The sequence below is a fragment of the Hordeum vulgare genome, chromosome 7H (assembly GCF_904849725.1).
Source record: "Hordeum vulgare subsp. vulgare chromosome 7H, MorexV3_pseudomolecules_assembly, whole genome shotgun sequence".
Lineage (NCBI taxonomy): Eukaryota > Viridiplantae > Streptophyta > Magnoliopsida > Poales > Poaceae > Hordeum > Hordeum vulgare.
This window is the reverse complement of record NC_058524.1, coordinates 626,491,938-626,564,026: the sequence shown is the minus strand read 5'-3', so window position 1 is coordinate 626,564,026 and position 72,089 is coordinate 626,491,938. Positions and strand designations below refer to the sequence as shown.

The window sequence follows — 72,089 nt, the reverse complement described above, 5'->3', positions numbered from 1 at the left end:
CCGTGCTTTGTTGCTTTCACATATCCTCGAGTTCCTGATTGATTTCTTATAATGGCTTGGCTCTTACTTCAGTTTCAGGTCTAGCTAGGTTATAGTCTAGTTCTTTTCAATTACAATTATTTAGATATAGATGGATTAGTTAATTAACTGAAGATAATCAAGAGCACAGGAGTAGAGGCAGGTCACTCCGGCGTTCTTCTTCCTTAAAAAATACTGCATCTTTTCGTCCCATGCTTACCCACTACCCTTCACATGAATTGTCGACCCCGTCGAGTTTTATACCTATCTTACTGGCACAAAACTTTACTTGTTACTAGGCCCTCTGTATCTAGTTCTTTCCAACTACAATTATTTAGGTACAGAAGGAGTATTTGTTAATTGAAGAGGTTCACACGCTCTATGCGTACATGTCCTGTGCTATAAAAGGGTCCATCCATCAACCCACCAGGGACACACACAACCGAACAGCTAGCCTTGCTCACACAACCTCTCATACACACCACCAACCACCAGTTAACCCTGCCTGCCGGCGCCGGAGGAGATGGAGGCGGCTATTGGCGCGGCGAACGGGCTCATCGGCACCGTGCTGAGTCACCTGTCCAGTGAGTTCTTGGAGGCGTATGTTGCCAGCTCCCAACTCGGCCTCAACTCCAAGAAGATCAAGGAAGATCTCATGTTCACGCAAGGGCTGTTGCATGAGGCCCAAAGGAGGGGCATGGGTGACAATCCGGGCCTGCAGGGGTTGCTGCAGAACCTCACCATCAAAGCCGATGAGGCCGAGGATGCACTGGATGAGCTCCACTACTTCATCATCCAGGACCACCTTGACGGCACCCACTATGCGGTGCCTGATCTGGGTGATAACATCCGCGGTCATGCTCAGCATGGTCGTCATGCTCTTCGTCACACCATCGGTAACTGCATTGCATGCTTTTCTTTTTCCCGCATGAAAGATGGTGATGGTGGTGCTGCTACTGATGCCATTACAAATAGCCCACACAACTCAGTTCGGAACAGTCGTAGTGGTGGCAATGATGGTCCAGTTGATAAGTTGTCATTTGACAGAGTTGCCATGTCCAAAAAAATCAAGTCAGTAATAGAGGAAATACAATCCCTGTGTGACCGTGTCTCCAAGTTGCTCCAGCTAATTCCACACCATAGCACCACCACAACAATCACCCCTAGACAACGTGTCACAGGGTCAATAATTGTACAAGATACATTGCATGGGAGGAGAGCCCTTTTGGATAAAACTATAGATGATATCCTCAATATTGCCATAGAGAACAATGAAACCCTTTCTGTTCTTCCTATAGTTGGTCCAGGGGGTATTGGAAAGACAACTTTCACTCACCACCTTTATAATGATAAAAGGATAGAAGAGCACTTTGATGTTAGGGCTTGGGTCTGTGTATCAACTGATTTTGATGTGGTTAAGCTCAGCCAACAGATCCTTAGCTCCATACAAAGAAACACCAATTCAAATCAAACAAGCAATTTAGCCGAACTCCAAGTATCCATCACAAAGGAACTCAAGTCCAAAAGGTTTTAAATTGCCTTTGATGATATATGGGAATGCAATAGTGAGGGATGGAAAAACCTGTTAGCTCCATTCAGGAAGGGGGAAGCTAAGGGCAGCATGGTTCTTGTCACAACTCGATTCCCATCTAAAGCTGAAATAGTGAAAACAACCGACTCAATAGCACTGCAAGGTCTGGAGTTTGATGAATTCTTCACATTCTTTAAATCATTAATATCTGGGGGAAACAAACCTGAGTATTGCCAAGAGGACTTAGATGATCTTGCAATTGATATTGCAAAGAAGTTGAAGGGTTCACCTTTAGCAGCCAGAACAGTTGGTCGGTTATTGAGCAAGGACTTTTCTCGGGTACATTGGATGGGAGTTCTTGCAGACAATAAGTGGCAAAAAGAGAAAAATGATGATGACATTATGCCATCATTAAGGATTAGCTATGACTACCTTCCATTTCATCTAAAAAAATGTTTTTCATATTTTTCCTTATTCCCTGATGATTATAGGTTTAAGAATTTAGATATTAAGTATTTTTGGATTGCACTAGGAATCATGGAAAATGAAAATGAGAATTATATTGAAGATCTAGTAAATAGTGGTTTTCTTGTTAAGGAAGTTGATGATTCCAAGCAACCATACTATCTAATGCATGATTTATTACATGAACTGTCTCGAAGTGTTTCATCACAAGAGTGCCTCAACATATGTAGTTCAAATTTTAGGGTTGATGACGTCCCACAAACTGTTCAATACTTATCTATTACAGTGAAAGGTAGATTTGAAGGGGATTTTAGGGAAGAAATGATTAAATTGAGGAGTAGGATAAACATTTGCAATTTGCGAGCTTTGATGATTTTTAGAGAGTATAAAGAAACAACTGATAGATTTTTGAAATATATATTGAAGGAAATAGAGGGTCTCCGTGTCCTATATATAGCAGCAGGATCCCAAGAATCTTTGCAACTCAATTTTTCGAAACTTATCCACCTCCGGTACCTAAAAATTACTAGACTGCGTTCATTTTGTAGACCAGAAATGACATTGCCTAGCACACTATCCAAATTTTATCACTTAAAATACTTAGACCTTCGTGACCTGATTTATAAATGTGAATTACCTAAAGACATTAGCCGCCTTATCAATTTATGCCATTTTTGTGTTGCGGATGAACTCCATTCCATTGTTCCTGGGGTCGGAAAGATGAAATGCTTGCGGGAGCTAAAAAAGTTCCGTGTTAAACAAGAGAGTGTTGGATTTGAACTGAGAGAGCTGGGGGAACTAACAGAACTTGGAGGAGAACTCAGTATACATAATCTTGAGGAGGTGGCAACCGAGGAAGAGGCTGCAGAAGCCAAGCTTGGGTCTAAGAGAGATTTGAAAGAGTTGAGATTAGTCTGGGGTGCAAATCACCAACATAGCACAGAAACTGATGTTATTGATGCTCTTGAGCCACACCCTGACCTTGGAGCACTTGATGCTCTTGAGCCACATAATCTTGAGGAGGTTTATCCTCCTTTTCCATAAGAAAAAGGAATTAGATAGGAATAGATATGTGAAAGTCAGATGCCGGCAACCAGAACACAATGAAAGGAATAATAGATGCAGTTTTTCCTTTTCTTTTTCCTTGGAAACGCACACATCAGCAGCTGCTATATATTTAGCCGTTCCCAGCACCAAGAGAATCCCCCCACCCAAAATCCCTAATAATTAACCTCTGCCGGCGCCTGGAAAAGATGGAGGCGGCGATTGGGGCGGCTAACGGGCTTGTCGGCAGCCTCGTGAACCTGCTCTCCAACGAGCTCGTGGGGGCGTATGTCGCCAGTGCTGAGCTCGGTCTCAACGCCGAGAAGATCAAACATGATCTCATGCTCGCTCAAGGGCTGCTGCAAGTGGCCCAGACCAGGGGTGTGTGCGAGAACCTTGGTCTGCAGGGGTTGCTGCATGAGCTCACCTTCAAGGTTGACAGGGCCGAGGACGCCCTCGACGAACTCCACTACTTCATCATCCAGGACCAGCTCGACGGCACCCGGTACGCGGTACCGGACCTCGGTGATGACCTCCACGGTCATGCTCGCCACGGTCGCCATGCTCTTCGTCACGCCGTCGGTAACTGTCTTGCATGCTTTTCTTGTTCGCCGCCTACCCAAGACCATACCGGCGCTATGGCTACTGCTGCTGCTGCTAGTAACCCACACAATGCAACCAAGACTGATAGTGGTGATACTGATGATACCGTTGACAAATTGAAATTCGATAGAGTGGCCATGTCCAAGAAAATTAAGTCAGTGATAGAGGACATACACTACCTATGTAAGCATGTGTCCGAGTTGCTCAAAATAACTCCACACCATAACACCACACCAACAGCCAACCCAAGACAGCGTGTCACAGGATCAACCATTACACAAGATACTTTGTATGGGAGGAGAGACATTTTTGACAAAACCATAGACAGTATCATCACCTCTGCCACAGATCAAGGTCAAACCCTTTCTGTTCTTCCAATAGTTGGTCCAGGGGGTATTGGAAAGACAACTTTCACCCAACACCTCTATAATGATCAAAGGATACAAGAGAACTTTCCTGTTAAGGCTTGGGTTTGTGTATCAACTGATTTTGATGTGGTTAAGCTCAGCCAACAGATCCTTAACTCCATAGAAAGAAGCAACTCTTCAAATCAAACAAACAACTTAGCCGAGCTCCAAATATCCATCACACGGGTACTCAAGTCTAGAAGGTTTTTAATTGTGTTTGATGATATATGGGAATGTAATAGTGAGGGATGGAAAAACCTGTTAGCTCCATTCATGAAGGGGGAAGCCGAGGGAAGCATGGTAAAGCTGAAATGGTGAAAACAACTGGCACAATAGCACTGCAAGGTCTGGAGTCTGATGAATTCTTCAAATTCTTTAAAACACTAATAGTTGGGGGAAATAAACATGAGTATGACCAAGAGGACTTAGACGATCTTGCAACAGATATTGCAAAAAAGCTTAAGGGCTCACCACTAGCAGCCAAAACAGTTGGTCGGTTATTGAGTTAGAAATTTTCTCGGGAACATTGGATGGGAGTTCTTGAAAACAATGAGTGGCAAAACCAGAAAAGTACCGATGACATTATGCCATCGTTAAGGATTAGCTATGATTACCTTCCTTTTCATCTAAAAAAATGTTTTTCATATTTTGCATTGTTCCCTGAAGATTTCAAGTTTAAGAATTCAGATATTACATATTTTTGGATTGCACTAGGAATCATAGAAAGAGATGAGAATTATATGGAAGAACTAGTAAATAATGGTTTTCTTGTGAAGGGAGTAGATGATTCCGAGCAGCCATACTATTTGATGCATGACTTATTACATGAACTGTCTCGAAGTGTTTCGTCACAAGAGTGCCTCAACATATGCAATTCAAGTTTTAGAGTTGGTGACGTTCCACAAACTGTTCGACATTTATCTGTCACAATGGAAGATAGATATGAAGGGAATTTCAGGGAAGAAATGATTAAATTGAGGAGCAAGATAGACATTGCCAATTTGAGGACTTTGATGATTTTTAGAGCATATGAAGAAACGCTTGCTAGAGTTTTGAAAGATACTCTTAAGGAAATAAAGGGTCTCCGTGTCCTATATATAGTAGTGAAATCCCAAGAATATTTGCCACTCAACTTTTCAAAACTTATCCACCTCCGATGCCTAAAAATTACCAAAGCATATCCATCCAATTGTCCAGAAATAACTTTGCATAGCACACTATCCAGATGTTATCACTTGAAATTCCTAGACCTTGGAGGCCATGCTAGTTATAAATTGCCAAAAGACATCCCCTGCCTTGTCAATTTATGCCATTTTCGTGTTGAAGAAGAACTCCATTCCAATGTTCCTTGGGTAGGAAAGAAGTGCTTGCTGGAGCTGAAACAATTCTGTGTTAAAAAAGAGAGTGTTGGATTTGAACTGGGAGAGTTGGGGGAACTAACAGAGCTTGGAGGTAAACTCAGTATACATAATCTTGAGAAGGTGGCAACCAAGGAAGAGGCCACAGAAGCCAAACTTGTGTATAAAAGATATTTGAAAGAGCTGAGGTTAGTTTGGGGTACAGATCACCAACATACCACAGAATCTGACGTTCTTGATGGTCTTCAGCCACATCATAAGCTTGGAGCACTGAGCATCATAAATCATGGTGGTACAAGAGGTCCTAGCTGGTTGCGGGGTGACAATAGCCTAAAAAACCTGGGGTCGCTCCACCTCGAGGGTGTGTTTTGGGGCACCCTTCCGCCTTTTGCGCAGCTATTGCATCTCACGTCACTCACATTGATCAACATCTCTGTACTTCGTGAGATCAGATCTGGCCTTTTTGGTGTTAGAGAGAAAAGCTTTGGGCATTTGAAGCGGGTCGTTCTTGGTAATTTGCCTGAATTTATCGAGTGGGTTGGGGGTGCTAATGTGCATTCTTTTTCAAGCCTGGGATACATCAGTTGCAAAGAAGATTGTCCCAATCTATGTGCGGTGCCCTTTCTGGAGTGCTCTGCCTCTTATGACAATCTAACAAGTTTTTGTATTGTTGGTTGCCCAAAGTTGTCTCTGCCCCCAATGCCTCACAGATCCACACTGGAATCATTGGAAGTGGGACGTAGTTCCACAGAGCTGTATTTTCATGGATGGCACATGGAAATCAATGGATATAGTGGTGAACTGGCCTTTCATAACCTGCATAAAGTTCAGTCTCTGAAAATCAAAGATGTGTCACACATTTCACTGACAGAGCTCAGCAAACTGAAATCCCTAACAGGACTAAATGTCACTAGATGCAACATCACTTGCCAAGGACTCCAGAATCTCACGTGGCTCGGATGGCTTAATGTAACAGATTGTGGCAACTTTTTTTCATGGCCCGTTGAAGCAGCTCACAGTATCAAGCCTTTCCCTGCTTCCCTCAAGACACTTAGGGTTAATGGAGAGTCAGGCATGCAGTCGATGGCTCTGCTCTCAAACCTCACTTGCCTCACCGTTCTCGAACTGGTGGACTGTGAGAATTTAACAGTGGATGGGTTTAATCCTCTCATCACACTCAACCTCGTCAGTCTGGAGGTGTATAACACAGGGGCTTGTCTTAGCCGCTCCATATCAGCGGATCTGTTCTCGGAATTGGCCGTAGCAAGGACCAGCCTAACATTGCCTGCAGGCTCCTTCCAGTTGCAATCTCTTACAGTTGATTGCATCGCAGCAGTCCTTGTTGCTCCCATCTGCAGCCTCCTCGCGGCTACCCTCAAAAGTTTAGATGCCATGAATGATGAGCGGGCAGAAAGCTTCACGGGAGAGGAAGATAGAGCCCTTCAACTTCTCACCTCCCTCAGGTCCGTCGGATTTGTGGATTGCCCGAATCTGTCGTCCCTTCCTCAAGGGTTATACAACCTTCCTTCTCTTTGGGACCTACGTATTGTACGTAGTCCTCAGATTCCATCTCTGCCCAAGGGACCTTTCCCCACTTCACTGAAAAGAGTATGCGTAAGTGATTGCAGTCCCGAGCTACAAGAGCAAGTGGTGAAATTAAAAGAAATATATCCAGATCTTGAAGTTGAGTAGCACAAGGTAACACACGACTCTTGTGTTTTATTAATGTATGTATACCTTCTTTTCTTACGTTTTAAAGGTAATCAATCCGACCATTATCTACTGTTTTAGATAGTACTAATAACTTGTTAAATCTGTCAGGTGGCTTAATTAATTGTTGGCACAGCATGTTAGCAGCTAGCTTCATGGTAATTTTTGAATGAAGGCCAAGACGACATTCAACCTTCTATTGACCTGGAGGTGAAAGCATGCCTATATATTTTTTCTATGATTGTTAGATACACTATAATAAAAAAAACGATTCTTTTAGGCTGTGCATTTGTATCTTTATTCTCTGATCCTTATGCCCATTACTCTGATTCTGCAGAACAATTAAAACCGATTGTGTGTTTGGTATTCAGTAAACCGATTGTGTTTGGTATTTTTCATTCGGAACAATGTAAATTCTCTGATTCTGCAGAGCACTTATATTGTTTGGTTGCTCCAACCAACCAATTACATTAACAGTAATAGAAGTATCATCAAGAAGTAGTTGTGCAGTTCTACTAGAACCATATAAAAGGTCAGTCCGTCACTCTTTCCCTCTTTTCTATTTCCTATTATTAGTTTAGCATCTCAGCGTTGCTCATTGTCCCCATCTGCAGCTTGTTGCCGCCACCCTCTACATGTTGGAGTTTTGGAATGGCGATCGGGTGGCAAGCTTCACGGAATATGAAGAGAAAACGCTTTCAATGCATATTGGTGTAAGCAGTAATCCTTCTTCACTCCATTACTGGTGGCATAATGCAACTATACCTCAGTGATTAAGCACGTGAATTATATGTAATATTGTAACAGGTACTTAATTTTTCATGCTCTTGCTCATCGGTCCATGGTGCCACCAGTTGCCAACATCATCTTGTGCAGATTGCATATACGGTTATCTTTCACTAACGGGCATCCTTCAAAGTTTCAGTTCCCTCGCCTTGCTAATTTTCTGACCTTACAAACCATTTCGACCAACTGCAATTTTTTGCTGTTGGAATTCAGAACTTGGTGGTTGCATCCAAACTATATATAACAGTAATGGAAGCACAATCTTGAAGGAGCTGCCCAGTTCTGCATAGGCCATCTATCAGAAAAGGTCAGTTGGTCAATTATTTCCCTTCTTTTAGAAAGTGAAAAGATCCCTACTAAAGCACTGATTTGTGGCAGGCATGTTGTAGCTATTCACTAATACTTGCGTTGGTTTCCCAGTGACCGTGCATGCTGTCTTTCACTTTCACATGGCAAACAATTTGGGTGGAAGAGCATCTCTTCTGTATGTTTTACTTGCTTTCTAAATATGGTGCATGCAACACACTTTCTTTGCTCCACTTTGTTAGTCTAAAGCAAGAATGTTTGCCTAGCCTTTTTTCGGAATATATACCAATGCTAATTAAAACATGTTTTGTGCAACATTGGAACAGGTTGATTACTGGATCATGCAGTTCGTGCTACCCCCAACAGTCGACTACATCCTCATCTTGTGCGGTTTTGATATATGGTGATGATTCACTGTCACCTTCAGAGTTTCAGTTCCAACTTAGTATGTTCGTCTGATGACCAACGACTGAAAGTAAGGACCAAGAAATTATATAAATGATGATGAATTCCATTACCTTGTTCATCATTTTCCAAGTCTTAGATCCGTTACCCTGTTTCTGCAGAACGATTCACATGCAACAGTGAGTTTTTATTCAGATTTCAGAAGCAACCACTTACTAGTGAGCCTCTGTCTAGGTGTCTCGGCGGAGAGCTGCATGGTTGTGCATAGTCGACCATTTCAAAGGTAACTGATGACATCAAGTGGTTGTTAAAAGAGTTACACTGCAAACTGTAGGTGTAGCATGATGGACGATTCAGGTTTTTGGCACTACCTCATGTATTTTATATGTCAGGCCTGTCTTCGATTCAATACTAGATAGCAATGCATCGCCTCCTCCACTAGCTCCTGCCATCTCCTCTGCTGTGGCCAGTGGCCACACACGTTCCCGCCTGCGCATCACCGTCGGCCCACTCCATCATCCTCCTTCACCACTTCTCTTATCCTCCCTCTTTGTTAGTGTACACGTTACATAGTTTGTTACCTGCAGCTACCTTGTGAAACCCCACCTCGCTCTTAGGAATGCTTCTTTACACTTCTTAATTCCTCCTCCCACCGCCCATCATGCCAGATTGACCCGGGATCACCGTGGCGACAACTCAGCAAAATGATGCATGATGTTTCTGCGGTGTTGATCAATACATAAATTCTTCCCTGCTGTAAACTTACTTAGAAAGGCTGGAGACTGATAGTCCAGTTCAGTTCCAACCAGGAAGGTCAGGTCTGTTGTAAACTTGTAATGCTGCTTCAGACTGTCCGTGGCGAGCTGTGAGGCTCCGAGCATTGCTTGCTCGTTGTTCAGACATGTAATTACTGGTGTTAAGCAGCAGGGCAGTGCTCTGTTCCCCTCTTCTTAAACCCATCGCCCACCAGATTTCTTGCTCAGCATCTCTCACAGTCTCACCACAACACACATAGAAGCAAGCAAAATAAAATGTGATCCACGGGACATCCTCCAAAGCATTGTATATCACACGATACTCAACAGCGAGTTGCGCAGTGCTGTGATTTCATTTATAAACTGGAAGTAGCCTACACACGTCTCCCATACTAGACCTGACGATCATCCTCTCGGCCGGGCAGGTTTCGGGCCGGCTTGACAAAGCCCAAACTCTAAATCTCAAGTCCAGCCCGAAACACATGAACAATAGAATTTCACAATTAAAATAATTATTTTTGGGGAAATTAAAATAATATGTTATAGCTAGTTTTTGAATAAAGATATATATTTGTGGTCATTTCGGGTTTATTTTTTCACGAATACGCAAAGCTTGCGCATTGATAGAAGAAGTTACGCAAGAGGCGTGAACATGGTGCGTGAAGCAAATAGACATGAGATACTTCACCCAAACATCGAAAAACACGGCTAAACTCGCTGACTAGAGAAACGGTCCAAATAATAAATGGACGACCAACATCCTCAAAAATGGACGTCGCAAGCAAACAAGACAACTCCTTTACGAAGGAGAACAATACCAAGATGACGTCGTGGTTCTTTTCGGAAAACCAGACCTAGGGTTTCCCCTCATGCTCCAAGAGGGGCACATATAACGGCCATGGCGCCACCTCCAAGAAGGGGACGACACCCGGTTGTGTCATCATTGCCAGCATAGGATGCGGGGATTTCAGCCTGGAGAAGTTTCGAGCAATCCCAAGCCATCAAAGCACAATCGAAGAAGACGAAGTCGACCATTGGCCGGAATTACAATCATAGGAAATGGGAGTCGCACCTAACATGGAAGGAGACACTGGGCGTCGCCAGACATGCGAGCTCCAGAGGAAGGCAACAAAGTTGCGTGACTGAATGGAATGAAAGGCAGCGAGGATGCGGCGATGGCCGGAGCCCTGGATGAGACATGATTTGGAAGGGAGTGCAGATCCAAGCCACCGTTACTGGAGCCGTAGGGGCGCCGGTGGAGCCAAGTAGTTGGAAGGGGACGCGGCTCCCGGAGCATGCCAGAACCAAGGACGCGCTAGAAGGGAGAACCTACCAAGTGCACCATCAGGGTCGTGGTGGTGCCGAGATGGCAAGAAGCGAGCGAGCTATTTTTTTGAAAAGGAGGATGTACCCCGGCCTTTGCATCTGGATGATGCATGCGATCACTTTATTAATTATCCATAAAGAATTTACAAAGTAATACATCAATAAGCCTGGAACTACCATCTTGATAACAACCGTCGCTACTCCTATACCCTTGATGTAGGGGCATCGAATGTCCGAACCTAATATCAAACAAACATCGCATCAAAGCCTAACATCTAATGCCGGATGCCCCATCTCAGCCACATACCGGGACTGGCTCACACACCGGTCCGGCACAATCACCGAGGCCTCCACCGCCGTCTTCCATCGATCCATCTCCAAAGCAAGGATTGGCGCACAAACTTTGCCAGCCCGGCGTCAACCCCACCATGGTGCCATCCAGCCGCATCCGTCGACGATATCGAGTTGCACCATGCCGCCAATACTCGTTATCATCGACGCGATAGATACATATCTCCGCACCAACTAGAAGCCATCGAGCTATAGGAGTCGGAAAGAGCACATCTCTCGGGATGTGCGGGATGAGAAGTCGTACTGGACGGGCATGGACGCAGGAGGGGCACAGGTCCATGGCTGCCAGGGCGAAGTCGCCCCTATGTGGGGATGGGTGGAGGGGAGGCAGCCAAACCTCCCGATCGGTGTGCTGCTGGGCACAACCAGATGCCTCCATGGACGCCTCCCGAAGAGGCCTACCCGAGGCCAAACATGGGGATAAGGATGGTGGCGTTTAGGGGCACAGTAAGGAGGGCGCCCCCGCGGCCATGATAGGCCGGCCGAAGAGCACCATACCGGACCCTGGTGAGCCCACATATCCCATCTAGAATGGACCGGTACCGACACACGAGAGCCGCAGTCGAGGAAGGCTACCATCAACGAGCCGGGGAAGAGACACCAAAAAGAAAGTGATTCTCTTGTGCATTGGTAATAAACATTTATCAAAAATAAAAAAATGCGATGTCCTCGTGCATGCTTATTTCAAGAATCACTGAATTCCAACGATGTGCGTTCAGTGGGAGGAGACGTTCTCGTCGATTACGAAGGTGTCTGTGACGACGTCTTCAATCTAAAGATGATGTGCCGGCTTAGTCTCTCGAAGATGCTCATAAGAGTAAGGTGTACGTGCGTGGGTTCATAGGATGAGTGTATGCTCGTGTATGTGAACGACTTCGGTTATACTTTACTAAAAAAACACTGAAATACCAGTGAAACTGAATACAAGTATGGGACAAAATTAGTAACATTTTTAAACTATTCTCTCTGTAAATAAATAAATAAATGTATATGCCGTTTTAGGTCACACATTTCAGTTGCAAAGGAGGACCATGAGCGCGGGCCCATAAGTCATAGGACAGACAGGACGCCGCGAGCAGTCCTCATCTTGGTTCCCAAAATCCAGCCGGAGGCGCGGCGACGGCGTGCCCCAATCGGGACGGACGGCGGCGGAGGCTTTACGATGGGTCGCGGTCTCGGCCGCCGGTGGTTCGCTCCCCGGCCGGTCGTCCCACTCCTGGCTTTCCCCCATCCGCACTAACACCGAGTCAATCCAAGTCAGTCTCTTCCCAGTTCTTACCAAGAAAGAAGAACGTACTAGTAGCTTATTTTAATCTCGCCGGCGAAATTTACCACCTGCCTTAATTTCGCTGAAGACTCGATTACTGTACTGGGCCTACTAGCTAGTTGAAAGCTACGACAGTGATGCCCAATAGCGAAAAAATTAAAAGTTTCAAGATTTCATTAACTAATATCTAAACACGACTATGCAACTGAAGACTGTGTACGTACGTTGGCCGCGTCAGCTAGCTTGATGATGGTCTCTAATCTCCATTAATGGCTCAACAAGCCACCAAAAGCTAAGGTTCCATCGTTTTCAGCTGGATATACAAGCCATCGATCAACTCTTGGTATTTAATTCCTCATTCCTAGCTAATGCTAACCAACCTCACATTGCCGTCCCACCGTAGTGAATTCGATGGCTGTCACACTCAAATCTACACCTACTCTTTCTTTAGAACGAAGCGTCAAGGAGAAATGGCCGGCCTTTTGGATATTATACTTCATTCAGCAGGCAAAACGAATCACTGTGTCTCTCTCAGCACCTAAGATATTCACAAAGGTGGGTACTAATCGGCTAGCTCAGGTCGCTCACTCGGTGGTTCAGGCCACGCAGACGGCGTTCATGCCTGGACGGAACATCCTGTAAGGGGTAGTTGTTCTGCATGAAACATTACATGAAATTCACTCGAAGAAACTAGATGGGTTGATTTTGAAAAGGCATATGATAAAGTAAAATGGTCTTTCTTGCAACAAACTCTACGTATGAAGGGGTTTGACCAGTTATGGCGGAAGCATGTCGACTGTTTTATTAAAAAAGGCAGTGTCGGTATCAAGTGAATGATGACGTTGGTCATTTTTTCCAGACACTTAAGGGTCTACGACAAGGGGATCCTATGTTGCCGATTCTTTTCAACATTGTTGCCGACATGTTGGCCTTGATGATTAGGAGGGCTAGTGACAACGATCTAGTAGGAGGACTTGTACCGCATCTCGTGAATGGGGGTGTCTCAATCTTACAATATGCCGATGATACCATTATCTTTATGCAGCATGATTTAGAGAAGGCCCGGAATATGAAACTCATCTTATGCTTGTTTGAACAATTGTCTGGGTTAAAGATTAACTTTAGCAAAAGTGAAATATTTTGTTTTGGACGGGCAAAGGCGGAACAACATACTTACAACCAACTGTTTGGGTGTGAGTGTGGGACATTTCCGTTTACTTATTTGGGTGTGCCTATCCATCACCGGAAACTTGCAAACAAGGAGTGGAAATGTATCGAAGACCGATTTGAAAAGAAGCTAAGTTGCTGGAAAGGCAAGCTTTTATCTTATAGAGGACGTTTAGTACTTGTTAATTCAGTATTAACTAGTATGCCGATGTTCCTCTTATCCTTCTTCGAGCTACCTAAAGGGGTAAGGAAGAGGTTAGATTTCTATCGGTCACGTTTCTTTTGGCAAAGTGATGAAGTGAAAACAAAGTATAGGCTTACTAAATGGGACATCATTTGCAGACCCAGAGATCAAGGGGGTTTAGGGGTGGAGAATTTAGAGGTTAAAAACATATGCTTGCTAAGTAAATGGCTGTTTAGAACTTCGGTAGAAACCGAAGGCATGTGGGTGCAAATTCTAAGGAATAAGTACTTGCAACATAAGACCTTAGCTCAGGTGACCGTTAAACCGAATGATTCTCCATTCTGGAAAGGAATGATGAGGTGTAAGAACGTGTTTTTTAACCAGACTAGGTTTGTCATTGCTAATGGTGAATCAACTAGATTCTGGGAGGATACATGGTTAGGGGATGTGCCCCTAGCACTGGAATATCTGCAGCTATACAATATTGTCCAACGCAGACAAGCGTCGGTTGCGGCAGTCTTGAGCCACACGCCTCTAAATATCCGGTTCCGTCGATCTTTGATTGGGGAAAGATGGACCAGATGGCTACACTTAGTTAGAAGGTTAATGCAAATCCAACTGTCGGATAGGCCCGACACTATTCATTGGAAGCTAACTAAGGATGGATCCTTTTTGGTAAAATCTATGTACCTTCATCTTATTGATTCGGGGTACATTCCAAGATCCAAGCATGTCTGGGAGGTCAAAGTTTCGTTGAGGATAAAGATCTTTATGTGGTTCGTTCACAAAGGTGCTATCCTAACGAAAGACAACTTGGCAAAACGTAAATGGAAAGGCAACCAGTGATGCAACTTTTGTGACAATAAGGAAACTATCAAGCACCTCTTTTTCCAATGTCCGATGGCTAAAATCCTATGGCGTTCTATACACATTGCTTTTAATATCACCCCCCCCCTAGTGTCAACACGTTGTTTGGGACGTGGGTAGAGGGAGTTGGTGGTCATTTGGCAAAGAGTATCCGTGTTGGAGCTTGTGCATTACTGTGGGCAATTTGGAACTGCAGGAATGATTTAATGTTTAACAGATGCACATCTATCAATTTTTTGCAGGTTATATACAGGGCTACCGCACAGACCCGCACGTGGTCATTACTCACTCCTGCGGATTCCAGTGAGCTTATGGTTACTGAGTGTGTCCGCTGGGAGATGGTAGCACAGGGTATCTTCAACCGGTTTGGATGGCGGCAAGCTAATAGGATAGGTGGCTAGTCATCTACTTATTATACCATCGCTGCTTGGGCGCTTTGGACGCTTTGTATCGCTTCGTTTTTGTTCTTTAGTCTCAACATTGATGTACTCGTTCCGGATTTGGTTTCTTTTTTATTAATAAAAGGCTGCATGCATCTCTCGATGCAGACGCCGGGGCTATGCCTCCTTTTCTAAAAAAAAAATGATAAATGTGCTTGGAGGTGAGTGAATGTCTATGTTCTTTCTTTTAATTCTTATAAATAAAATCTCATCAAGAAAAAATATTTGCAAATGTAAGTATGCATTCAAATTTCTTCATTCCTGCAACCAGATACATGCGAATAATAGCATGCAGCAGCAGCTGCCAGCCTGCCACCAAGTATCTTGATATTCAGGTACTCAAGCTGCCGATTTTTCAGATTTGCTTTACATTCTTCTCATAAAGAGCTGGCAATGGCATCGCATCACTCACTGTGAAACTTTTCTTAAGGCATCACTCGGCTGAATATCTGAAGCTTCGAATGGCGATAAGGCATCATGTTCCATGTACTAGCCGCTGCTAACCAATGCCAGTTAGCAACAACAACAACCGCAACAAAAAAACCAAGGGTGTGCATGTCCTCGACGCAATAATTTACCATGCTGGCAGTGCATAATTCTGAAATCAACTCCAGAAATACGTGATTCCTTTGCCCCAGAAAGGTACTTTGTCAGCACCTGCTATATTAAGTCAGTTCAGCCCCTCTTTTCTTCAGTCGCTCTGAAGGAACAGTTATTTGAGCAAGCAAGCCCTAAATAGCACAGATTGTGTTGTAAACATCAGTTCTGTGTTTTGACTTTTGAGTATACTAGACGACCGCAAAGGGCGAGGGCGATCAAAGCTTTCAAACCATGGAAGTTGGAATATTTAGAGACCGATCATAAAATCCTTGAAGCATAATGTAATGGATATTTAGCTATGTATGATGTTCATACATCGCGTTATATATTACTCCCTCCGTTCCTAAATATAAGTCTTTTTAGAGATTTCACTAGGAGACTACATACGGAGCAAAATGAGTGAATCTATACCTTAAAATATGTCTATATATCCGTATGTAATCTCCTAGTGGAACCTCTTAAAAGACTTATATTTAGGAACGGAGGGAGTACATTCATGACAGGTTCAAGGCCAGAATAAAGGCATGAGATCAATTCATGTTAAGAAAAGGTATATATGCAGATATGCATGGTATAGATAGGTTTGGTCACCCAACATATGGTAAATAAGATATGTAATCATTTAGATCAGTAGAGACTGTAGAGTCATCGCTGCATGTACCATCGGTGTCGAAAATGATATCATCATTTTTTTTCTTTGAGAAAAAATGACATCATTGCCTAAGCAGCCCTTCATGGGGCATGTGTTTGATGGGCTGTCGTTGGCAAACGCAGAAACCTCTTCCATATCATGGTGCAATCCCCAATAATACTTGTTTGTTTTTGATAGAATGTCTTCTGATTGTAAAGTTGTATCGTCAAGGTAATTTGCAACATACTTTATCTGTGAGAGAATATGGTTTAATTCGTTGTCTTCAGGAGTTGATCATGTTGTGAAGTTGGTATTTATGAGGTGATAAAGTTTCTTTACTTCCGTGTGATTTCCACTCACCAGCTACTGCTCAGATAGTCTATGATTCCTTCTTCTTTTTTAAAGCATTCTTGTTGCTTTAAAGAGAGAATGTTATCTTAGCCTTGTTTTTGCTGAAAATCTCAGTGCTAAAATACATTTCATGCAACTTTGGAACAGCTTGTTTATTTGTTCACTAGCTGCTTATTAGTGCACCTTGAGCAGATTGCAGAAATGCTGATGTTTCACTAGGCTGGTCCTTTAGAGTTCCAGTTCCCAACTTGGCAGGTTCATCCGTTGAGGACCAACTCAAAGGTAAAGACGTGAGCATTTGGATTCATTGGTTTCCCATACCGTGTTCATTTCTTGTTGCAAGTGTACATGGCGATTGATCCATCAGCGTGATTGCTCCATCCTTGTTGGCATAAAGCGACTATTTTTCCTTACCCTTTTTTTTTCTGAGTACAGGTCAATGCTAATTCAAATATGTTTGTGCGATATTGGAACAAGTGGATTATTTGTTCATACATACTTAACCCTGCCCCAACAACCGCCGACGGCCGACTACATACATCTTGTGCAGGTTCGGTATATGTATTTCAAGTCTTTCACAACTTTCAAGCACTTGTTGAGAGACAATTTGATTGTAAAATTCTAGCTGTACAATTCGACTAGGGAGGGGAATATAGAAATATAAATTCCTTTTTCCAACAAATTGGCATCTCACACCATGTGTCCTGCCCTCATGCTCATCAACAAAATGGATGTGTTGAACGTAAGCATAGGCACATCGTTGAGGTAGGACTAGCATTACTTGTTGCTGCCTCCATGCCTTTAAAATTTTAGGATGAAGCCTTTCTCACCACAGTTCGCCTTTTCAATGTATTTCCTAGTCGTGTTATTCATAATGGAACTCCGGTAGACCGTCTCTTACACACAAAACCTGATTACAAGATTTTACGAGTGTTTGGGTGTGCCTGTTGGCCCAATCTTCGCCCTTACAATAATCGCAAGCTCATGTTTCGGTCAAAACAATGTGTTTTTATGGGTCCACGACACAAAGGTGTAAAACGCCTTGATGTACCCACTAGTCGTGTCTACATTTCTCGTGATGTTGGTCCGATGAGACTATTTTTCCTTCTGCACAACTTCGTTCAAATGCTGGTGCCCATCTCAAACAAGAAATTCTCCATCTAATTCCACATATCCTCGGTGGCAATCAAGGGGAACATTTTATTAGTAATGATTTATTGTCGATTAATCCTTCTCCTAATGATGCACATGAGTGTTGTGATGACGCAAGAAAAAACAGTGCAGAAAATCATGAAGAAAATGGTCAAAATCATCATTTTATGCCCACTGAACAAGGTAGAGGCGCTACAGCAGATCCTCCTCGGGAGGACAGTGAATTCGCCTCGGGGCTTGTTCGGTTAATCCCACCAAGGAGGGGATTGAAGAGGATTGGAGGGGATTGAGGTGGAATTTGACTTGTAGGGGATTTAATCCCTCCCAATCCCCTCCAAACCCCTTCAATTTTGGAGGAACCGAACAAGGCTTCAGGATTCTCCCCATGCAGGTCCGCGTCGCGTCAATCTTCTTCGGGATCCTTGCCGCACCAGCCAGAGAGATCCGCTATGGAATTTGCGCCATATTAGGACGCCAGCCGCGGGTCCCCCGACCGCGATGGCACGCTCCAATCTGATGGGACCATGCGGACTCATGCAGATCACCATGCGCACGTGATGTTCCATGATGAACCACGCCACTACACGCAGCGTACGTCGCAACAGGACCTTGGCTCAGTGTCCCGTGTCGCGCCTGCTGGGACCACCACATCATTGGCTCGTGATGAGCCATCTGAAGGCGTGTGATCTTCTGCACTGCTCGGTTCCTTCGCGTTGTGTTCTCCATCCGCAGAAGATCCGCCCGAACAGCCGTCGCTCGACAGATTCTCGTTGGGGTCGAGTGTTGCGCCCCCTGCCGAATCTTATGAGACAGGTCCTTCACCACCACAGACAAGGATTGAAAGGGGAGTAACTCAGCTGAAAAAGTTATAAAAACATAACAAAATTTGGTCTTTCTTGTGACAAAACTGAACCAAATACTATTGCAGAAGCCTTGAGAGATCCACGGTGGAAGAAGGCCATGGAAGATGAGTTTATGGCACTCCAGAAAAACATGGCACTTAGTTCCTTCTAGTCAAGGTAAAAATGTCATTGACTGCAAATGGGTATTCAGGATTAAAAAGAAGTCTGATGGCACTATAGATTGCTATAAAGCTAGATTTGGTTGCAAAATGTTTTACTCAAAGGTATGCCATATGTTGGAAATATGCCCTAGAGGCAATAATAAATTAGTTATTATTATATTTCTTTGTTCATGATAATTGTTTATTATCCATGCTATAATTGTATTGATTGGAAACACAATACTTGTGTCGATACATAGACAAAACACTGTCCCTACTAAGCCTCTAGTTGACTAGCTCGTTGATCAAAGGTGGTCAAGGTTTCCTGACCATAGGCAAGTGTTGTCACTTGATAACGGGATTGTTGGGGAACGTCGCATGGGAAACAAAAATTTTCCTACGCGCACGAAGACCTATCATGGTGATGTCCATCTACGAGAGGGGATGAGTGATCTACGTACCCTTGTAGACCGTACAGCAGAAGCGTTAGTGAACGCGGTTGATGTAGTGGAACGTCCTCACGTCCCTCGATCCGCCCCGCGAACTATCCCGCGATCAGTCCCATGATCTAGTGCCGAACGGACGGCACCTCCGCGTTCAGCACACGTACAGCTCGACGATGATCTCGGCCTTCTTGATCCAGCATGAGAGACGGAGAGGTAGAAGAGTTCTCCGACAGCGTGACGGCGCTCCGGAGGTTGGTGATGATCTTGTCTCAACAGGGCTCCGCCCGAGCTCCGCAGAAACACGATCTAGAGGTAAAACCGTGGAGATATGTGGTCGGGCTGCCGTGGCAAAGTTGTCTCAAATCAGCCCTAAAACCCCACTATATATAGGAGGAGGAGGGGGGAGACTTGCCTTGGGGTCCAAGGACTCCCAAGGGAGTCGGCCGAGCCAAGGGGGAAGGTCTCCCCCTCCCAAACCGAAATCCACTTGGTTTGGAAGGTGGAGTCCTTCCCTTTCCCACCTCCTTTTTTTTTTCCTTTCCTCTTTGATTTTCTTTCCTATGCGCATAGGCCTCTCTTGGGCTATCTCACCAGCCCACTAAGGGCTGGTGCGGCACCCCAAACACCCATGGGCTTCCCCGGGGTGGGTGGACCCCCCCCCCCCCCCCCCGGTGAACTCCCGGAACCCATTCGTCATTCCCGGTACATTCCCGGTAACTCCGAAAACCTTCCGGTAATCAAATGAGGTCATCCTATATATCAATCTTCGTTTCCGGACCATTCCGGAAACCCTCGTGACGTCCGTGATCTCATCCGGGACTCCGAACAACATTCGGTAACCAACCATATAACTCAAATACGCATAAAACAACGTCGAACCTTAAGTGTGCAGACCCTGCGGGTTCGAGAACTATGTAGACATGACCCGAGAGACTCCTCGGTCAATATCCAATAGTGGGACCTGGATGCCCATATTGGATCCTACATATTCTACGAAGATGTTATCGTTTGAACCTCAGTGCCAAGGATTCATATAATCCCGTATGTCATTCCCTTTGTCCTTCGGTATGTTACTTACCCGAGATTCGATCGTCAGTATCCGTATACCTATTTCAATCTTGTTTACCGGTAAGTCTCTTTACTCGTTCCGTAATACAAGATCCCGCAACTTACATTAAGTTACATTGCTTGCAAGGCTTGTGTGTGATGTTGTATTACCGAGTGGGCCCTGAGATACCTCTCCGTCACACGGAGTGACAAATCCCAGTCTCGATCCATACTAACTCAACGAACACCTTCGGAGATACCTGTAGAGCATCTTTATAGTCACCCAATTACGTTGCAACGTTTGATACACACAAAGCATTCCTCCGGTGTCCGTGAGTTATATGATCTCATGGTCATAGGAACAAATACTTGACACGCAGAAAACAGTAGCAACAAAATGACACGATCAACATGCTACGTCTATTAGTTTGGGTCTAGTCCATCACATGATTCTCCTAATGATGTGATCCCGTTATCAAGTGACAACACTTGCCTATGGCCAGGAAACCTTGACCATCTTTGATCAACGAGCTAGTCAACTAGAGGCTTACTAGGGACAATGTTTTGTCTATGTATCCACACAAGTATTGTGTTTCCAATCAATGCAATTATAGCATGGATAATAAACGATTATCATGAACTAAGAAATATAATAATAACTAATTTATTATTGCCTCTAGGGCATATTTCCAACAGTCTCCCACTTGCACTAGAGTCAATAATCTAGTTCACATCACCATGTGATTCCAACGGATCCAACACCCATATAGTTATGGGGTCTGATCACGTCTTGCTCGTGAGAGAGGTTTTAGTCAACGGTTCTGAAACTTTCAGATCCGTGCGTTCTTTACAAATCTTTATGTCATCTTATAGATGCTGCTACTACGTGCTATTCGGAAATGCTCCAAATATCTACTCTATTATACGAATCCGTTTCACTACTCATAGTTATTCGGATTAGTGTCAAAGCTTGCATTGACGTAACCCTTTACGACAAACTCTTTAACCACCTCCATAATCGAGAAAAATTCCTTAGTCCATTAGTTACTAAGGATAAATTTCGACCGCTGCTAGTGATGCAATCATGGATCACTCTCTGTACCTCTCAACATACTTTGAGTCAAGGCACACATCAGGTGCGGTACACAGCATGGCATACTTTAGATTCTACGGCTAAGGCATAGAAGACGACCTTCGTCTATTCTCTTTATTCTGCCGTGGTCGGGTTTTGAGTCTTACTCAAATTCACACCTCACAACGCAACCAAGAACTCCTTCTTCTGCTGATCTATTTTGAACTCTTTCAAAAACTTGTCAAGGCATGCATCTTGTTGAAACTTCTATTAAGCGCTTTCGATCTATCTCCATAGATCTTTGATGCTCAACGTTCAAGTAGCGCAATCCAGGTACTCCTTTGAAAACTTCTTTCAAACAACCTTGTATGCTTTACAGAAATTCTACATTACTTCTGATCCACAATATGTCAACCACATATACCTATCAGAAATTCTATAGTGCTCCCACTCACTTCTTTGTAAATACAAGTTTCTCATAAACCTTGTACAAACCAAAAATCTTTGATCATCTCATCAAAGTGTATATTCCAACTCCGAGATGCTTGCACCAGTCCATTGAAGGATCACTGGAGCTTGCATACTTGCTAGTATCTTTAGGATCGACAAAACCTTCTGGTTGTATCACATACAATGTTTGCTCAAGGAAACCGTCGAGAAAACAATGTTTTGACATCCTACGTGCAATATTTCATAAATAATGCATCAACAACTAACATAATTCTAACAGACCTTTAGCATCGCTACGAGTGAGAAAGTCTCATCATAGTCAACTGTTTGATCTTGTCGAAAACATCTTTGCGACAAGTCGAGCTTTTCTTAATAGTGACTTATCACCATCATCGTTTGTCTTCTTTTAAAGATCCATTTTTACTCAATAGTCCTATGACCATCAAGTAGTTCTACCAAAGTCTACACTTTGTTTTCACACATGGATCCTCTCTCGGATTTCATGGCTTCCAGCCATTTGTCGTAATCTGGGCCCACCATCGCTTTCTCCATAACTCGTAGGTTCACTGTTGCTCAACAACATGACCTCCAAGACAGGGTTACCGTACTACTCTGCAGCAGTACGCGACCTTGTCGACCTACGAGGTTTGTAGTAACTTGATTCGAAGCTCAATGATCATCATCATCAGCTTCCACTTCAATTGGTGTAGGCGCCACATGAACAACTTCCTGCGCCCTGCTACACACTGGTTGAAGTGATGGTTCAATAACCTCATCAAGTTCTACTACCCTCCCACTCAATTCTTTTGAGAGAAACATTTCCTCGAGAAAGGATCCGTTTCTAGAAACAAACACTTTGCTTTCGGATCTGAGATAGGAGATGTACCCAACTGTTTTGGATATCCTATGAAGATGCATTTATCCGCTTTGGGTTCGAGCTTATCAGACTGAAACTTTTTCACATAAGTGTCGAAACCCCAAACTTTCAAGAAACGACAGTTTAGATTTCTCTAAACCTCAGTCTATACTGTGTCATCTCAACGGAAATATGCGGTGCCCTATTTAAAGTGAGTGCGGTTGTCTCTAATGCATAACCCATAAACGATAGTGGTAATTCGATAAGAGACATCATAGTATGCACCATACCAAATAGTGCGTGGCTATGACGTTCAGACACATCATCACACTATGATGTTCCAGGTGGCATGAACTGCGAAACAATTTCCACATTGTCTTAACTGTGTACCAAAACTCGTAACTCGGATATTCATTTCTATGATCATATCGTGGACAGTTTATCCTCTTGTTACGACGAACTTCACTCTGAAACGGAATTGAATTTTTCAACATTTCAGACTTGTGATTCATTAAGTAAATACTCCTGTATCTACTCAAATCGTCAGTGAAGTAAGAACATAATGATATCCACTTCGTGCCTCAGCACCCATTGGACTGCATACATCGAAATGTATCACTTCCAACAAGTTACTATCTTATTTCATCTCAATGAAAACAAGGCCTTGCTCATGTGGTATGATTTGCATGTCACTAGTGATTCGAAATCAGGTGAGTACAAAGATCCATCAGCATGGAGCCTCTTCATGCAATTTATACTAACATGACTCATGCGGCAGTGCCACAAGTAGGTGGTACTATCATCATTAACTCGTATCTTTTGGCACCAATATCATGAACATGTGTAACACTACGATCGAGATTCAATAAACCATTGAAGGTGAATATTCAAGAAAATAGAGTAACCATTATTCTCCTTAAATGAATAATCATATTGCAATAAACACGATCCAATCATGTTCATGCTTAACGCAAGCACCAAATAACAATTATTTAGGTTTAACACCAATCCCGATGGTAGAGGGAGCGTGCGACGTTTGATCATATCAACCTTGGAAACACTTCCAACACGTATCGTCACCTCGCCTTTAGCTAGTCTCCGTTTATGCCGTAGCTTTCATTTCGTGTTACTAATCACTTAGCAACCGAACCGGTATCCAATACCCTCATGCTACTAGGAGTACTAGTAAAGTACACATCAACATCATGTATATCAAATACACTTCTTTCGACTTTTGCCAGCCTTCTTATCTACCAAGTATCTAGAGTTGCTCCGCCTCAGTGACTGTTCCCCTCGTTACAGAAGCACTTAGTCTCGGATTTGGGTTTAATCTTGGGTCTCTTCATTAGTGCAGCAACTGTTTTGCCATTTCACGAAGTATCCCTTCTAGCCCTTGCCTTTCTTGAAACTTAGTGGTTTTACAAACCATCAACTATTGATGCTCCTTCTTGATTTCTACTTTCGCAGTGTCAAACATCGCGAATCGCTCAAGGATCATTGTATGTATCCTTGATATGTTTATAGTTCATCACGAAGCTCTCACAGCTTGGTGGCAGTGACTTTGGAGAACTATCACTATCTCATCTGGAAGATTAACTCCCACTTGATTCAAGCGATTGTCGTACTCAGACAATCTGAGCACATGCTCAACGATTGAGCCTTTCTCCTTTACTTTGTGGACAAAGAATCTTGTCGGAGGTCTCGTACCTCTTAACAAGGGCACAAGCATGAAATCACAATTTCATTTCTTTAGAACATCACTTATGTTCTGTGACGTTTTACAACGTTTTCGGCGCCTTGCTTCTAAGCCATTAAGTATTTTTGTACTGAACTATCGTGTAGTCATCAGAAACGTGTATGTCAGATGTTCACAGCATCCACAGACGACGCTCGAGGTGCAGCACACCGAGTGGTGCATTAAGGACATAAGCCTTCTGTGCAGCAACGAGGACAATCCTCGGTTTTACAGACTCAGTCTGCAAAGTTTGCTACTATCAACTTTCAACTAAATTTTCTCTAGGAACATATAAAAAACAATAGAGCTATAGCGCAAGCTACATCGTAATTCGCAAAGACCATTAGACTATGTTCATGAAAATCAGTTCAATTAATCATATTACTTAAGAACTCCCACTCAAAAAGTACATCTCTCTAGTCATTTGAGTGGTACATGATCCAAATCCACTATCTCAAGTCCGATCATCACGTGAGTCGAGAATAGTTTCAGTGGTAAGCATCTCTATGCTAATCATATCAACTATACGATTCATGCTCGACCTTTCGGTCTCATGTGTTCCGAGGCCATGTCTGCACATGCTAGGCTCGTCAAGCTTAACCCGAGTGTTCCGCGTGCGCAACTATTTTGCACCCGTTGTATGTGAACCTTGAGTCTATCACTCCCGATCATCACGTGGTGTCTCGAAACGACGAACTGTAGCAGCGGTGCACAGTCGGGGAGAACACAATTTCGTCTTGAAATTTTAGTGAGAGATCACCTCATAATGCTACCGTCGTTCTAAGCAAAATAAGGTGCATAAAAGGATTAACATCACATGCAATTCATAAGTGACATGATATGGCCATCATCACGTGCTCCTTGATCTCCATCACCAAAGCACCGGCACGATCTTCTTGTCACCGGCGCCACACCATGATCATCCATCAACGTGTTGCCATCGGGGTTGTCGTGCTACTCATGCTATTACTACTAAAGCTACATCCTAGCAAAATAGTAAACGCATCTGCAAGCACAAACTTTAGTATAAAGACAACCCTATGGCTCCTGCCGGTTGCCGTACCATCGACGTGCAAGTCGATATTTTCTATTACAACATGATAATCTCATACATCCAATATATCACATCACATCGTTGGCCATATCACATCACAAGCATACCCTGCAAAAACAAGTTAGACGTCCTCTAATTTTGTTGTTGCATGTTTTACGTGGTGACCAAGGGTATCTAGTAGGATCGCATCTTACTTACGCAAACACCACAACGGAGATATATGAGTTGCTATTTAACCTCATCCAAGGACCTCCTCGGTCAAATCCGATTCAACTAAAGTTGGAGAAACCGACACTTGCCAGTCATCTTTGAGCAACGGGGTTACTCGTAACGATGAAACCAGTCTCTCGTAAGCGTACGAGTAATGTCGGTCCAAGCCGCTTCAATCCAACAATACCGCGGAATCAAGAAAAGACTAAGGAGGGCAGCAAAACGAACATCACCGCCCACAAAAACTTTTGTGTTCTACTCGAGAAGACATCTACGCATGAACCTAGCTCTGATACCACTGTTGGGGAACGTCGCATGGGAAACAAAATTTTCCTACGCGCACGAAGACCTATCATGGTGATGTCCATCTACGAGAGGGGATGAGTGATCTACGTACCCTTGTAGACCGTACAGCAGAAGCGTTAGTGAACGCGGTTGATGTAGTGGAACATCCTCACGTCCCTCGATTCGCCCCGTGAACAATCCCGCGATCAGTCCCACGATCTAGTACCGAACGGACGGCACCTCCGCGTTCAGCACACGTACAGCTCGACGATGATCTCGGCCTTCTTGATCCAGCAAGAGAGACGGAGAGGTAGAAGAGCTCTCCGGCAGCGTGACGGCGCTCCGGAGGTTGGTGATGACCTTGTCTCAGCAGGGCTCCGCCCTAGCTCCGCAGAAACGCGATCTAAAGGAAAAACCGTGGAGGTATGTGGTCGGGCTGCCGTGGAAAAGTCGTCTCAAATCAGCCCTAAAACCTCCGTATATATAGGTGGGAGGGAGGGGACCTTGCCTTGGGGGTCGGCCGAGTCCAAGGGGGGAGGACTCCCCCCCCCCAAACCGAGTTGGACTTGGTTTGGTGGGAGGGAGTCCCCCTTCCTTCCCACCTCCTCCTCTTTTTTTTTCTTTCTCTCTTGATTTTTTCTTCTTGGCGCATAGAGCCTCTTTGGGCTGTCCCACCAGCCCACTAAGGGTTGGTGTGCCACCCTCAAGGCCTATGGGCTTCCCCGGGGTGGGTTCCCCCCCCCCCCCGGGTGAACTCCCGGAACCCATTCGTCATTCCCGGTACATTCCCGGTAACTCCGAAAACCTTCCGGTAATCAAATGAGGTCATCCTATATATCAATCTTCGTTTCCGGACCATCCGGAAACCCTCGTGACGTCCGTGATCTCATCCGGGACTCCGAACAACATTCGGTAACCAACCATATAACTCAAATACGCATAAAACAACGTCGAACCTTAAGTGTGCAGACCCTGCGGGTTCGAGAACTATGTAGACATGACCCGAGAGACTCCTCGGTCAATATCCAATAGCGGGACCTGGATGCCCATATTGGATCCTACATATTCTACGAAGATGTTATCGTTTGAACCTCAGTGCCAAGGATTCATATAATCCCGTATGTCATTCCCTTTGTCCTTCGGTATGTTACTTACCCGAGATTCGATCGTCAGTATCCGTATACCTATTTCAATCTCGTTTACTGGTAAGTCTCTTTACTCGTTCCGTAATACAAGATCCCGCAACTTACATTAAGTTACATTGCTTGCAAGGCTTGTGTGTGATGTTGTATTACCGAGTGGGCCCCGAGATACCTCTCCGTCACACGGAGTGACAAATCCCAGTCTCGATCCATACTAACTCAACGAACACCTTCGGAGATACCTGTAGAGCATCTTTATAGTCACCCAATTACGTTGCAACGTTTGATACACACAAAGCATTCCTCCGGTGTCCGTGAGTTATATGATCTCATGGTCATAGGAACAAATACTTGACACGCAGAAAACAGTAGCAACAAAATGACACGATCAACATGCTACGTCTATTAGTTTGGGTCTAGTCCATCACATGATTCTCCTAATGATGTGATCCCGTTATCAAGTGACAACACTTGCCTATGGCCAGGAAACCTTGACCATCTTTGATCAACGAGCTAGTCAACTAGAGGCTTACTAGGGACAATGTTTTGTCTATGTATCCACACAAGTATTGTGTTTCCAATCAATACAATTATAGCATGGATAATAAACGATTATCATGAACTAAGAAATATAATAATAACTAATTTATTATTGCCTCTAGGGCATATTTCCAACATATCCTTGCACAGTTTTACTTGCTCAGGGTTCAGAGAACCACTCATCACAAGGAGAAAGAATGGAATAAAATAATGAAGCAAAGTACAGGATATCCATGGTGAATATTACTTGTGAAAGCAACTGCAATATTAACATTATACATTCAAGGGGTCGCCGTGTTCGAGGGGTTGACGTGCCTCTCTTGTCTTCTGAAGTCGAAGCTGTTTGAGGAGGAACCTTGCGGCGATGATGACGTGAAGACGGGTGGTCGGTTCTGACGCTGGCTCGGTGCAGGTCCAATGCTTTTTATCCTACAATACTCGTCGGCTGAGTCGAAGCTGCCTGGTCGCTGGCGCGTGTGGTGGACTGTTTGGCGTTGTACAATGCAGTCCTCTTCGCTCGTCTGCTGTGGAGGCTACATCGATGGTCGTCGATAGTGAAGTCGGAGTCGCTCTCGCGGAGGCGTGATGACGATGACGCCGGATTTCAACCTCAACGGAGCTCTTCCCCTCGGCGGCGTGTGTGTGTTCTTGTGTAGGTTGCCAGGTCGCGTTGTGTGCCTTGTTGTGGCGGACGCATTGTGACGGTTTTAGCCCGGTTTTCCGATTATTAACCGGGCAACTCTCTTCGACCTTTTTTAATGAGATCGGTACCTAAGGGACCGCGTTTCAAAAAACATTATACATTCAACAAAATTTCAATAATGCAACAGAAATCCATAATCTGTCTTGACGGCAAACAGACAGTAGAAAAATCGCATGATGACGAATTATTTTACTGTAGGTAATTAAGTGCTGCTTTAAATTGAGATCTCAACTTCATATCTTCTGTATTTTGCTTGTAGTAGATGATAGATAGATAGATAGATAGATAGATAGATAGATAGATAGAATACATGAATGTAACTAAATATAAATAGACTAGTTAGTACTTTGTTTGGTCTTCTTAACTAGCACATCTTGCTTCTTCTTATTGCCCCTCCCTTAATTAATTATACGTCATCTACACAATAATTGATCGTCATTTGTCAATAAAGATAAACTAGGTAAAGTCAAATATTCCCTACCTAACGCGGATCACATGCACACCAGTGAGCAATCACATGCACCAATTACCCACCCAACCCTCCTTGGGTGAATTAGGCTACTAATTAACGGGACTAAACCAGTCAGTCGTTTGGTCTCAATGGTGACAAGCATCTTTTTTATGCTAGAAAACGATGGTGGTGCACAAGTATGAATAACTTATTTAGATTGCGTACGCTAGTACACTAGAATAAAAAAAGATGGTGTTCATACATGATACATCAATCTATTTGATCCATCCATGAGTTGGCCTATAAATACACATCCCCACCGCCACCAGCTACAAATTCAGACAGCCTAGACTAGGTAGAAGCCATTTCATCTACATTACTTGGCATTCTTCTCGATCTCACAGATCGACCCATGGGCGATCACCCCAATTTCCGTTGTACTCCATTCGATGGGGGTGTGGAGAACACCGAATTTGAGTTCAGTAGCTTGTACTTGCACCACATTTATTCTGGACCATGTCAAACCCAATCAAACATCATAGGTGCAGATGCTACCACTGGGTGGGGCTCGACTGAAGTTAACAACTGGACAATATATGATGGGGTTGGGCCCTGCGCAAAGCTAGTGGCCCGTGCACAAGGGCTACATCTCTATGCTGGTAGTTGGCACAATACCTTCACCCTTCGGTTTGAGATTGAAAGGTATGTGTATATGTTATATTCTTTTTATTTCATATGTATGTAGGACATGCCATGTATTCTCTCATTTTGTGTAGCTTGCTAGTAACAATTTTTGTGCAAGGAACACAATCTAAAATTTACTATACATTCAGGATTATTATTTTCATCAGATCTATATTTAAACATCTAACAGGGTTGACAGGCCACCTTGCTTCTCACGCTGTCAGATTAGTGAGGGTATTTAAGTGCGCTAGATTTTACACAGGTTTAAGAAAAGCACTCTTCAGGTAATGGGAGCATCTGTTGATGAAGAAGGTGAGTGGTCTATTGTGGGCGGGACAGGTGAACTCGCGATGGCACGTGGTGTTATAACCAAAAAACTGCATGCACGAACAGATGGTGGAAACATAATCCAACTTACCATTCATGGCTTCTGCCGAAAGCTGGTGAGAAGGGAATGGTATTCAGACTTCTAGTGTTTTAATTATTTATTTGCATTTTTATTCACCCATTCTTTTTGCTCTATTAATTGTACACATACAGATGCCCACTCTCACAAAGCTTGGCCCATGGGGTGGGGATAGGGGGTTTGCTGTTGATTCAGAAAGACCCTTGAAGATAGAGAGTATCACCATTCTGCATGAAGGAATAATTGGTTCGATTGAATACTCTTACATTGACCAAAACGGTAACAATCGCACCGCAGGTCCTTGGGGTAGTAGGAACCCCAATCGCGCAGAGGTGTGATTATTTTTCTAGGTCTACTCTGAATTTAATTTACTTTATAGTTCATGCTAGTACTACTTTAACCTGCATGCGATTTATCTGTGTACACTCATGTGGTTGTTTAGGGGCCTGCTGTAATTTCCTTTATCCATGTGCAGATTGGGCTAGGCCATGGGGAGATGGTGACAGAAGTGTCTGGAACATTTGGCACACATTCAAATGGTGAGGCTATCAGCACACTCAAAATTGTCACCAACAAGAAAACATACGGACCTTATGGACGTATACCAGGTCCTAAACCTTTCAGAGCCGTCGCGCCACATGGAAAATCAATTGTTGGCTTCTTCGGGCGTACAGATAACATATTCCTCAATGCACTTGGTGTTTACATCGCCTAGACGGTCCAATGCTGGTTTCCTTTGAGCCATATTACATGGTTTAATTTCAGTGTTCATTCAATAAAATAAGACAGTTAGGGATCTTTGGTTATCTTACCTTCCTTGTATGCATTTGCGGGTGCTTTGTGGTCGCCATTTATGTTTTCTTGTGGGTTGTTATGTTGTTTGAATGAGAAAGTTTCATGGGAAATCACTTATATGAAAATTTATCCAGCTGGGCTCATACCCCTTTCCATTAATTGCTTAACGGAAATACAGCAGTCTTTTTCAGTCACGTCTCAGAATGATAACAAAACCAACCAACTAGCAAAAGCAAGAGACCGAAAGGAGGGAGCGAGTTGGAGCATCAATAGGAAATCCACTGTGAGCGGCTCTGAAACGAATCACCTACTGCGAGGCAAAAACCTATTGACACAAACCACCCGACCTCAGAACGTCCAACACTACCAAATCTAGCTCCTGCAAGAGACTAACACCAGCAAAATAGAACCACAGGTATCTCAGCTGGCATCCCACCCCAGTGAGGAAACTGACTACAAACTACAAAGAGAAGATGCATGCCCAGAGCATGGATCATGCTCCAATCCTGCCTTCCAGCGCCAGCCTGCCGCGCGATCTGCCAGAGAGGCCGCCACCTGAACCATCTTCCGCACCCCGGGCCTGGAAGCCTGTCATGTCCACTTCTTTCAACAGACCTGACCAATACATCAAAAAGGAACATGTGGTAAATACTGCCTCGAGAGGATATCTTACAATATGATTATCAAATGTCACCCTGTTGTGGATACATCAAATCCCCCAACAAACAACAGCAATAATGGTCATGAAATGTTGCTTTCCACCAGGTAAATATTTATACAACCACACCCAGCTTTGCCAAAGATGTCTAGGACACCCAGCTTTGCTAATTATATGAAACTTTATAATTAGCCAAAGTGACTTATTGTAAGGAGCTCTTTTTTGCTGCAAGACGGAGTGCCAGTACAACAATATCCACACACGCACACACGGTGCTATCTGATCATAGCATCTCATGCCCTCCAAACCATGCGGTCTTCAGTGTTGGAATTAACCACGATGTAAGTCCATGTCCGGCTCGGACTGGAACAATCGCATCCGAGTCGTATTAGGCTAGGTTAGCTTCATAGGCTAGCTCCTTTATATACTCGTATACCCCTGTAGTATTTTGAACCATCAAGAAGAAAAAGTAATACAAACACATAGGACCGACACGGTCCTATTAGCCATCAATCTCGTGTTTTCGTGTGTGTATCGATCGAACGTCGCCGGCTGGTTCTTTTGTGCATGCATGTGGTAGTACGTGGAAATCCATCCACCTCCTAGCCTGCTTGCTAGCTCATCGTCCATCTCTATAGCTGGTTAGCTCAGTAAGCTCGGAATTACTCGAGCTAGTCTTGTACGCGTGTCCCGTTGGAAAGTACACGACGGATCGCAGCGTCGAGGTCGGGCCTGTGCCAACATTCAGGTCGGGCTCCCATGCCTGCATGGAGCGTCTGGGTGGTGGCCCTTCCACCGGTGACATCCTCTTGGTGGACATGGTTGCTGACCATCCCTCCCCCCTTGAGTGCCGATCGACTTGTCCCCAAGCCGCTTCTCGGGGAAACAGCCAGTGGAGCTCAACTTTGTCTTTTTAGGTTATCGTGCCGGTGTTGGCCGTCTAGTGAACGGGAGCTTGTCGGCGGTCTTTGTTGCTTGAGCACTTGACTCACCTATCAAGGATAGCAAAGGGAGACTAGATGGACGATGTGGTGGTCTGCAGCGATGGTAGCATGTGGCGGTCCTATGGGAGGGCCCGTCGGAGTGGAGCACGGGGTGATTGGTGCTCGTTGGCGAAGGTCATACTTCTATGCCAGGAGCCGACGCGCGCGCTGATGGTGTATGGCCCATAGAACTTAGGAGTTAATGATGTATGCCACTGCGCTAGAGGCAAGCATTATCGAGGAGGAGGTCTGACGGTGCAGATTGTTATGTTAATATCGCTGCACCCACGCAACGTCAGTCGTTTTCCCTTATTCAGTTAGCACATAAGCGTATTCTGTACGCAGGTTTGTTTAGGCCAGAGACGTGCTTTGTTCACGTTGCGGCAGCGTCCGAGTCGTAGGTAGTTTCAGTCTTCATACGTTTATCTTTCCTGTAAATGTGTGATTCTGTTGGCCACGATTACGCCCGTGGGATGGCACGGGGTAAGCGGATCGTGGGCAGCAGTCTTGCGCGAGTTTGTTACTCGATGGAATAAAAGAAAGAAACCGAAAAAGACGCAGTTGGTGCGCGTCGCAAAAGACTGAGTTCGAGTGTCTCCTCTTCCTGCTGTTCGTCTCTGAAACTCTGAATTTTGCAAGGTTCAGTGTGTGCGTGTGTGTCCACCTCGCGTGTGTTTGTGTTCTGGGATCTGCCCTGACATTTGGTATACAGAGCGTTGGTTCACGGGAGGCGGTGCACGGCGGCGGAGTCGCAGGAGTTGTGGCGGCGGTGATCGGCGATGGGAGATACGTCGCCGAAGAAGGATCAGATCAGCGGCAGCGGAAAGTACACGCCGCCAGCGAGGAGGCCCGGAGATGATGGCGCCGTGGTCGTCCAGCGCGCGCCGACGAGGACCGACGGCGTCCCGATCCAATATCCGATGCTCAACGACTCCAACTACGGTCTGTGGGCCGTAAAGATGAGAGTGCTGCTCCGTCCATTCGGCGTGTGGTCGGCGTTGGAGGGCACTAGATGAAAATGGCTGTAAATATGCTAGTGAGGATGGTGTGATGACAGTGTGGGATAGGGAAAGGAAAGTACTTGCCAAGGTGAACCGTACAAGAAATCGCATGTATATACTGAACATTCAACCATCAGAACCTGTGTGCCTGTTAGCACACGCCAAGGAGCAGCCCTGGTTGTGGCACATGAGGTACGGCCACATAAACTTCAAGTCTCTGCGGAAGCTGGCATCAGAGAGAATGGTTAATGGGATGCCGCACCTCGACCAGGTTGATCAGGTGTGCGACGGTTGTATGGTAGCAAAGCAACGTCGACTACCATTTCCTACACATACACTGTTCCGTGCAACTGTACCTCTGGAGTTAGTACATGGTGATCTTTGTGGACCAATTACACCCGAGACACCAGCAGGGAAGCGTTATTTTCTGCTCTTGGTTGATGATCATTCAAGGTACATGTGGGTTGCACTGTTGCGAACAAAGGATGAGGCACTTGATGCACTGAAGAAGGTTCAGAGAGCAGCTGAAACAGAAAAAGATGCCAAGATAAAAGCCATCAGAACCAACCGGGGAGGTGAGTTCACATCAACAGAGTTTGGAAAACATTGTGACGACCATGGCATCAAGCATTTCCTCACAGCACCGCAGCATAATGGCATGGTTGAGAGAAGAAATCAAACTGTGGTGAACATGGCAAGAAGTCTGCTAAAACCCATGGGGGTGCCTGCAAGGTTTTGGGGAGAGGCAGTGGCCACGGCCGTATATCTACTCAACCGATCTCCAACCAAAAGTGTGGAAGGGAGGACACCCTATGAGGCTTGGCATGGCAGAAAACCGTCGGTTCAGCACTTGCGCACGTTTGGAAGTGTCGCACATGTGAAAATCATTGGTCCTGGACTGACTAAGCTCTCAGATCGCAGCAGACAGATGGTGTTCGTTGGTTACGAAACTGGCTCCAAGGCTTATCGCATGTACGACCCTGAAAGTAAGAAACTTGTTATATAACGAGATGTTGTCTTTGAGGAAGATAGGTGTTGGGATTGGAGCTCCGCGGGGCCAGTGGAAAGCAGGGATGGAAGTTCATTTGTTGTGAGCTACCCAGAACATCTAGATTCCGAGGAAGCAGGAGGGGTTGCAGGAAACGTTGCCACGACAACGGATTCACTGGGAAGAACTCCCACCATGGCAGCGCCTCGACAGGGTGATCGAACAAGGCGTGCCAATGACGGGGCTGCGATCCCGATGGACCTAGAAGCCTCTCCGGTGACCCCTGCTTACTCTCATGGTTCTCCTAACACCCCGTACACCGAGCCATCGGAGGGTCCGCAAGGGATGCGTCTCCTCGATGAGATTTATGAGGAAACTGAGATCAAAGAAGCCGACACCAAGCTGTGCTTGTTCGGCCTTGAGGAGCCTAGTAACCATGTCGAAGCTTTGAAAGAGACATGTTGGCACAAGGCAATGAGAGAAGAATTGAACTCTATTTATGAAAACAACACATGGGAGTTGTGTGATCTTCCGAAAGGGCACAAACCGATAGGATTGAAATGGGTATACAAGTTGAAACGGGATCCAAGCGGAGCTGTGATTAGGCACAAAGCAAGGTTGGTCGCAAAGGGATTTGTGCAAAGACAGGGAATTGACTTTGAAGAAGTATTCGCACCTGTGGCCCGCATTGAATCCATCAAATTGCTTGTTGCACTTGTTGCTCAGTTCGGGTGGAACATACACCACATGGATGTAAAATCCGCGTTTCTCAATGGAGATCTAAATGAGGAGGTGTATGTCTGTCAGCCACCCGGTTTTGAAGTCAAGGGGCAAGACAACAAGGTCTGCAAGCTGCACAAAGCGCTATATGGCCTGCGGCAAGCGCCTCGTGCATGGAATTCAAAGCTGGACAGTACCTTGAGCAGTTTGGGATTTGAAAAATGTCCTTCAGAACCTGGAGTGTACAAAATGAATGAAAAGCACACTTTGGTCGTGGGTGTGTATGTTGACGACTTAATCATCACAGGGGGAAGTGATACTGACATTGCAAACTTCAAGAAGAAAATGAGGAGCATGTTCAGTATGAGTGATCTTGGGCACCTTAGCTACTATCTTGGGATAGAAGTGAAGCAGTCAGCTCAAGGAATAGCTCTCTGTCAGTCAACATATGCAGGAAGGATTCTAAACAAGATGGGAATGGAAAACTGCAACCCCACCCAAACTCCAATGGAAGCGAAGCTGAAGCTCACCAAGTCTAGTAAGGCACCCGAAGTAGATCCTACCCAGTATCGCAGTCTAGTCGGAAGCCTTCGGTACCTAGTGCACACACGACCTGATATATGTCACGCCGTGGGGTACGTCAGTCGGTTTATGGAGAGGCCTACTTCTGACCATATGACTGCAGTTCGGTACATTCTGAGGTATGTAAAAGGAACTCAAAACCTTGGTTGTTATTACAAGAAGGTTGCTGGAGAGGGTCCTAAATTGCTTGGATATTGTGATAGTGATTTAGCTGGTGACGTGGATGATAGAAAGAGCACCACGGGCATGATTTTTTTCCTTAATGGAAGTCCAATCACTTGGGTGACTCAGAAACAGAGGATTGTGGCCTTGTCATCATGCGAAGTAGAGTATGTCGCTGCTGCTTCAGCGGCCTGTCAAGCAGTGTGGCTAGCTCGGTTCCTTGCAGAGTTGCTGGACAGAGAACCAGACAAAGTGTTGCTGAAAGTTGACAATCAATCTGCAATAGCATTGTGCAAGAACCCTGTGTTCCATGAGAGGAGCAAGCATATAGACATACGTTACCATTATGTGAGGGACTGTGTTGAAGAAGAAAAGATTGCTGTGGAGTATGTCAGGACAGGTGCACAACTTGCTGACATCCTGACTAAGCCCCTGCCAAGGGTTCGTTTCCAGGAGATGAAAGAGATGATCGGCATGTGTGATATGAAGTGAGTGCAGCAAAATTAAGGAGGTGAATGTTATGTTAATATCGCTGCACCCACGCAACGTCAGTCGTTTTCCCTTATTCAGTTAGCACATAAGCGTATTCTGTACGCAGGTTTGTTTAGGCCAGAGACGTGCTTTGTTCACGTTGCGGCAGCGTCCGAGTCGTAGGTAGTTTCAGTCTTCATACGTTTATCTTTCCTGTAAATGTGTGATTCTGTTGGCCACGATTACGCCCGTGGGATGGCACGGGGTAAGCGGATCGTGGGCAGCAGTCTTGCGCGAGTTTGTTACTCGATGGAATAAAAGAAAGAAACCGAAAAAGACGCAGTTGGTGCGCGTCGCAAAAGACTGAGTTCGAGTGTCTCCTCTTCCTGCTGTTCGTCTCTGAAACTCTGAATTTTGCAAGGTTCAGTGTGTGCGTGTGTGTCCACCTCGCGTGTGTTTGTGTTCTGGGATCTGCCCTGACACAGATTTCCATCAGTACCCTCACTAGGTTACTTAGCATGGATGTAAGTCACAGATGGGAGGTCGCACACGGAATTTACCCTTGTTTGAGCCTTCATCATGTGGTGAAATACCTCGTCCGAGGGGTTACAATGGGGTGAGTATTGTGGTACCGAAAGTTGTTCTACGGACGAGTAGATGGAAATGAGAGTCCCATAGCCTCCCAATATAAGATATCTGATCTTGGCCGCCGCTCGCATAGACATGTGGGGGGGGGGGGACCTCCTATGTGGCGCTTCAGGTGCCACTAGGGGAACGGACGTTCATCGATTTTCAAAAAAATCACCGATTTCAAAAAAGTTCACGGGCTAAAAAAACTCATGAAGAATTTCTAGATGGGCCGACCCATTGCGGAGCGCAGGCGCCGGTTAGCACATTTTGCCTGTAACCGGCGCCTGTGGCGCTAAAGGGTTTGCCGGCCAAGACGGTCTAGGGTAGTCTATTCCTCCCTCTAGTCTCCTACTTATTGTCGGGTTCTTGGCAGGCCTTCTGGGCACTCAGGCGGCCTTGCTGCTGGGTTCGTCGTAGATGAGCCTTGCCTCGCCTTTCTCCCTCTTGATGGGACAAATTGTGTTTTATGAGATTAACAGTTTGGAATGTCATTTTTTTTCTTTTGCTATATTCCTCTTATCTGACTCGTGCACTTGCTGTCGCCGTCGGCCTGCTCCCCACCCCCTCCTGCTTATTCCTCATTGCGAGTGTACACGATCGAGTTAGTCCTTTTCTACACTAGTGTTTGTTAGCTACACCTAGCAAGCTAAACCCATGTCCAAACTTTCTACACCCTCGATTTTTGTTTTCAACGGAAGAGGATCCTGTACATGTACATAAACACCCCATCATCATTCCACGTCTCATCAGATCGGCACTCCACACACTAGAGACGATGACGATGATGACTTTTAGAATAAATCCGAGGTACGCGGTCGATCCATCGAGGAACAAGCAATCACAACACGATAACGACACCAAGATTTGTTAACGAGGTTCGGCGAACTCGCCTACTCCCCGGAGCAATGACTACGAGCGCTCCTCCCCGAGATACGCAACACCGGCCACCCGGGCGCCGGCACAAGTCGCCGGCTCCCCCTTGCGAGACTGTCGCTATCTAGTCATCATAGGTTACAACATGGGGTGCCTCCTCATATATAAGAGGTCAAGGATACGATGTGTCCGACTACAACACTACATGTATCCTACCCACACTACAACACCAAGTCCATATGTAACCCAACTCGTACATCAATATTCGACACAACTCTAACAAACTCCACCTTGGCGAATATTTTCATCACTTTGAATTTGTCCATGCATCAAACTTCCATGTACTCTGGACTTGTGTTGTCTTCTTCATAGCTCACCGAGAGCTACCCGACGAGTCTGCCCAGACCCGCCGCCTCCGTGGGATCCAGCTCTACTCCTGCAACTCCAGTCTCCGTGACTCCACTTGCAATAGTGCTTCCTTGCAACTTGTAAAGATGCGAAGCCGTCCTAGCTCCAATCATCACAGTCACCTCATCTTCCATGATTTCCATGGTCTTCTTATCCTGATCACAACGGAATACCATACCACCATCATGAAGAACTCCAAGCGAAATTAGATTCCTCCTTAGCCCCGGCACATGCCTGACTCCCCGAAGCATCCACTCAACTCCGTCAAACGTCTTGATTTTAATGTCACCTACTCCAGCAACACGATAACCAGTGTCATCGCCCATATAGGCTAAACCAAAATCACCAGACTTGTACGAAGAGAACCACTCCTTGTTGGGTGTCGCATGAAAAGAGCAAGCTGAATCCAACATCCACGCTTCACTTCTGGTTGACCGTCTGTCTGATACTATGAGGACATCACTACTGCTGTCTGAGTCATCACCATGAATTGGCATGTTAGCACTTGACCCACCATTGAGCTCTGGACAGTCCTTTTTAATATGTCCCCTCTGTTACACTTGTGACACTGTATTTTCTTTTCTTTTTCTTGTTCTTCCATGCCTCATATCCCTTCCGCCACTCTTCACCCTTGACTAGCAAACCTTCACCATGAGTGACTTCCACCGCATTCTTCTTTCTCATATGATAAGATAGCAAGGCTGCAGTAATATCCTCATTCTTGACGGTCTCCTTGCCGTGCGTCAAAGTAGTGATCAAATGGTCATAGGATGATGGCAATGAACAAAGAAGCAGAATTGCCCTATCCTCGTCGTCAATCGCTGCACCCAAGCGTGCTAGATCCGTCACGACTTGATTAAAGGCGTTCATATACTCCACAAGATCCAACCCCTCCTGCGTCTTCATCCCATACAACTTTTGCTTCAGATACACCTTGGTCGTCGCAGTCTTGGACATAAATTGACTCTCCAGCTTCTCCCAGATCTTCTTCGGCGAATTCTCTTCCATCACATGATAAATAACCTGGTCCGACAGACACAACCGTATAGTTCCGGCTGTCCTTAACTGTAACTTCTCCCAGTCCTCAGCCTCCATCTTAGTTGGCTTGGCTTCCTGCAACAACGCCTTCAAGCATCCCTGATGTGCCAACAAATCTTTCATCCTTGTCTGCTATAACCCAAAGCTTACAGTCCCGTCGAACTTCTCCACCTCAAACCTGATGCCCACTGACGCCATGGTTCTTTGTACGGCTGACCTGCGAAAAAATTAACTGAGCTCTCTCGCGTGTTGTCCAAGTACACAAGCTTGTACTACTAGAAAATTTCAACCAAACAACTTTCTGGTCCACGTGATGGCAGCCTCCCTTGACACTAATTCCAATGCTAGCTGTTGCTTTGCTAATTCCCAATGGATACGTACAGCCATGGATTTTTTCCTTCCAGACCCATCGTCCATTTTGGTTCGCCGCTGTCGGTCGCCTCCAATCCAGCGATGGCGACATGTGCGTTGTCGTCGGCAAGAGCCTCGGTCACCCCCTCAACGTCGATTGGAGTTGGAGCCGACTGCTTGCCGTTTCTACTCAGGCAGGTGGTGTTTCTTTTCAAGGGGCTAGATTCTTTTTAATCCTAGGGACTAAATAAAAAAGTCCCTTTAAGAGTCTTTTGTAGTCCTTTAAGAAAAAGTCCTTCCTGTTTCTTTAACTAAAGACTAAAAGAAACTTTTTAGTCTAGTCCCTGGATAAAGAAACACCACCTCAGTAACTCGCTGCATCCCTTCCCCTGCCTTCCCAATGACTGCCGGGGGTTTGACCTCCTTCTCTAAAAAAATATGAAATGTAGACTGTAGCTCTGACAGACAACTGTCCCAGCAGCAGACGGCGGCGCGTGGGAGATGGACCGCATTCTTCTTCTCCAACTCCGGCACCCTCTCTGTCAATTTCGAAGTCCACGTGAGGAAAGCCTACATTCCTTCTCTTGAACTCACTAGCTTTAGGCTGTATGTGGCAGTACAAGCTCAATCATATGGCTCCTAGTTTGTACTGGCTGAACATGAATTTCTCTTTTTTTATTTGATAAATTATTTAGTTAATTGAAGTCAGAGGACAACCACAACTACTTGTGTCTCGGTACAGTGCAAGAAAGTGGTCTTACCTGGATGATGAGCTAAATTAATGTTCTTGATTTTTCTTTTGTCTGAGGCACTGTCTCCCACCCTCCTTGAGTTCCTTATTCTTTAACTCATGGACATGGCTGTCTCTAGATCTGGCATCATCCCTCCTGTAACCCAACGGCTCATGAGCGTTGACATGTGCTATTTTTTGCCTTCAGAAGAAATCATCTTGTTGGAAGCCTCCATGGGTGCGCCCAATCACTATCACGTAAATGGTATGGCCTTTCGAAATATTATAACTCAAGAGGCAACTAACTTAATCAAGTTGCATTCGTGTTAGCATGATCAAACAGAACCTAGCTAGCCAGCTCAGTCCAGAATACAAACCTGGCACCAAGGCTATAAAAGGATCGACCAAGACCTCTTGCAAGTGTTTACCACAAAACTCTCACCTCATAAATCACACATCAATAGCCTTGGCTCGGTGCCTGGAGGAGATGGAGAAGGCGGCCGCGAGCTGGCTTGTCAACAAGGTGTTGAATATGATGTGTGATGGCTTGGTGGGCGCGTTTGTTGCTAGCAAAGAGCTCGGTCTCAACTCCGAGAAGATAAAACATGATCTTGAGTTTGCGAGTGCGCTGCTACAAGCAGCACAGACGAGGGGTGTGGGTGACAATGACGGCATGGGGAAGCTCGTGCAAGCGCTGAGCACCAAGGCCCACGAGGCTGAGGACGTGTTGGATGAGCTCCACTACTTCATCATCCAGGACCAACTCGACAACACCCAGCATGCGGTGCCAGATCTGGGCAAGGGCCTCCGTGGTCATGCTCGCCATTGCCACCAAGCTCTTCGTCACATTGTCGGTAACTGTCTCGTGTGCCTTTCTTGTTCGCATACGCAAGATGTTCATGATAATGATCATGTTGTTGCTGTTACAAATATCAAACACCATACAACCAAACTTGGTGGTTATTATGGTAATAATGGTCTAGTTGGTAGGTTGTCCTTCGACAGAGTGGCCATGTCCAAAAAAATTAAGTCGGTGATAGAGGAAATTCATGCCCTGTGTGACCATGTCTCTAAGTTGCTCAATGTAGTCCCACACCATAGCAGCAACACCGCAATTGTCAATCCAAAACGACCTCTTATAGGATCAACTTCTGCACAGGATACATTATATGGGAGGAGAGACCTTTTTGAGCAAACAATAAAAGATATTATCACTGGTGGAACAAATAGCAGCGGAACACTTGTTGTTCTTCCTATAGTTGGTCCAGGAGGCATTGGGAAGACAACCTTCACCCAACACTTGTATAATGATGGAAGGATACAGCAACATTTTGTTGTGAGGATGTGGGTATGTGTATCAACTGATTTTGATGTTCTTAAACTCAGCCAACAGATCCTTAGCTGCATAGAAAGGAGGAACACCACAAATCAAACCAAAAATTTAGACCAGCTCCAAATATCCATTGCAGAGGGACTATTGTCTAAAAGGTTTTTAATTGTCTTTGATGATATCTGGAAATGCAGTGGACATGATTGGGAAACCATGTTAGCTCCTTGTATGAAGAGGGGAGCCAAAGGCAGCGTTGTTCTTGTCACAACTCGATTCCCTTCTATAGCTGAAATGGTAAAAACGTCCAACCTAATATCACTAAAAGGTTTGGAGCCTGATGACTTGCTCGCATTCTTTGAAGGATTTATATTTGATGGCAACAAACCAGAGGATTATCAAGACGACTTATCTCTTATTGCAAGAAATATTGCAGATAAGTTAAAGGGCTCACCTCTAGCCGCCAAAACAGTCGGTCGATTATTAAAGAAGAGACTTTCTCGAGAACATTGGATGAGAGTTCTTAAAAACAATGAATGACAACAACAAGAAAATGATGATGACATTATGCCTTCCCTAAGAATTAGCTATGATTACCTTCCTCTCTACCTAAAACAATGTTTCAAGTATTTTGCTTTATTTCCTGAAGATTATAGATTTAACAACTTAGAGGTCACAAATTTTTGGACTGCAATAGGAATCATAGACAAAGATAAAAATTACATGGAAGAACTAGTGGACAATGGTTTTCTCATGAAGGAGAATGATGATTTAGAGGATCAGCACTATGTACTGCATGATTTGTTGCATGTACTATCTCGGAGTGTTTCATCACAAGAATGCCTTAATATATGTAGTAGTTTAAATTTTAGAGCTGATGCCATCCCACGATCTATTCGACACTTATCCGTCACAATGGAAGATAAATATGAAGATAATTTTAGCGGTGAAATGATTAAATTGAGGAGAAAGATAGACATTTTAAATCTACGAACTTTGATGATTTTTAGAGACTATGATGATGCCCTTGATGAGATTTTGAAAGAAACTTTTAAGGAAATAAAGTGTGTTCGTGTCCTATTTATAGTGGTGAAACCTCCAAAACCTTTCCCATGCAACTTTTCCAATCTTATCCACCTTCGCTACCTAAAAATTGCATCGAACTTTAGCTCAGAAATAACTTTGCCTAGCACACTATCCAGATTTTACCACATGAAATTATTGGACCTAAGAGATTGGCAGGGTAGTGATAAATTGCCTACAGACATTAGTCGTCTTGTAAATTTAAGCCATTTTTTTGCTAAAAATGGACTCCACTCCAATGTTCCCGAGATTGGAAAGATAAAGTGTTTACACGAGCTAAAAGAATTTTGTGTTAAGAAAGAGTATGTTGGATTTGAATTGAAGCAGCTAGGAGAATTAACAGAACTCGAAGGAGAGCTCAATATACACAATCTTGAGAAAGTGGCAACCAAGGATGAGGCTATGGAAGCCAAATTGGTGTTGAAAAGGGACTTGAAAAAGTTGAGATTGTCTTGGAGTACAGATCACCAACATACAACAGAATCAGATGTTCTTGATGGTCTTGAACCACATCCTAATCTTGCAGCACTTGAGATTGTAAATCATGGTGGTTCAACAAGTCGTCCTCCTCATTGGTTGTGTGGTGACATTAGCACACCAAATCTGGTGTCTCTCCACCTAGAGGGTTTGTCTTGGGATACTCTTCCACCTTTTTGGCAGCTCAAGCTACTCATATCACTCACGTTACGGAACATTTCTGGAGTTCGTCAAATCAGTACCCCCGGCTTTGATGCACTTAAATTACCCTCGGGCAGATGTTTTGTGCACCTGAAGTATATTGTTCTTGATGGTTTGCCCAACCTTATCGAGTGGGCTGAGTCAGTGCCTAATTCGCATGCTTTTTCAAGGCTTGAATACATTAGTTGCAGCCGTTGTCCTAACCTCCTTGCACTCCCCTTCCTGGTGGAGTGCCCTCCCGGCTCTTATGCTCACCTGTTTGAACTTAAAATTTCTGACTGTCCTAAGTTGTGTGTGCCCCCCATGCCTCACATCTCCACCCTAACATCCTTTTCCGTTGAACACAGTTCTTCCTCAAGGCTGTCTTATACTAGTCATCTTGGCTTGTCTCTTACTTCCTATACAGGTGCTTTAGCCTTCCATAACATGTATAAAGTAGAGTGGATGTTTTTTAAAGGTGTATCACATATTCCATTGTCAGAGCTAACTAAGCTTAGAACCCTATGTTTTGCTGAATGCAACATCACATGTCACGGACTCCAGAACTTCACGTCGCTCCAAGAATTTGCAGTAGAAAATTGTGGCAACTTCTTTAGGTGGCACATCAAGACTCCATTCTTCTTCCATGCTTCCCTCAGGGAACTTGAGATCATAGAAGAGTCAAGCATACGGTCAATGTCTCTCCTCTCAAACCTCACGTCTCTCACCAAACTATGGCTGCGCAGTTGCAAGAATTTAACAGTGGATGGTTTCAATCCTCTCGCCATTGTGAACCTCAAGGATTTGGATGTCTATAATAGGGGAATTTATCCTGTCTCTATAGCCGCTGATATTCTTTCAGAACTGTTAGTGGCAGCAAGGACGATGACCAAACTAGCATCGCCTTTCCACCAACTGGAAAGACTTTCTGTGGATTGCATCTCAGCCGTGTTTGTGGATCCCATCTGCAGCCTCATGGCCGCTACCGTCAAGGACTTGAGCATCTGGTGTGATCATCGGACGGAAAGCTTGACAGAAGAAGAGAAGGCGCTTGAGCTCCTCACGTCCCTCCAAAGCCTACAATTTTGCGAGTGCCTTGCTCTGTTGTCCCTTCCTCAAGGGCTACACAATCTTTCTTCTTTAAGGTTACTACGAGTGATCAATTGTCCACGAATCCGGCCACGGCCCAACGAGCGGCAGCTCCTCCCGACTTCACTGCAAAAGCTATACCTGAGAGGATGCAGTGCCGAGCTACAAGAACATGTCGAGGAATTACAAGCAACAAATCCAGATTTGCAGGTAGATATGCTCAAGCCCGGCCAAGGTACGTAACAAGTAAAATGTGATTCCTCCAGTTTCTGCTAATTTTGAGTATGGAAATTATCCTAATACTCACTGTATGGAATTGTTTCAGGTGTGAGATCATAGAGCTAGGTTATGTGCATTGTTTCTTTGGAGTATTGGGTAATATATATAATCAACTACAGCTTGTGCAAGAATTGCATGTCCCGCTTATTGATTGGACAGTTTTTGTTCCATGACATCAACGATTTGGTGGAAGAACACTTTTATTCCATAATCTGGTATGCTTATCTATCTAATAAGTTTTTGATGATAACAATGTCTTAGATGCATGTGGTGTAAGCATCACACCTTCTTTGCTCCATTTTGGTGGCAGTGTAACCATGTTGCCTCACCCTTTTCTGAATATCTCAATGCTAAAACACGTAAATTTTCTACAGTATTGAAACTGGTACGTCATTTTTATTCATACTCTTGGTCAATCCATGGTACCAACTGCCAACCGCTTCTTGTTCAGATTATGAAGATTGCATACATACTGATGTTTCTGTTAGACATTGTATTACGTATACACATGGTATATGTATAAACCATGTGTATTACGATTGTAGGCGTGCGTGTGTGGTTTAAACTAGGGATATCTTGTTAGGGTCTATCTCTTGTGTTTAACCTTGTAGATAGAGATAGATCCTAACTCCTTGTTGTAATCTCCTAGGTCTTGTGCCTTTATTAACACGCACGCGTCCCTGCTAAACGCATACGCTTCAAGCCTCTCTATTCTCACATGGTATAGAGCCTATCTGTTCCACCCACGTCCAAACCTCCACCACCGCTGCCGCCCCACCTTCCTCCACCGCCGCCGCCGCCATGTCTTCCTCTTCCTCCACCCACGCTTATGCCCCTTCCTCCCTCGCTGCCCTTGGTCACATCATCACCGAGAAGCTATCCCGAGACAATTTTCTGGTGTGGAAAGCTCAAGTACTTCCTCACATCAGGGTTGCCGGCCTCATGGGGTATCTTGATGGTACCACCACGGCGCCCCCTACCGTTCTTCAAACTGAAACGGACGTCGCCGGGAAGAAGGAGATTATCTCCACCACCAACCCTGCCTACTCCATCTGGTATACCCAAGATCAACAAGTCCTCAGCTTCCTGCTGGCCTCGCTCTCCCGGGAGGTTCTCCTGCAAGTTCATGACATCACCTCATCCACCGGGGTCTGGCACATGATCTTGCAGCTCTTCGCCTCACAATCCCGGGGGCGCGTCATGCAGCTTCGGGGGCAACTCTCCACAACTCGCAAGGGCGATCTCTCTGCGGCCGCCTACTACACCAAGATGAAGGGCTTCGCCGACGAGCTTGCTGCGATTGGCAAACCCGTTGATGAAAATGAGGTCATGTCTCATCTACTCCACGGGCTGGACTCCGACTACAACTCCTTCGTCTCGGCGATCTCCACCCGTGCTGCAGCCGATCACCCCATCGGCCTCGACGAAGTCTACTCCCTGCTCCTCTCCGCCGAGTCCCGCCTCGAAGCACAGAATACCACGCTCTCCCACTCCATCAACCTTGCGTCAAAAGGGGGGGCGTGGTTTTCCTGCTCGGCCTGCAGAGGGGCCCGATCATCGCTTCGGTTCCAGCGGCGGTACGCCTCCTCCAGGCCACGGCGCTGCCTCCCCTCAAGGGCCCCTTGGCCCCCTTGTCTGTCAAATCTGCAAGCTTGACGGCCATGGGGCGTGGTCTTGCAAGAAACGCTTCGACAAAACCTTCAACAACAATCCCAAGCGTCGTGACAAGACTGCCAACACTGCCACTGCCTCCTACGGTGTTGACACCAATTGGTACCTCGACACAGGCGCCACCGATCACGTTACCGGCGAGCTGGAGAAGCTGACTGTGCGTGATCGCTACACTGGACCGGATCAGATTCACAATGCGAGTGGCCAAGGTATGGAAATTACACATGTTGGTCATGCACTTCTTCCTACTCCTCATAAATCCCTCCGGCTAAACAACATCTTACATGTTCCCACCGCATCCAAAAGCCTTCTTTTTGGTCACCAACTTACCAAAGATAATTCTGCATATCTTCTTGTTTACCCCGAGTTCTTTTCTGTTAACGATCAGGAAACGGGGAGAACAATCCTTCAAGGTCCAAGTAAACGTGGACTATACCCCATTGCTGGCCAGTCGGTAGAACCTGGACGTCAACTTCTTGGTGTCGTCAAGCCATCTACCTCTAGGTGGCATAGGCGCCTAGGTCATCCATCAATCCAAGTGATGCAGCAAATTCTTCGTCACCATAGTCTTCCCGTGTCAAATAAAACTGATCATCACCTTGTTTGTGATGAATGTCAAATGGCCAAAAGAGCCACCAATTACCTTATTCTCGTTCAACTAGTGTGTCCAATGCTCCTTTAGAGCTAGTTTTCTCAGATGTATGGGGTCCTGGACCTCTTTCCATTGGTAGACAGAAATATTATGTCAGTTTCATCGATGATTTTAGCAAGTTTAGTTGGATTTATCTCATTAAAAATAAATCTGATGTCTTCCAAAAGTTTCATATCTTCCAAGCTCTAGTTGAACGTTTATTTGATCGTAAAATCATTGCCATGCAAACTGATTGGGGTGGTGAGTATCAAAAGTTAAACCAATTCTTTGAACGTATTGGTATTACCCATCATGTTTCATGTCCCTATGCTCACCAACAGAACGGGTCTGCAGAACGCAAACACCGTCACATCGTTGAGGTTGGCGTCTCCCTCCTAGCACATGCATCCATGCCTCTCAAGTTTTGGGATGAAGCATTCCTCACAGCTGTCTACCTTATAAACCGTGTTCCTAGTCGTGTTATTCATAATCAAACACCCTTGGAACGCCTCTTCAACACTACACCAGACTATTCCTCTCTTCGTATTTTTGGTTGTGCGGTATGGCCTAATCTTAGGCCCTTTAACAAACATAAGCTGGAGTACCGATCCAAACAATGTGTATTTCTTGGTTATAGCGCACTTCACAAAGGCTATAAGTGTCTTGAGGTTTCCACCGGCCGTGTTTATGTTTCTCGCGATGTGATTTTTGATGAACATATTTTTCCCTTTGCCGCACTACATCCTAATGCCGGTGCTCAATTGCGCAAAGAACTCCTACTCCTTCCTCCACTTCTCCTTAATCATCCACCTCTCTCGGCTCCGGAAGAAGTGCATACTAATAATGTGACAATTTCTAATACTAATGGGCCTAACTCTGATGCAAGTGTGCAGGAATCTGTTCATCCAGGAGCTGGCGACGCTGATGATTTTATGTGTGCAGATCCTCCTGCAGATACGGCCTCCACAGAAGATCCGGTCGGCGCTGAAAACGGGGCTGATCTCCCTGCCAAATCAGCCTCGGGATCGGCTCCTCCTACTGGCGCTGACAACGGGGCTGGTTTCCCTGCCGTTCCAGCCTCGGGATCCCGACGCGCCAGCGGATCTTTGCCGGTTTCCGCGCCCCAACCGTCTCCTGCCACGTCTCCAGATCCGCTATAGGGCGGCGCCTCCGACACTCCCGCCTCGGTATCTCCTGCCGCCAGCGGGCCCTTGCTGGTCCCCTCGCACATGTCGCCTCCCGACCCGGTCTCGGGGTCCGGTCGCGCCGCGTCATCGTCGCCTGCACAGGATGACTCCACCTCGGGCCTCCCGCGGTCCCGCGTCCACCCACCCGATCGGCTTCAGGTGGTTCCTGTCGCGGTTGCCACGCCTCGCCAGGAGCCTGCTCCGGTCGGTTCTGCTGCCGACCCGTCGCTCCACGCGGCGACACAGGACTCGCCGGCCTCCCCGAGTGTCTCCTCCTCTGCGGTCTCCTCTGACCTCCCTGTCGCACAGCACCGTCAACAGCAACTCCTCGCAGCTCCTCCGCCATCGTCATCAACATGTGTTACTACCCGCTCTCGTACTGGTATTATTAAACCCAAAGAATTTACCGATGGATGTATTCGTTGGGGCTCCTTTTGTGCTACAGGTGAACCGCAGAATTTAAAAGAAGCACTTGGTCATCCAAAGTGGAAAGAAGCTATGGATGAGGAGTATCGTGCACTCATGGACAACCAAACTTGGCACTTGGTCACACCTCGCCCAGGTACAAATCTTATTGATTGCAAATGGGTGTATAAGGTCAAACGCAAATCTGATGATAGTATTGATCGCTATAAAGCACGTCTCGTTGCAAAAGGGTTTAAACAACGTTATGGTCTTGATTATGAGAATACTTTCAGTCCCGTTGTTAAAGCCGCCACCATCGGATTGGTTCTGTCTATAGCTGTCTCTAGGAATTGGTGTATGCGACAGTTGGACGTTAAGAACGCGTTTTTGCATGGTGTTCTGGAAGAGAATGTTTTTATGCGACAGCCACCTGGGTATATGGATTCAAGGTTTCCGCACTTGGTCTGTAAACTGGATAAAGCTCTGTATGGTCTGAAACAGGCCCCCCGTGCATGCTACTCTCGCTTGTCTTTCAAGCTCCAGTCTCTTGGTTTTCAACCCTCCAAGAGTGATACCTCACTGTTTTTTTATTCTCGGAGAGGGGTGACTATCTTTATGCTCATATATGTGGATGACATTATTGTTACTAGTTCCTCTGTACAAGCAGTTGAAGCCCTCCTCAGTGATCTTCGCATGGACTTTGCACTCAAAGATCTTGGATCCCTGCATTATTTTCTTGGTATTGAGGTAACTTCTACTGATAATGGTATTGCTTTATCTCAAGGGAAATATTTGCTTGATTTGCTTCAACGAGTCAATATGAATGGTTGCAAACCTGCCAGTACTCCTTTGTCTACTTCTGAAAAGTTGTCTTTGTTTGATGGACATGCTCTTGGAGATGGGGATTCTACCAACTATCGCAGTGTTGTTGGTGCTTTGCAATACTTAACTCTTACTAGACCAGATATTTGTTTTTCGGTCAACAAGGTATGTCAATTCTTGCATGCTCCAACCTCTGTTCACTGGACGGCAGTCAAGCGTATACTTCGGTATTTACAAGGCACTATCACCCATGGTCTGCGTATCTCTAAGTCAGATTCCATGTTAGTCAGCGCATTCTCTGATGCAGATTGGGCTGGTTGCCCTGATGACAGAAAGTCTACTGGTGGTTTTGCTGTTTTTGTTGGTAGTAATCTTGTGTCTTGGACTGCACGAAAGCAACCTACAGTTTCTCGCTCTAGCACAGAGGCTGAGTACAAAGCACTTGCTAATGCTACTGCCGAGGTAATATGGGTACAGAACCTTTTGACTGAGCTGGGTATTTCTCATCCTAAGTCTGCCTCCCTATGGTGTGATAATTTAGGAGCTACATACTTATCTGCAAATCCTATTTTTCATGCACGGACAAAGCATATTGAAATTGATTATCACTTTGTCCGTGAGAGAGTGGCTCAGAAACTGCTACACATACGGTTTATTCCCACTGGTGATCAATTTGCTGATGGCTTTACTAAACCTCTTACTCTTCGCTAGTTGGAAGTTTTTCGTCGCAATCTCAACTTGGACAAGTTGTGATTGAGGGGGAGTGTTAGACATTGTATTACGTATACACATGGTATATGTATAAACCATGTGTATTACGATTGTAGGCGTGCGTGTGTGGTTTAAACTAGGAATATCTTGTTAGGGTCTATCTCTTGTGTTTAACCTTGTAAATAGAGATAGATCCTAACTCCTTGTTGTAATCTCCTAGGTCTTGTGCCTTTATTAACACGCACGCGTCCCTGCTAAACGCATACGCTTCAAGCCTCTCTATTCTCACAGTTTCACTGTCATCCTTTAGAGTTTCAGTTTCTACATGGCAGGTTCATTTACGTCCAACTCAAAGTGAATTCCTTACCAGGTTCATTTTCTGACCTTACATTCATTGCTTGGGTTCTGCTGAACTATTACAACCAACTGTCAGTTTTGAGCTCGAATTCAGAACTTGGTTGTCTCGAAGGAGCATATGTGTTGATGTATTGTGCAGTTTCACGTCAACCATCTCAACAGGTCAGTCTGGTCGTTCTTTCACTTCTTTTAGAAAGAAAAAAATTAAGATCCCTACTAAAGGACTGACTTGTTCCGGGCATGTGTGGTATCATCGTCCAGGTGTTTCCTTCGCTAGCGATTGACTGGTCCATGCTTTGGTTTCCCAGTGACTGCACATCTGGTGTTTCACCAATCACAAGACTATCAATCTGTGTGGAAGAGCAGTTTATCCTCTGGTATGTTCATCTAGTACTAGTTTTAGATACGTGTGCTTATTACTAACTGTATACTAGGTGTAGGCAACACAATTTTCCTCCATTTTTGTTGGTTAAAAGCAAGGATGTTTGCTTAACTTTTTTCAGAATACATCTCGAGCTAATTAAAATATGTTTCATACAATATTGGAACAGGTTGATTATTTGTTCATATTGTGCGTATTTGATATATGCTGATGTTTACATCTCAGTCTATTCTACCCCTAAGTGCTGAGTGAGTGCCGCTTCGTGTCTACCTTCAGAGGTTCAGTTCGAGTTTAGCAGGTTCGTCTGTTGAACAATGACTCAAAGTAATGATTGGGCAACTATATCCATGATGATGAAATCCGTTACTCTGTTTTGTTAAAGAGTTCATCATTTTCCGGGGCTTAGGTTCATTACTCTGTTTCTGCAGAACAATTAACATCCAATAGTGATTTTTTATATGCTGGTATTCAGAAGTAACCAACAGCAAGCCTCTATCTTGGTATCTCGACAAAGAGCTGCACAGTTGTTCACAAGTGATCATCTCAGACGTAATGACATCGAGCGATGGTTATAGAATTTGCTCCCTCTGTAAAGAAATATAATATCGTTTAGGTCACTAACATATTTCTTTACAGAGGAAGTACATTTCAAATTGCGGTGTGGCATGATTTCATATTTTGGTAGTATTAATTTGTTTCATGTATGTCAGGCCTGCTCCTTTCCTCGTTGATGAGGTCCAAACCATGATGAAGCCCACCTTCACTGTTCGATTTTTGGTGGCATAATGCAACTATGTTTCCTCACAGTTATCTGAATATCTCCGCGATGAAACATGTACATTTTGTGCGATATTGGATCATGTACCTTATTTTTCATGCTCTTGGTCGAACGTTCATGGTACAACCCACTGTCAACTTCATCTCGTATGTTATTTATGTATTGTACTAAATCATTATTTTGTTTCAGGCATGTGTGGCACCATCGTTCAGGTGTTTCCCTCTCTAGCTATTCACTCGTGCATGTGTCGGCTTTTTGCAAGACTACCAATTTGGGTGGAATAGCATTTTATCTTCTGGTATGTTCCTCTTTGACTAGTTTTAATTTTTTTCGACAAAGGCTGCTTTTTATTGAATCATAATGTAGCATCAAATGATAAATCATAATGAGCACATCCGAACTCTACATAGCTACGATACACACAGCCAACACACACAAAAAACAACATCAGCAAATAACAAAGTCAAATAAGACCGAAGCTATGCCTAGACGCATTAAAAAAAGGAAAAAAATCCCCCAAAGCAGTCAAAATAACGATAGTTGATATACCTCTGTGACAATCTATACCAACAATATTTTGACAAAACATAGACTACGAGAAAGGTTTTTCAAAGGACGCCTCCATGAAGGGAACGCCATGCAAATACCGTCGTTGCCGGATCCAACCATTAAAGGTCAGACCGTAGATTTTCACCCTAAAGATAGCAGTCGGGATGTTGGAAACCTTAAAAAGTTTATAATAAAGTATGAAAATCTACTTAACTTTATTACCTTCTTATTTTTATAATAAAAACACGTTTTTCTTGTGTTTGTATGAAAATGATTTTTAAATATATGATGAACATTTTTCATACACATTGATCGCTTTGTTTAAACAAGGTGAACATTTTTCATTATATGTAAAAACATTCTAAATACACGGTGATCTTTTTTTGTTCATGTATTTATATATTTTTTTTATTTAAACAGTGAATGATTTCGAGTACATGGTTAATGTTTTTAAGTATGTAGTGTCCAATTCTGTGTTCATGCATTTTTATATAAAGTTCATGTATTTATCTAATATCTGTAATTTAGTAGAATGCCCACATAACTAAAAATGTGTTCACATCAAAAAAGCCTATTATAAGTGCCTACATCTTAAAGAAAATAGGGTTTAAAAAGAAATTAACACCGATGAAATAATCGCTAAAACTGTAGGAGCACTCGAAGAAAAACATCACGAACCATACCAACAGGACATAACTCCCATCCTGTGCAACACGCTCACTACGAGCAATATGTCGGGTTGGATTTATAAGTCGGGCACGAGTTTTCTGTCGTCAATTTAACTAGCAAAATATGTATTATATTTCAAGAAAAACTTGTAGAGTTGTTATCAATTAAGATTCTAAATGTTTTAGGTTGCCCAAGCAATATTAATTTTTACTTTATTTTTTCTTCTTCACTTCATTATCTTTTATTTTCTATAGAAAATACTTTGACTTGTGTGTTTATGAACATTTTTAGACGACACGGTCAGCATTTTCAAAAGGGCACTGAATAGTTTATACAATACTCCTTCCGTCCGGAAATACTTGTCGGTCAAATGAATGTATCTAGATGTATTTTAATTTTAAATACATCCAGTTTTATCCATTTATTCTAAAAGTATTTTCTGATAGAGGGAGTACACAGTGAATAATTTTTTAGAAAACACATGTCATTCCTAAAATATTCATCCATTTTAATATAAAATGCATGTCATTTCTAAAATATTCATACATTTTTTAAGTTGTCCAATGAAATTATTTTGTTTTTCCTTTATTTATTTTTTTCTCTGCTTTAGTTTTATATTTTTGATACAAAAATATCTGACTTTTTATATATATATGAACATTTATTATATACATGGTGAATGTTTTTTCAATTGACAATGAATATTTTTCTAAATACACAGCGACCAATTTTATGTTCATCCATTTTCAATAGAATTCGTTCATGTTTATAAAATATTCATGTAAGCTTAAATAATAAATATGAATTTTCGATCCAACAGGGATGCCGGCACGAGCTTCTAACTCTAAATACACAGCGACCATTGATCCTGCCTATATAAACATGAAATCGTCGTCCTAACAGGGTACAACGCTTCTAGCTATTCCTACATACTCTATATGCTACCGCCTACTGACTTTGCGATCCGACAGGGATGCCGGCACGGCCACTCAATTGATTGTTCATATACACGGAGCATAGTAATCTATCTAAGCAGTTTTACACCATACCATGGAGAATATTCAGTTCCTGGTACTACTTAGCGGGCCCTCCATACTACCTATATATTGGACCAAATTATTAATGTAAGTGGTTGATCCTATTTATATTTTGTGTTCAATATATATACATTGTCATTTGCTGACCTCAAATTTCATTACTCTGGTTCTGCAGAATAAATACTGCCGATAGTGTATTAGGCATTCAGGATTTTGGTTTGTTCCATCCAAACTAGAAGAGCAACGGAAGCACCTGTCTTGAGATTTATTTACATCTGCAGATACTTACTATGAAGGAAGTATTTCTACCATAAGGTAACAAAACATTTCGTAATACAATCTTCTTTTCTTTTCTAAAGGGAATCGTCCTACAAACAGTTTTTAAGTTCAGGGTCTCACCAACTGATAACCACATTTTTTTGAAAAGGAACTGATAACCACATTGATGGCGCTTACTTTTAATTGCAGAGTAATTGCCGCATCGATATGTGCAGATTTGGAGATTGCATATCAAGGGTCAGAGTTTCAGTTCCTATATACTCCTATTTAGCAGGTTCCCCTGTTGACCAACCCAAAGTAATTAATTAAGCATTTTGTTGCTGTGAATTAATGGAGCATTTTCTTTCAATATATGGAGTGTGGTTATTGTGCTAACCCTTCACGTATGGAAACATTGCAGGCTTTCTTGGAGTATTGACCATTGCAGACTTCATCCGTCAGCTCATATGCACGCCCTGCATGAGGTTAACAGTTTGGATGAAAGGATATTTTTACTTCTGGAATGATCATCTCTCTAAGCGGTTTTATATGAAAAGTGTGGTTGCATGTGTATATTGTGATTGTCCGTTAGTGTGATTGCTCCATTCTTGTTGGCACAATGCAACATTTTTCCCTTTAGTCGTTTATCTGAATGTATCTCTCAATGCTAATTAGAATTTATTTTTTTGTTTGATATTGAAACAAGTCTTGTTATTTGTTCACAGGGTCTAATTCCATTGTAATCCCGCCCCAACAACCGCTGACTACATACATCTTGTGCAAATTTGTTAGATGGTAGTGTTTCACTTTCAGCCTTCAGAGTTCAGAGGTTCAGTTTGCACCTGCTGACCGACGACTAAAAGTAATGACTCGATCATTTTCATTTGCGATTTCTCTTAACTTGTTGAATTCCTGACCTTATTCATTAGTTGGATCCTGTCCCACCGAAGAAACAATCTGCATCTGACAGAGGATATAGAGGTTGGTATTCAAACTTGCAAAGCTTGGCTGTTCGGTCCAAACAACGGTTGTGACGGACGGAAGCATATGTGAGCGGTTCTGCGTAATCGGCCATTTCAAAGGTAGTCGGTTGATCACGTGTTGTTCGTGGTGACTCATTAGGCGTTCAAGGAAGTTAGTTACTGTACATATTTGCGGTGCTGAGCCGTTTCATGTATGTGCAGGTTCTGACGAACTCCAGAACCCTAAGGAAGAAGCTTCAAAACAGGCCGTTCGGCCTCCATGATGGCCTCCTCTGTTTTCGTCCCCTGTCCACACCGCCCTCTCTTTTTTCTCTGCTCCTGCGTCTTTGCCTTCACCTGCTCCCCACAAGCACCCTGTTCCTCCCTGCTAGTGTACACGATTGAGTTAGTCCTTTTGCACAGTACGGTGTTTGTTATCTGCACCTAGCAGCCAGTCAAACCCATGTCCAAACTTGCTACACTCTCATTAGAACATGTACATTTTTTCAACAGAATAGCATCATGTAACTAGTACATAAACACCCCTTCATCATCTCACATCTCATTGGATCAGTACTCCACATGAGAGAGGACAATAATGACAATGTCCTTGGACGATCAGTACATCATTTCTTCCTACTGCAAGCTTAACTGGAAGACTTGGAATATAATGTTTGCGACTTAGTTCCATCAAGCAATTGTAACCGTTGCTTCAGCATGACAAGTATCTTGAGAGTACTGCTTCTTGTTCAGATATGTAAATAACTATTTAGTGGCAGCACAATTTAATAAACTGTCCACTTTTGGATCGTGCTTATGTCGATATATAAGGGCATATGTAATTCCGCAGTGGTGAGTGTCTAGATGAGTCGGCATGTCTCAAGAAGTAAAACAACACAAATTTTGGTGTGTCTTAGAGGAGATCAAGACCTGAAGGCTCAGATTATACTGAAAGCTTCATAAGGTCATCGGCTCTCTGCAACAGCAGCAGATTGATCACAATAAAAGAAACAGCGAGAAGATGAAAACCACCATCTAAACAAACTAGGCTAACATGAAAACACATGAAGGGGGTTTCTCAATTGCACCTCTCTCAGCCTGCACTCCAGTATTCACCATTTTTCAGTTTCACATCTATCTTCTCCATGATGGCTTCGACTCCTGGTGACCCACTTCTGCCAGGAAAAAGCACTGTAAGTAAAAGCGAGTAGAAAGGAGGACTCGAAAGCATTTCTGTCTGGAATACCCGGCCACAGGCTCATCTCTATTAATGTGCTCAGCTCTCTCGCACCATGCAAAGAGAGCGACATGATATCAAAATAAAATGTGATCTATGCGCATTGCATATTACACAGTGTTGTGACCCTAGCCAATTACGAACAACCAGCTACAAAGCCGACAGTGTTGTAGTTTCATTGATAAATTGCAAGTCAGGTCACAGGCACAACATATAACGAAAGAACTAACTAGAGAAACTAAGCACTATGGCACTAGACAGACCGTCAGGGGATATGTAATTTGTCATGTCAGATAGAATGTATCCCGTCTGTACATGCTTCTTAGGCTCTCTCTTTCTTACAAGGTGGTTGTAATGCCAAATACTAAGGTGCTGACGATAGATTCCTTTTATCACTGATCGGTATATCTTCCCATTTGATTCTGTAAAAGCCACAAAATAAATTGGCATGACATGGTAGGTACCATGAGCTCGCATGCCTATACAACACATGGCAAAATTAAAAGTAAAAAAAGCACAGCACCTGATCGTCAGCCAGATCAAAAATCAAAGGGGAAGGCAAGCATCAGTCATGGTAGCTGCCGCTTACCTGCAGATGTTAATAGATAGAATTGACTCTGGAACACAACTGCCTCCCCTTCTCTGTCGCTCACAGTCATCCCTGCTGCAGGCTCCTCTTCTTCTACTACTTCTTTGGGTAAAGCTTTGAAAGAAAGAAAAAAGAATGAGCATTAATTTGCACTGTTGTGCCAGAGAGAAGAGAATTAAGCTAGCTAATTATGTCCAAGTCTACAGAAACCTGGCTGAGTAAGAGAAAAGGACTTACAAGTCCGCTGCCAACGAAGGATGGGCCGGTTAGGATGGGCGTCGAATGCGAGAGCCAACATATCAACCGCTTTCTGCACTGCTGGCAAGCAGTTTTCCTCATACCACAGAGCAACATCAACTTTCTGGAGATAAGGGAGATGTTGCATGTCGACATCCAAGTCACCACCGGCGATGCGCGATGCTCGGGCATAGAAGGAAATGTATTCAAGCCTGGGCATAGATCCTTGTGGAAACATACATGGCCACATCTGAAAATTATAGAAACCGCACTCTCTCAGGCAAGGGAATGCATCATCGCCAATGATGAACCTTTCGACAGGAGTTAATTGGGCTCTAGAGGTTGCCAGATCAAGAGAACGAAGAGCTGGCAATTTCCCAAGGATCTGAATGTCGACCTCCGGCCTCACTCTGTTCACTTTTATATACAAGCAGGAGAGGACAGGAAACAACGATGAATTCATCCATCTTGGCAATGTCGAGGTACAGTTACCAAAGAGAAAGGTGTGGAGGTGCGGAGAAGGCACCCAGCTGTCCCAGGTAGCATCCAACCTTGCTTCCTCAACACAATAAATCATTAGGCTACGCAATTTCTTCAGATTGGACAAGGACAGCAATAAAGAATTACACGCACTCTCATCATCTCCCTCCCACCAAAGTTCAAGCACCCTCAGTTCCGCCAGCTTCCCTATCTCTTTCTCAATCGCATCAGTACCATCCATCGTCACTGTATTCAGCTCTTCCAAGGTCACCAAGTTCCCTATCCCAGCTGGCAATCTCGTCCCCCCACCAACATGTAGGCACATCAGATGTCCTAGTCGGACAACACTTGAGGGCACCTCCATTGATCCAACTGTTCTCAAGTCCAGTGTTTGCAAGAATTGCAGCTTTCCTATTTCCATGGGGAAAGCGCTAACACGTGTATTTCGTAGCCCTAGGTACCTCAGGTGTAATAAATTCTCAACATACCTAAGGTCGATCTGATGACTGCTTTCGCTGAGATTACAACCTTCTAAATCCAATACGCGTAAAAATTTGAATCTTGAAAGAGCCTGGATCAGATCAACATCTGTTCTAAACAGAGTAATTGACCTCAACTTCGACATACTTGTGGCATCCAAGCTATGGGTGGTGAGCCCTGACATGTTATTCTGAAAAGATAACCTGTGAACCATGCTATCTGAATTATTTTTGATTTGCTTAGTACCATCCAATATAGTAATGAAGTTTTCTTCACTTGATAGACAACATATGAGATCAAGTACCATATCATGCACGTGACAAGCTCCCGCCCTACCTTCAACATCAAAAACTATTGGTTGAATCAAGTTTCTGTTTACCAGCTCACTAAAGTATCTCTCTCCGAGCTCAAATAGTCTGATTTCTTGTTCTCCACCTTGGATAAAGCCTTCAGCTACCCACCTCCATATCAACCTGTCTTTATTTATCTCATAATCTTCCGGGAATATAGTGAGATATAATAAACAAGTCTTCAAATGAGAAGGTAAATCGTAATAACTAAAGGATAGTATTCTCTGCATATCCTTCGCAGTACCACCTTCAGCGAGCCCACGACCAATAGAACTGAGTATGCTGTCCCATCGATCCTTTGTCTTTATCTGTTGGTCATTACCGGCTAATAGACTGGCTATCGTAATGATGGCCAGTGGTGCTCCGCCACATTTCTTCAAAATTTCTCTAGATACTCGCTCCAATTCAAGAGGACATTCACTTCCTTGGGGAAATATTCTTTTGTAGAAGAGCCTTTTGGAGTCATCGGTATCAAGGGCTTTCATCTTATGAATAATATCACCACTAGAGGGGCAGCATGCTTGAGCGACACTGGTTATGCGGGTTGTCGTTATTACTCGACTACCAAGATCGCTCATAGGGAAAGCACACTTGATAATTTCCCATGTGTCTTCACCCCATATGTCATCAATCACGATTAAGTACCTGTGTGATTTTTTAAAGTGTTAGTTCACAATATCAATAAGGGCGTACATAACCAGGTTTCTATTTGTCTAATAATTTATTGACTGGGAGGCACATATATTAGCAAAGATGGGATGATGCTATAGCCTTGGAATTTAAATCAATGAGTTCATACCTCTTGTCAAGAAGAAATGCTCTCAGTTCATCGATGAGCTGTTGGTTGTCCCTGACAGCTTCATTGATGTTCGCAAACTTACTACTGTCAAGTCCGTACAACATCTTCTTGAAGATCTTTGTTATGTCGGGATTCCGAGACACCTAAACAAACACTCCACAGTCGAACTGTGCTCTGATCTTTTCATACACCGCTTGGGCAAGGGTTGTCTTCCCCAATCCGCCAAATCCAACAATAGACAGTATCTTGAGTTGCTTCTTGGACATCCCATCCCCATCATGGAGCTTCTCAATCAGCTCGTCCCGTGTGTCCTCGATACCTACAAGCTCTGTGACATCTCTGTACACAGCCTTGAGCCGAGGATCAATGGCATTTCCGACACCATCCGCTGATGCCTCAAGCGCGTACCTCTGACGGAGCTCACCTAGCTCCTTAGAGCGCTTCTGGGCGTCTTGGACGGCGCCGGAGATCTGATGCAGAGCCTTCCCCTTGCTGAACAGCTTCTTGGTCCGCCTGACAAACTTCTTGACCCTGTTCTTGAGGTTGTTGGGGCCGAGTGCATCTTGACCACCATCGTACACGCGGACCATGTACGCGTCCACGGCGTCCTCCATGTTGTAGGAGAGCTCCCTGACCTTGGCCGCCCAGACCCGGACCTGCGGGTCGAGCTCGTCCGGCGGCACGTCGCCGACCTTGGAGAGGACGACGTACATCATCTCCAGCTCCGTGGCGAGGGACTGGACGCCCTTCTTCACGCGGCTGCTGAGGGTGAACTCTGCCGCGAGCATCTCGCGGAGCTTCCGGAGGAGGGGGCTCAGCGCCCCTGTCGCGACCTGCATTATTGCTGTGGATCTAATTAATGGCGTGGCGGCTCTCCGGCGGCAAGGGATGGTGAGCTGAACTGATGGGGTGGAAATGGGATGGCACAGAAGATAGGTTCTCTCCGGCGGCTCGTCTCCGGCAGGTGGTGGTAAGTTGGCTCGCTCCAGATCTGAGTTGTGATGGTAGCATACACTACGGAGGGGTGGACGGACGCGAGGAAGGCAAAGAAGACTGCCGTCTCCGTGCATGTGCAATGGACCTCGTTGACTCCAACGACTCCGGCGACTTGGATTAACACGGCCAAGATTTTTACAAGAAAATAATGAAACACCCTAAATAAATAATAAGGAAACGGTCTAAGGCCTCTTCCATGCAAAGGTACTTATGAAGTGATCAGTGCATTAAATAATTTAGCAACTTAACTCTTCAATGCATAGGTGCTTAGCTTGTTGTTGCTAAGGTCATTTTATTTAATGATTTAGCACATAAACTCTTTCATGTATTGGCCAACTTCCCTTATTTAAGAGCAAGTACAATAGGATGACGTAGGCGGCTGTAAGACTTAAAATAATATATTTGTGATGAGTTGGAAGAGAGAGAAGAGGAAAAAGAGAAGAAGCGGGCTACAAACTAACATCCGGCTGTAACACGTGCTCCTAGACACTTCGTGAGAGAGGATAGTGGGTCATGTATCAATAAACTAGTACTTATTTGTATTTATCTATTATACTTGCCGGCTATAAGTTTAACCATAGATGATGTGTCAACCTCATATAGCCAGCAGTTGGCTGTACTATTAATCATGCTCTAAGTGGTTTGCCTAGGTTCACGTGCTTAGCATTGGTTCTTTCTGGGATCACCAAAGTACTCTCTCTCCTCCTTAATTGTTGTGCCATGTCATATTTTAGCTTATGTGGCATGCTTAGCTGTTGGGGAACGTCGCATGGGAAACAAAAAATTTCCTACGCGCACGAAGACCTATCATGGTGATGTCCATCTACGAGAGGGGATTTCCGATCTACGTACCCTTGTAGATCGCACAGCAGAAGCGTTAGTGAACGCGGTTGATGTAGTGGAACGTCCTCACGTCCCTCGATCCGCCCCGCGAACCGTCCCACGAACCGTCCCACGATCTACTCCGATCTAGTGCCGAACGGACGGCACCTCCGCGTTCAGCACACGTACAGCTCGACGATGATCTCGGCCTTCTTGATCCAGCAAGAGAGACGGAGAGGTAGATGAGTTCTCCGGCAGCGTGACAGCGCTCCGGAGGTTGGTGATGATCTAATCTCGGCAGGGCTCCGCCCGAGCTCCGCAGAGACGCGATCTAGAGGTAAAACCGTGGAGTTATGTGGTCGGGCTGCCTTGGAAAAGTTGTCTCAAATCAGCCCTAATTGCTCCATATATATAGGAGGAGGGAGGGGAGGCTTGCCTTGAGGCTCAAGGAGCCCCAAGGGTTGTGCCACCAAGGGAGGAGGAGTCCTCCTCCAATCCTAGTCCAACTAGGATTGGAAAGTGGAGTCCTTCTCTCCTTTCCCACCTCCTTTTTTTCTTTCTCTTTGATTTTCTATCATTGGCGCATAGGACCTTCTTGGGCTGTCCCACCAGCCCACCAAGGGCTGGTGCGCCACCCCCAAAGCCTATGGGCTTCCCCGGGGTGGGTTGCCCCCCCCCCCCCCCCCCGGTGAACACTCGGAACCCATTCGTCATTCCCGGTACATTCCCGGTAACTCCGAAAACCTTCCGGTAATCAAATGAGGTCATCCTATATATCAATCTTCGTTTCCGGACTATTCTGGAAATCCTCGTGACGTCCGTGATCTCATCCGGGACTCCGAACAACATTCGGTAACCAACCATATAACTCAAATACACATAAAACAACGTCGAACCTTAAGTGTGCAGACCCTGCGGGTTCGAGAACTATGTAGACATGACCCGAGTGACTCCTCGGTCAATATCCAATAGCGGGACCTGCATGCCCATATTGGTTCCCACATATTCTACGAAGATCTTATCGTTTGAACCTCAGTGCCAAGGATTCATATAATCCCGTATGTCATTCCCTTTGTCCTTCGGTATGTTACTTGCCCGAGATTCGATCGTCTGTATCCGCATACCTATTTCAATCTCGTTTACCGGCAAGTCTCTTTACTCGTTCCATAATACAAAATCCCGCAACTTACACTAAGACACATGCCTTGCAAGGCTTGTGTGTGATGTTGTATTACCGAGTGGGCCCCGAGATAACTCTCCGTCACACGGAGTGACAAATCCCAGTCTCGATCCATACTAACTCAACGAACACCTTCGGAGATACCTGTAGAGCATCTTTATAGTCACCCAGTTACGTTGCGACGTTTGATACACACAAAGCATTCCTCCGGTGTCAGTGAGTTATATGATCTCATGGTCATAGGAACAAATACTTGACATGCAGAAAACAGTAGCAACAAAATGACACGATCAACATGCTATGTCTATTAGTTTGGGTCTAGTCCATCACATGATTCTCCTAATGATGTGATCCCGTTATCAAGTGACAACACTTGCCTATCGTCAGGAAACCTTGACCATCTTTGATCAACGAGCTAGTCAACTAGAGGCTTACTAGGGACAGTGTTTTGTCTATGTATCCACACATGCACTGTGTTTCCAATCAATACAATTATAGCATGGATAATAAACGATTATCATGAACAAAGAAATATAATAATAACTAATTTATTATTGCCTCTAGGGCATATTTCCAACAGTCTCCCACTTGCACTAGAGTCAATAATTTAGTTCACATCACCATGTGATTCCAACGAATCCAACACCCATATAGTTATGGGGTCTCATCACGTCTTGCTCGTGAGAGAGGTTTTAGTCAACGGTTCTGAAACTTTCAGATCCGTGTGTTCTTTACAAATCTTTATGTCATCTTATAGATGCTGCTACTATGTGCTATTCGGAAATACTCCAAATATCTACTCTACTATACGAATCCGTTTCACTACTCGTAGTAATTCGGATTCGTGTCAAAGCTTGCATCGACGTAACCCTTTACGACGAACTCTTTAACCACCTCCATAATCGAGAAAAATTCCTTACTCCCTCAGTTACTAAGGATAAATTTTGACCGCTGCTAGTGATTCAATCATGGATCACTCTCTGTACCTCTCAACAGACTTTGAGTCAAGGCACACATCAGGTGCGGTACCCAGCATGGCATACTTCAGATTCTACGGCCAAGGCATAGAAGACGACCTTCGTCTATTCTCTTTATTCTGCCGGGGTCGGGTTTTGAGTCTTACTCAAATTCACACCTCACAACGCAACCAAGAACTCCTTCTTTGCTGATCTATTTTGAACTCCTTCAAAAACTTGTCAAGGCATGCATCTTGTTGAAACTTCTATTAAGCGCTTTCGATCTATCTTCATAGATCTTTGATGCTCAACGTTCAAGTAGCGCAATCCAGGTATTCCTTTGAAAACTCCTTTCAAACAACCGTGTATGCTTTACAGAAATTCTACATTACTTCTGATCCACAATATGTCAACCACATATACTTATCAGAAATTCTATAGTGCTCCCACTCACTTCTTTGGAAATACAAGTTTCTCATAAACCTTGTACAAACCCAAAATCTTTGATCATCTCATCGAAGTGTATATTCCAACTCCGAGATGCTTGCACCAGTCCATTGAAGGATCGCTGGAGCTTGCATACTTGCTAGTATCTTTAGGATCGACAAAACCTCCTGGTTGTATCACATACAATGTTTGCTCAAGGAAACCATCGAGGAAACAATGTTTTGACATCCTATGTGCAATATTTCATAAATAATGCAGCAACTACTAACATAATTCTAACAGACTTTTAGCATCGCTACGAGTAAGAAAGTCTCATCATAGTCAACTGTTTGATCTTGTCGGAAACATCTTTGCGACAAGTCGAGCTTTTCTTAATAGTGACTTATCACCATCATCGTCTGCCTTCCTTTTAAAGATCCATCTTTACTCAATAGTCCTATGACCATCAAGTAGTTCTTCCAAAGTCTACACTTTGTTTTCATACATGGATCCTCTCTCGGATTTCATGGCCTCCAGCCATTTGTCGGAATCCGGGCCCACCATTGCTTTCTCCATAACTCGTAGGTTCATTGTTGCTCAACAACATGACCTCCAAGACAGGGTTACTGTACCACTCTGCAGTAGTACGCGACCTTGTCAACCTACGAGATTTGTAGTAACTTGATTCGATGCTCGATGATCACCATCATCAGCTTTCACTTCAATTGGTGTAGGCGCCACAGGAACAACTTCCTGCGCCCTGCTACACACTGGTTGAAGTGATGGTTCAATAACCTTATCAAGTTCTACCACCCTCCCACTCAATTCTTTCGAGAGAAACCTTTTCCTCGAGAAAGGATCCGTTTCTAGAAACAAACACTTTGCTTTTGGATCTGAGATAGGAGATGTTGTTGGGGCATAGTTTATGCCTAAGTAATTTTGGTGATTGATGACAGTATCGTAAAGGACTAACCGTATGTGTTAAGGTTTCAGATAACACACGTCAACGACACAAGACGACTCATCTCCTCATTCATGGAACAGAAGCACGGCGCTCTCTATGATTCTCTTTACTTGAGTCATAGGAAAGCCGTACTATTAAGAGGGGATCCGTAGTGGAAAGGTTTGGGTGGAATCTATCTTTGCACGCGCACACTTCACATATTATCCCTTACCTTCTTCATTGGAGCGGCCCCCGCCACCGTGTTTCTGTCCTCCTTGCAAATTGGTCCCCAGCGGTAGTACCGCTGGCTGGCGGTAGTACCGCCCCTCGTCAGCGGTAGTACCGCTCCAGGAGCTCAGTACCGCCTGCCTAGCGGTAGTTCATGGACGGACCTTTTTGCGAAGACTTTCTTGGCGGTGGTAGTGCTTTTTGCACTACCAGGGGCCCAGCGGTAGTACCGCTGGAGTGCCAGCGGTAGTACCGCTGCAGCCACCGCTGTCTGCAGCGGTACTACCGCTGCAGACAGCGGTAGTACCGCTGGAGCTCGGGCAGAGAGTGGGAAAACGGTCTGATTTCCCCCCCCCCCCCCACTATATAAAGGGTTCTTCTAGCTGAGGAACCCTATCTCTTACCTCTCTAAGCTCCATTGTTGCGCCCCAAGCTTAAAAGTGCCCGATCTCTCTCCCTAGCCAATCAAACTTGTTGATTCTTTAGGGATTGGTTGAGAAGGCCTAGATCCACACTTCCACCAAGAGAAAAGTTGATTCCCCCACCAATCCCTTGCGGATCTTGTTACTCTTGGGTGTTTGAGCATCCTAGACGGTTGAGGTCACCTCGAAGCCATATTCCATTGTGGTGAAGCTTCGTGGTCTAGTTGGGAGCCTCCAAGCTTTGTGTGGAGTTGCCCCAACCTTGTTTGTAAAGGTTCGGTCGCCGCCTTCAAGGGCACCTATAGTAGAATCACGGTACCTTGCATCGTGCGAGGGCGTGAGGAGAATACGGTGGCCTTAGTGGCTTTTTGGGGAGCATTGTGCCTCCACGCCGCTCCAACGGAGACGTACTTCCTGTCAAAGGGAAGGAACTTCGGTAACACATCCTCGTCTCCATCGGTTCCACTTGTGGTTATCTCTATCCTTTACTTTGTATTTGCTTATGCTTGTGACTATATCTTACTTGTCTTAATAGCTCTCGTTGTTAGCTTCTTTAGGGTTCACCTCATTGTCGTACTATTTGTGAACCCGTATGTTGTTTACCTTAACTTGCTAAGATTAATTAAAAAGTGGTCGTTGTCTATTCACCCCCCCCCCCTCTAGCCAACCATATCGATCCTTTCAATTGGTATCAGAGCCACGTCTCTTTATTAAGGGTTTAACCACCCGAAGAGTATGGAAGGCGAAGAGGGAATTAACCATGGGCAACCCGAGGCCATGGACTTGACTTCGGTCACAAGGGACGACTTGAATACGGCTATGGCCGCTCTCAAGACGTCCTTGACGAACGAGGTCAAGACCATGCTTCAAGAGTTAATTGAGGGATTTAAAAGTTCACCTGAACCGGCTATAGTGGTTAAACCCACCGTTTCCGATTCGGAGGCCAACTCCTCTAAGGAAGCGGCTAAAGGTATGCAACCTCCCTCGTCTCACGAAAAGGATGGGACTGGAACATATGCCTCAGTTCCACCCCCCATGGTCTATGGAGGATCCGTTCCCGCACCACGTCTTAATCTGTTGGTCCTCCTCCTAAGCTTGTGAAAGGTGACTTTTCTAACTGGGTATTTTCTATTAAGTCTCATTTGAATCACAGCTCAACAAATTTGTGGAGAATCATTGAGCAAGGATATTATCCCCATGATCCAAGCAACCTCACTCCGAGAGAATATGCAGACAATCAGTACAATCACTCTGCTTTGTTTATTCTCCAGTCTGCAGTGCCACCTGAAGATCTTCCTCACTTGCGTCCCTTCACTTTGGCCAAGGATTGTTGGGAGCATATTATGGTGTTGTACAAGGGAAGCTCAAGCATTCAACGATCCAACTATGAAGTGATACTTGATAAGGCCGATGAGTTTGTGATGAAGGAAGACGAGGACCCTCGTGATCTCTATCGGAGGGTGACTGCTATTGCTGTGGCACTCAAGGATCATGGGAGCAAGGATGTGGATGACACATGGGTCAAACGCAAGTTCCTTAAAGCCATCATGCCTTTCAACAAAGCTATGTCATCAGTCATTCGTCAGCGGCCAGGCTTTCACTCCTTGTCTTCCAGTGAGGTGTTGGATGAATTCATTGCAATGTCAATCATGAACGAAACAGCCTTCAATGCACTTGCTCATGTTCGATCAAAGACAACTTCACCCAACCATGCGTTGAAAGCAAAAGCAATGCTTGAAGAAGAAGAAGAAGATGAGGAATAGGAGGGCTGCCCTGAGGACACAAAGTATGCCTATCATGAGCACATGGCTCTTGCATCAAGGCAGTTCTGGGGCAACAAGCGGAACTCAAGACCCACTTTCACCAAGAACAACTCAAGTGGATTCAAACCCAAACAACGAGTAAGGACATGCTATAACTGTGGTAACGTGAGTCACTTCGTGGCCGAATGTCCCTATGAGAAAAGGGAAGACAACGGAGGCAAGCTCATTCGCAAAGACAAAACCAAATCATTTCCAATCAAGAACAACTTTGTGAAGAAACCTCACCCAAAAGGGATGGTGGCCCTTGAAGAGTATCCTTCAGATGATGATGATGATGATGATACAGTGGCAACGGCAACTGTTGCTATTTCCACTACCTCTCCCCAGAAGGTGTCTCTCTTCAACGCCCCAACGAGAACCACATCACCAAGTGCCTCATGGCAAAAGGTATCAATCAGGTAACTCCCATCATTAAGACCAACATTGCTTCTGCTCCTTCATTGTTAAATTGTGTTGAAGATAGTGATGTTGGGGAACTTAATGAGCATGATCTTGACAAGTTTCTGTGCACTATTAAGGGAGAACCCAAGAAGCACTTTGTTGCTCTCTTGGAACAACTGGGTGAGGCCACTGACCTCATTGAGTCTCATGAGGAGACCATCTCTGAGCTTCAGGGACATAGTCGTGACTATGCCGATGAAATTGCCGAATTATCTAGTGCTCTAGAAGAGGAGCGCACTCTTCGTTTGGCTCTTGAGGAGTCATATAACGATGACTGCGCTAAAATGCAAAAGAAACTAGATCATGATGTTGTTCTTACTCGTATGCTTAAATCTGAAAAGTATGCTCTTGAGGTTGGCCATGATAGACTCAAAAAGGAGTTTGACATACTTGACAAGGCCCACAAAGCCTTGAAGGTGCTCATTTCTCTCTAAAAGAGTCTCATGATCAACTCCAAGCAAAGCTTACCAAGGAGATCTCTACTTGTCCTCCCTTTGTGTTAATTGATAATGCTTGTGCAACTAACCCCTGTTGTGAGCATGTACGTCTTATGGAGGAAAATGCCAAGTTAAAGGAGAAACTTGAGAAGGGTCTTGTGGCATGCATACAAGGTGAGAAGAGTCTGAACGATCTCTTGAGCACTCAAAAGGGTGTTGTAGGAAAGGAAGGACTTGGACTTACCTCCAAGTCAAAAGGTAAAAGGAAGAACAAGAACAAACGATCTCTCACCCTCATGGACATCTTTTTCAAAGAGGGTGAGGGGACTCAGAAGGTGAACAGGAACAAGGTGGACTATGGGAACCCCAAGAAGGGGAAAACCATTCCTACTAACACAACCGGCAAACTCAATTCTTCTTATGTTTTGTGTTGTGCTAGTGATGGGCATGTTTATGCCAGATTTGTTGGTTCCTACGATGAGGATATTGAATGGGCTATCTGGGTTCCTAAGACCCTTGTCTCTAACATGAAAGGACCCATTAAAAAATGGGTACCTAAAACCAAGCCTTGATCTATTGCAGGAGTTTGCTTCCGGTGGGGTGTCATGGTTGCTCGATAGTGGAGCAACAAATTATATGACCGGAAGCAAGGACTTAGTGGTGGATGTGCGTCCTTCTTCATCTATGCCCACCCATGTCCAATTCGCTGATGCATCCTCTTCAAAGGTATTGGGATTTGGTAAGGTGGTCGTCTCTCAAGATCTATCTATTGAGAAGTTCATGCTTGTTGAGTCACTTGCCTATAATTTACTTTCGATTCGTCAACTTGCAATTATGGGTTTTTCCACATTCTTTAATATTGACACTATGGTCCTCCTGTGGAGCAAGACTCTTAAAGTAGCCTATGTTGGACATGTCGAAAATGGTCTTTATGTGGTGAACTTCTCAAAGCGACCCACTAAGACTGCGACATGTTTAATGGCTAAAGTTGACGTGGGCTGGCTTTGGCATCGCCGTTTAGCTCATGTCAATATGAGATCTTTGCAAAGTCTTCTGACAGGGGACCATGTTCGAGGACTAAAAAATGTGAGCTTTGCTAAAGATCGTGTTTGCAGTGCCTGCATTGAAGGAAAGATTCATGAAACTGCTCATCGTCCAACGACTCTTATCTACACTAAGAGGTCATTGGAACTTCTCCATATGGATCTGTTTGGTCCTCCATCATTTGATAGTCTTGGAGGCAGAAAGTATTGCTTAGTGATTGTTGACGACTACTCATACTTCTTTAAAAAGAAGAGTGAGACTCAGCAAACGGTCATCAACTTTGCTAATGAAGCGCAACGTCAACATGAAGCAAAGATCTTGATGATTAGGAGTGACAACGGCACAGAGTTCAAGAACTACACCTTAGATGAGTTTCTAGGTGATGAGGGAATAAAGCACCAATATTCTGCACCATATACCCCTCAGCAAAACGGCGTGGCAGAAAGGAAGAACCGGACCTTGATAGACGCTGCAAGGACAATGATGGCAGAATTCAAATCTCCATATAACTTCTGGGCAGAGGCCATCAACACAGCATGTCATGCATCCAATCGGCTCTACATCCGCAAAGGCTTGAACAAGACTCCGTATGAGATTTTAACTGGAAACAAACCCAATCTCAAGTACTTCCGGGTATTCGGTTGTAAGTGTTTCATTCTCAAGAAAGGAGCATGGCTAGCTAAATTTGATTCTAGAGCACATGAGGGTATCTTTGTTGGCTATGCTACAAACTCTCATGCTTACCATGTCCTCAACAAGTCCACCAGACTAATTGAGGAGACGTGTAACGTAGAGTTTGATGAAAATAATGGCTCCCAAGTGGAGCAAAGTGGTCTTTGTGATGTAGGTGATGAAATTCATCCCCAAGCCATAAGAAGAATGGGGATTGGTCAAATACTCCCCATTGAGGAACCCCTTGTGGCCGAAGGAGAAGGACAATGCTCTACTCACGTGGAGCCATCACCCCCACAAGCCCCACACGCTTCCGATGAACAAAGAGAAGACTCTCAACAAGTTGAACAAGCTCAAGGTCAAGATCAATTGCCCAACAATGGTGATGTGTCCCATGATATTCAAGCACTACCCCAAGACTCCGAACCTGCTCATGATCAAGATCAAGTGCATCCCCGAGATCCATACCAAGTAGAAGCGCTAGATCAAGATCAAGAGCAACCACTAATACAAGAACAAACTAGTGAACCTGCTCAAGTCGAAGGACAAGATGATCAGGAGACTGTCTCACAATTCCCCTCTGGAGCTCCAACAGCCGGCTCAAGACGCAAGGGCAAGCAAAGGAAACAAGTCGATGCTCCCCCGTTATCTAATGAAGAACTCTTGGAGCGTCGAGCAGCCAAGAATGCGAACAAGCTGAGAGTCAAGTCCCATCTTATGAAGAATGTACTTGGCAGTTTAAAAAAGGGAGTATCCACCCGTCAACAGCTTTGGAATTATTGTGAGCATCACGTGTTTGTCTCGTATTGTGAACCTCAACAGGTACAGGAAGTGCTCGATGATGAGGATTGGCTTATGGCCATGCACGAAGAACTTAACAACTTCGAGCGCAACCAAGTCTGGGATTTAGTACCTCGGCCAACGAAGGAACATAATGTCATCGGGACCAAATGGATATTCAAGAACAAGCAAGATGCCAATGGAATTGTGATTCGAAACAAGGCAAGATTGGTGGCTCAAGGCTACTCCCAAGTCGAGGGTATCGACTACGGTGAAACCTTTGCCCCTGTTGCTCGTCTAGAATCTATTCGCATGTTGCTTGCATTTGCTTCTCATCATAACTTCAAATTACAGCAAATGGATGTGAAAAGTGCCTTTCTTAATGGTCCTTTGAATGAGTTGGTCTATGTCAAACAACCCCCGGGATTCGAACATCCCAAGCTCCCCAATCATGTGTACAAACTTAATAAGGCAATCTATGGCCTTAAACAAGCCCCACGCGTGTGGTATGAGTATCTTACTGAGTTGTTACAAGATCGTGGGTTTGAAATTGGGAAGATAGATCCCACTCTTTTTACTAAGAGGGTTAAAGGGGATTTGTTCATATGCCAACTATATGTTGATGATATTATCTTTGGCTCTCCTAACATTTCATTCAATGAAGAATTTGTTGCACTAATGACTGAGAAGTTTGAGATGTCCATGATGGGAGAGTTGAAGTTCTTCCTCGGGTTCGAGATTAGACAAGGTCTAGAAGGGACATTCATCAAACAAGCCAAGTACACTCAAGACATGCTCAAACGGTTCGAGCTCGAAGATGTCAAACCGGTCAAGTTCCCCATGCCAACAAGATGCAAGCTTGACAGTGATCCCAATGGTAAAGCAGTGGATCAAAAGGTATACCGCTCCATGATTGGATCCCTCCTTTACCTTTGTGCATCTAGACCGGATATTATGTTGAGTGTAGGGATATGTGCACAGTTTCAATCCGCACCAAAAGAAAGTCATTACATGGCTGTTAAGCGAATCTTTCGATATTTGGCTCATACCCCAAACTTTGGCCTGTGGTATCCCAAAGGAGCAAACTTCAATCTAGTTGGCTATTCTGACTCGGATTGGGCAGGAGATTGTGTAGAGAGGAAGTCAATGTCTGGAGGATGCCAATTCCTTGGTCGCTCATTGGTAAGTTGGTCGTCAAAGAAGCAGAATTGCGTCTCCTTATCATCCACCGAAGCTGAGTATATGGCAGCTGCAAGTTGTTGTGCACAGTTGCTATGGATGAGGCAAACTTTAAAGGATTATGGTGTCACTTGTGACAAAGTGCCTCTTCTATGTGACAATCAAAGCGCTATCAAGATTTCCCTCAACCCAGTGCAACATAGCAAAACCAAACATATTGATATTCGTCATCACTTCATTCGTGAACATATCAAGCTAGGTGATATTAAGGTTCACTTCATCCACACTGAAGAGCAACTTGCAGATATTTTCACTAAGCCTCTAGATGAAGTAAGGTTCCGGGAGTTAAGGCATGATCTAAATATCATTGATTCAAGTAATGTGGATTGAAACTAGGCATATTGCACCTGACTTTGCATTCCATCTTGGTCTAGATGTAGGCATGGACATAGGGGGAGTGTTGTTCTCTTAATGAACTTTCCCTCCCCCCATTATGCATAAATCAATCTAGTCTTT

General features: G+C 44.5%; 4 protein-coding genes and 3 pseudogenes across 5 annotated transcripts; 6 read left to right on the top strand and 1 right to left on the bottom strand.

Moving 5' to 3' along the window:
- The first annotated feature begins 467 nt into the window (after positions 1 to 467).
- On the top strand, positions 468 to 3,058 carry LOC123409621 (annotated as a pseudogene).
- Positions 3,059 to 3,267: 209 nt separating this feature from the next.
- On the top strand, positions 3,268 to 8,635 carry LOC123409620 (annotated as a pseudogene).
- A 20,395-nt stretch (positions 8,636 to 29,030) lies between these two features.
- Positions 29,031 to 30,762, top strand: LOC123410252. Its single transcript, XM_045103162.1, has 4 exons — positions 29,031 to 29,420; positions 29,665 to 29,845; positions 29,943 to 30,140; positions 30,284 to 30,762. The coding sequence occupies exons 1-4, from the start codon at positions 29,131 to 29,133 to the stop codon at positions 30,521 to 30,523; spliced, it is 909 nt and encodes a 302-aa protein (XP_044959097.1). The 5' UTR covers positions 29,031 to 29,130; the 3' UTR covers positions 30,524 to 30,762.
- Positions 30,763 to 40,675: 9,913 nt separating this feature from the next.
- LOC123412197 (putative disease resistance protein RGA4) lies at positions 40,676 to 42,065 on the top strand. The gene has a single exon (XM_045105141.1). The coding sequence runs from the start codon at positions 40,686 to 40,688 to the stop codon at positions 42,063 to 42,065; it is 1,380 nt and encodes a 459-aa protein (XP_044961076.1). The 5' UTR covers positions 40,676 to 40,685.
- Positions 42,066 to 42,092: 27 nt separating this feature from the next.
- Positions 42,093 to 49,099, top strand: LOC123409619. The gene is made up of 6 exons (XM_045102481.1): positions 42,093 to 44,589; positions 45,361 to 46,210; positions 47,829 to 47,994; positions 48,096 to 48,504; positions 48,568 to 48,684; positions 49,029 to 49,099. The coding sequence occupies exons 1-6, from the start codon at positions 42,093 to 42,095 to the stop codon at positions 49,097 to 49,099; spliced, it is 4,110 nt and encodes a 1,369-aa protein (XP_044958416.1).
- A 26-nt stretch (positions 49,100 to 49,125) lies between these two features.
- LOC123413168 (uncharacterized mitochondrial protein AtMg00810-like) lies at positions 49,126 to 50,203 on the top strand. The gene has a single exon (XM_045106116.1). The coding sequence runs from the start codon at positions 49,143 to 49,145 to the stop codon at positions 50,058 to 50,060; it is 918 nt and encodes a 305-aa protein (XP_044962051.1). The 5' UTR covers positions 49,126 to 49,142; the 3' UTR covers positions 50,061 to 50,203.
- A 5,633-nt stretch (positions 50,204 to 55,836) lies between these two features.
- Positions 55,837 to 60,293, bottom strand: LOC123411952 (annotated as a pseudogene). Its single transcript, XR_006613370.1, has 4 exons — positions 59,225 to 60,293; positions 57,116 to 59,070; positions 56,879 to 56,992; positions 55,837 to 56,227 (listed from the first exon to the last, which is right to left on the bottom strand). The product of XR_006613370.1 is annotated as a disease resistance protein RGA5-like (transcript).
- Positions 60,294 to 72,089: the final 11,796 nt, after the last annotated feature.

Bases quoted from the DNA above. Each gene is read 5' to 3' on its own strand.
- LOC123413168 (XM_045106116.1), top strand. From the start codon at position 49,143: ATGCTCATATATGTGGATGACATTATTGTTACTAGTTCCTCTGTACAA.
- LOC123412197 (XM_045105141.1), top strand. From the start codon at position 40,686: ATGGAGAAGGCGGCCGCGAGCTGGCTTGTCAACAAGGTGTTGAATATG.
- LOC123410252 (XM_045103162.1), top strand. From the start codon at position 29,131: ATGGGCGATCACCCCAATTTCCGTTGTACTCCATTCGATGGGGGTGTG. The intron at 29,421-29,664 runs GTATGTGTATAT...GATTTTACACAG, and splicing joins CTTCGGTTTGAGATTGAAAG to GTTTAAGAAAAGCACTCTTC. The intron at 30,141-30,283 runs GTGTGATTATTT...ATCCATGTGCAG, and splicing joins GGAACCCCAATCGCGCAGAG to ATTGGGCTAGGCCATGGGGA.
- LOC123409619 (XM_045102481.1), top strand. From the start codon at position 42,093: ATGCCTTCCCTAAGAATTAGCTATGATTACCTTCCTCTCTACCTAAAA. The intron at 47,995-48,095 runs GTTTCCCTGCCG...GATCCGCTATAG, and splicing joins TGGCGCTGACAACGGGGCTG to GGCGGCGCCTCCGACACTCC. The intron at 48,685-49,028 runs GTACAAATCTTA...GGTCTGAAACAG, and splicing joins CTTGGTCACACCTCGCCCAG to GCCCCCCGTGCATGCTACTC.